Source organism: Equus caballus, chromosome 5 (assembly GCF_041296265.1).
Source record: "Equus caballus isolate H_3958 breed thoroughbred chromosome 5, TB-T2T, whole genome shotgun sequence".
Lineage (NCBI taxonomy): Eukaryota > Metazoa > Chordata > Mammalia > Perissodactyla > Equidae > Equus > Equus caballus.
In genome coordinates, this window is record NC_091688.1 from 89,188,903 (window position 1) to 89,249,850 (window position 60,948).

Here is a 60,948-nt window from a genome sequence, read left to right on the forward strand (position 1 = left end):
GATGGATGCCAAATTGCAACATTTTAGAATGCTGTTTCTTTCAAGGAAAAGAAAGAAGCTTGTTCTCTACCAAACAGAGCTTCTGGCTTTTGTATGCCAAAGGATATTCCTTTTCTATTTCAGGGAAAGGAGCCCTAAGTTAAAGCCCCCTCAAGTTCATGCTTTTGCCTATGCACTCATTGAAATCCAAGAGAATGCTCTGCTCCCCAGGTCCCATGGCCTTTGTATCACTTTTACATAGCAGAGTGACAATTCCAGATAATTATAGAAATAGTCATACAAATAATAATCTTGGTATCAATCAAGCATCGACAGCCCTCTTAGTTCTTTCTGGACTATTTTTATGCTGTTTCTAATGGGGCTTGAATAGAATATTCAGGAAAAAATGTCACTTCTTCAGAGACAGCAAGGCCCTTTCTGATGAAGCCCTCTGCAGATCGTCTGTTCACTGGAGGGGATCTCGTCTGCAGCTTGACAAGGACCTGTGACATTACAAAGGAGGGCAAGGAGTGGCTTGCAACCAGCTTTACCGTTTGCAGAGCTGGCACAGGTTGAAAAGTCATTGCCTGTGTCTTATTTTTTCTCCCTGCAGTGTCTTTTTCCTTTGGCTTGTCATTACTTCCATAATATACAATTTTGTTCTCTGTTTGTAATTTTCTGCTGCAGCGATTTCAAAGTTACAGAATAGTCAATTATTGCAAGAAAAGAAGATGTATATATTTGAGCTGGCTTATTTGAAAGTTACATTAAGTTTCACTTCGCTTAATTCAGTCTCACAAAAATCTCTCCACTGACTGGTGAAGCAAGATGCTCTGGCCTGGCCTGGACAGACTCCACCTTCCTCCTTCTGGGCCACCTCGCTGGCTTGATCCAGGCCTAAGGCAATTTGCATGAAAAAAAATTCAGTGATTATTCTAAATTGCTTTCGATATGGTGTGGTGCCAAAGAAAAATCAACAAGTTTTTGCCTTCGCGACTTGAGAGAGAAAACTGTTTTATTTTATTAAATGTAAGACAAAATTGAATAAAGTTTTCCATGATAACTCTCAAAGCTGATATTAAGTACCTGAACAGATAAGACCATGATAAGGTCAAGAAAGAGGATATTTAAGCATCTGTAGGCTTTTTTTCTTGCTTCTTTTCTCTCTTTAAACTTAAGCTTTTAAATCTTGAGAGTTCGTGTCCAATGCCTTGATCTGAGATGATAAATGAACTACCGAATTGGAAGAAGATGCTGCTATTATTTGAACCAGTAAACTAGCTCAGGGTTAATCTGGGTGTTATTTAACCTATTGAAAGTGTTTTGAGTGAACATATGGTTTCTATTGTGAAATCAAGGCACAGTTTTAACTTTGAATATAGATAATTACCCTTTGGACTTTAAACATTTATATATGTCACGTTGTGTCAGAGCATTTTTCATGGTCAATAGGTTGAAAGGTTATAAAGTTGAAAATGAAAATCAGTACTTTTGAGTAAAACTACATAGCCAGCTCAAATAATGCAATCCACTACTGCTCTCTCTTGGAAAGAGCCAGTAATAACACTCACAAAACAGTCATTACACCCACGATAGCATCGATGGTAACTGCAAAACCTGACTTCAGTTAAAAACCTAATCTTTACATTTAGAAATTCAGTCTATGAATTATGAATGTCTCAATGATCATTTCATTAACTGAATTAGAGATGACGGATTATTTTTTCTTAGCATAATGGAAAGAAAAGAGGGACATATAAAAGTTATTTTAAAACTTCATATAAAATATTTCCACTGAAATTCTGATTTGAACACTTAATAGAAATGTAATCTTTGAAGAGGTATTGAACTTTCACAGCAGAGTGCAAATTTTGTAAATCACTCAGCATGATCTCAATACTTTATGCCTGAAAAACAGCTCCTTGAAACAGAATCCGACAATATTGCGAATACGCGCAGGCCTTCTCAGTGGATGGAAACTGTAGAGTCCCATGAGCGTGACCCTCTTTGCAACATAGTAACAGCAAATTGTCAAACTCTCAGGAGAGAGAGAAAGGCAGAGTTTGACATGCTTTTTGGCAAATGTGTATTTTTTAACTAATGCCACTGAAGTGACTAAATATTAAAGAATTCTTCTAGCGCAGTACCGAATTGGCAGAATGTAGCTATAAACATAAAACTTATTCTCACAGTAGTAGTATTTCCAAAGTGGTATTACACTTCAGACTCCCTGCACCCATTTTGCCCTGGCTGGTGATGATAGCCCCGTCGTACAGCAGATGACTTCTTACAAACAAGAAAAGTTTAAGGCAATTGCTCCCTCTATTCTCTTACCTTTCGAATAACACATTTCTTGAGACAAAGACAGTGTCTTGAGTGCCTTCAATTTTATTAGAACGAGCAGGCACATGCACTGTTTGTGACATGAGCTTTGTTTCTCAAATTGTTTGGAACCGTTGATATCAAATGCCTTTGTCTTTTTTTTCTGCTTGAGGCCCTGAGCTAACATTTGCCAGTCTTTCTTCTGTTTCGTATGTGGGTCGCCACCACAGCAGAGTGTGATGAGTGGTGTAGGTCCACGCTTGGGATCCAAACCCACAAACCTGGGCCACCGAAGTGGAGAGTGCTGAACTTAACCACTATGCCTCCTGGCCAGCCCCTGCTGAGATCTTCTTAAAGCTCTCATAGCCAGTGTTTTATAGAATGTTGTCCTGCAAGATGCCAAAGAAAAATCTGACTAATGATGAAGGCCTTTGAAAAATAAGAGCTTGTGACAACAATATATGCAAGGTTTTCATTATGCTAGACTGTCACCCAATTCAAGAACAAGTGCACAGCCTCTTTTGATAAACATGTTGGCCTTCATTTTCTAACAATAACACCATATAAGCCCCTAAGTGTTGACCAGTTGTATGTGTATGTTATTTCCATCTTTAAAATTAAATTTTAAGATTCTTACATTTGTTACCATTGTAATCAGAGTTCTTTCCAGAGCTAAGAATGTGCTTCCTCTAAGAAAACCATGACTCTAGTCAAACAAATTCCACACAAAAAGATAAATGTAACAACTGAAGAGACTGTGATAGTCTCTGAAAAATTATCAAAATCATTCTTTAAACCCATCCACAGTGACAAGAACCATGTGAGAAGTATATCTCTGCTTATAATTCAGGTCCCCCTTAAATAGAGGATAGAAAGGACAGAGAGATTGGAGTGGGGTCAGGGGAGAATCAGGTTCTCACACAATGTTGTCAATAGGGGGTGAGTGAACAAAACAGTCGTTTATAAAGAAATCAAAAGACACTATTCTCCCAGGGCAAAATTATTTTCTCCCCCTACCAATACACATACACTTTTTAAATTGCCTACTTATTCCACCCCTCAAGGGCAAATACACACTGAGGGGATAACATGTTTTGAGGCACTGACGTTTAAAAAAAGAACTCCATAATTAACAATTTGCAAGCCTCTGAATGCACTGTATATTAAGGAGAAAAATACATATGTCATACCAATAACATGAGGCTGAACTATTTTATGCCACATTTTTGGGGGAATTTTAAAAATAATATATTTAAATAGAAAAAGGAAAGATTTTAGATGCTGTATAAAGCATAGAATATCAGAATATTTATAGCTATTTTACTCAATTGTTTATATGGTAGGTCCTTTCATATAATTTTAGAATTTTCATTTTTATTATGCATATAAATCTTATTTTTCCAATAATCTTATGATATGCCCACCTGTCCTAAAACTGTCAATTTTTGACAAATGGAACTATTTAAAAAGGATATATCTAAAACTTACATTGTTGTCTGTGATGATAATATGTATAAGATATTTTTAAGTAAAATAACAGATTAATACTATTTCATCTTTAAATATTCTTTATGTTTTTATAGGAATAATGTTTATATTAAGTTCCCAGAGTTCCAATCTTCCTTTTTTCTTATATTCATAAAATATTTAAAGTATTTTTAATCTATCTCAATTTCCACTCTTGAAAGAGCAAGAAGATGAAAAGAACATAAAAATTTTAGCTCAGGCAGAAGGAAATGTTTCCTAACGAAAGTGTAAGCTACCTGAATTATTGTAAGAAAATCGACTTATGTATTCTTCCCTTAACTTATTAATATTAATTATTTATTAGACCCTGCTAATTAAATGAATGTGTGTACACAATATTCGTAGAATAGTGACCTAAACACAGCACATGGTCAGTATGTCTCAACTGATATTATTTATTCGTTAATTCATGTATTCAACAAGCATTAATAGAGCTCCTACTATGATATTCAGTGGTAACCTAGAGCAACGCTGTATCCCCTCCTAGATTTCGCAATCTAGAATGTATTGTATACTTTCCCTTAACAGATGTCTTTTTTTAAGATAGATTGTCATATTTCTAGCATAGCTCAGGAGTACTGTTGCAGAGTGATGAAGGAATATATTTAATGGCCTCATCAAGACGCTTCCATTCACAAGAGTCTTCACAAGTTCTAATGAACCACTTTCAAAAGTAAAGTTATTCACTTCACATTCCACCCAAGGTCTGGCAGCTACGCATCATAATCTGGAACTCAACATTGTGCTGTTGAAGTAAGCCAGGGCTCAAATCAAAGTTCACAAGGAAAACATACCAGAAGTTGGTCTCAAGCAGTAGTTGAAAGACCTGTACCTACTTATGAGAGATGGTAAATTGGTCAATGAGATCATTTCCATAAAGTTTATAAGCTTCTTGGAAACGCAATGATGGACACATACCAGATATTTTAAGAAATATTCTTGTGCTTTCAGATTTGTTTATAAGGTTGACCCCATTATCTAGGCTGAAAGACCCAATTATCTGATATTCCCAGTGCTTGCTTTCCTTGGGGAGGGAAGTGACAAACTGACTTCTAAAATAGTCCTTATTACTATTTTATTGAATATTGGAATATTTATTAAGAATTCATAAAAAAATATTAACTAAACTGAAGGAAATTCCTGAAAAAGACTTACACCTGTGAAAACACATAAAGCACCCATGACTATGGTTCACACTCAGCATTTTATTTTACCACTTTCAATAATATTTGCGACACTGTATTACGTCATAATCTGCCTGTGGCTTATCCCATGAGGCCAAGAATAAGAATAAAGAAATGAGACTATGTTAAGGGCGCTAAAACAAAATTGTGGTTAGTACCAGTAAACGTCTAAAACAAAAAGACATTTTATGAATTTCTTCAAAGTTCTAGATATCATGACAGTAATGCTGAAATCATTTCTGGGGAAAAAGAAATGAGTGGTATTGATGTTATGTAAACACTCAACTATTATTGTTCTTTCTTTCTTTTGAAACAAAATTGAGCTGGATATAATTAGAGTAGTTATTCCGAAGGCGTGGTTAATTTCAAAATTGGACCACTGCAGGCATCTCTCCTATGGCAGTTATTATGCCTATGAGAAAGCTTTCATTTCTTCTAATTCCTTTCTTTTTCTTCTAATCTTTTAGATATTGATAGGAAGTAACACACATTCATAACTAAGACATGATTTCAACCTCTCACCCCTACAAAACCAATGTTCAATTCCTCTCCTACACATCTCTCCATCATCTTTAACAGCAGATGGGTCTGCTACTCAACTGGGGTAGCAGCTACTCAACTGGAGGAAACCTTGATACTTATCTGTACAGCCCCCCACCCACTCCATGTACTAAGCATAGAAAGAAAGATCTAGAAATTATATGAGGTCATCTTGTTTATCCAATGCCTGATATGACTCATAAAGGGAAATGTCCGAAAATTGGGTTTAAAAAATGCTGAAACAATTTTAAAACAATATGTAGTTTACAAAACACTTGGAAGTCCACTAACATTCTGGTGGATGGAAAAGTCATGACATCAACCACTTGCCCAGGTTTGAATACCAACGCTTAAGTTTATCAGCTGCATAGCCTTAGGTGACGGATCTTCAATTTTCTTGTTTGTAAAATGAGGATAACAATCTTTTTCACAGGCATCTGTTATGGTTACTGCTTGTAACCATCCCATCACGGGTGCTCAGATTATTGCATTATCCCCATTTTATAGGCAGTGTAGTATCACTATCAAGCAGAGTAGCTGGAAGATGATATCGCATGCTCGACCAAATTTAGAAAGTACATGCACATATTATTTGCTTAAACTAAATAAAACATTCTAGTCAAGATGGCCTGAAATTAGTTTACAGCATCAAATTCAAGCTCTAAGGTGTATTTTAAATATGTCAAAATATAAATATGCCACCCTCTGCATCAATCACTACTTTTACTCATTTGGATTTCTTGCCCGATTACCTTAGTCAAAATTGAAAAAGTAAGTGTTCAGGACACTGTTAAATTAAAATCAGGAACACCACCAGAAAATGGTCTGCAAATTGTGTGAAAACATTGTTGTTTCCGATCTCAAAAAAGTGTTCACTCTATAAAGGATAGTGGCCCTTCAAGCTAACCATTTCCAAAGTGAGTGGAAGGACAGGGTTTAGTCTACATACAGATGATAAATTATGCATGCAAATGTTTTTTTTTCTTTTTTTTTTTTTTTGCTATTATAAAAGAAGAGAGTCTCTACAAAAAAATGCATAGCTAGTGCCTAAATACCCAATTTGCTTTTATTATTACCAGAACTGTGCATATAAATGAATTTAGCAGGTGGGCTCATTGCACCTGTTTTTCAAATGACAGTTCTTAGTGAACTGTCTTCTTCGGAAACTCGTGCAGTCATAAATATGTAGGGCTTGTGTCAATTTCAAGACAACTGGCCATGTCCTGCTGAAATGTTAAAGTACGAGATTCAGGTCTCCTTCGTGTTCTTTAGTATATGAAGGGGTCTATCAGGGTTTACTACAGCAAGGAAATATAGACTGTTTAAAAAAAAATCTGTACAAATGAATCTTTTTCCCCCCTTGCTCTCACTAAGAATTCTACACAAAAAAGTGAATGGGATAAATTAATATCCATCTCAATTTCTACCCTTTAGATACCTAAAATCCATGAGCCATAGAATTTAACTCTCTTAAATTCTGCTTTACTTATTATCCCACTGCTTTATTTTTTCCTCTTGAGACAGACCTAGAGAAATTGAGTGATTTTTTTTTTCCTACATCACACAAATAACTAGTGACTTGGGTACACTCAGCTCTCTAGACATCCAGCTCAGTTTTTTTTTTGTTTTTTGGGTTGTTTTTAAATTATATTTACACCAGTAGATTCATCTGGCAAAAAGTTGGCTTGAATTTGTTTTTATTTAATAAGATTTCCTAATTGATAATAAATTTTTATACTCTTCCTCAACAGTTTACTTTTTAAGACGTTTCTGAATGCTGTGAAGAAATATAGTTTTAAAAATGTGTGCCACTTAATTCCTGTTAATTTTCCATACCAGATGGTTTAAGAATTTGATTTATGTGCTCACCTTCATGTGGCCTGCTGACTATTAGCTTTTATTTTTAATCTGAGGACACGTTCTTGTTCATCTCAGAAACCTTCCCTACCTTTTCCACTACATGAAATATTATTTCTAGGGAGAAAAAAATGTCAGAGAAATTTTCATGTTATTGAAATTGAGCACGATTTGGTGATTAATTGCATTGTTCTCATTACATTCTCCGCCTGATGTTCGGGGCTCATTACTGCCGTGTGAATTCAATGGAACAGGAATCTCAACCAGGTGTGGGTTATTAAAGTGGCAGTGCCCAATTTGAAATTTTTAAAGATGTATCAAAGTTGATGTGCTTAACTATGTTCTTCTTCTAGAAAGAAAAGTAGTGCTTGCTCAGGAAAATCACTCACATCCATCATGTGACAAACGGATTCAAAACTCTTCTTCCCTTGGGTAGAGCAGGAGGGAATCATATCTATAGTATATTCCAGAAGCTTTAAAACTGACACGGGATCATAGTTTATTAAAAAGCATACATTTTGGTATCTATAAAATTATTTCTCGCCTCTTACAAACGAGATGTTTTCCTTCACTTAGAAGAAAATAAAAAGTATACACTGAAAGAGTGCTTGAGGTGAGTAATAGTCTCCAATTACAATAAATTTAATCCCAGTCCTAAAAAACAATTCCTTAAGTTTTATTTAAGCTAACTAGCTTAAAGATGGGCTAACTTCTTCAGAAAGATGAAAGCATGCTCAAAAATCAATTGAAAGTGAAGTTTCATTAAATTCTTCATATTTAGGTAGTTCCACTATTACAACATCAAGGGTGGACTCAAGTGATAGACTTGGGCATTACAGTAATGCAAATACATGTCTGCTCCAGTTTAGAGAGATCCTCACAACCAGCTGGTCGTAATTTCTGGCTCTTAATCTTAGAGCAACCTCAAGTTTGGCAGAAGTCAGCTAATTAAAGTAGATGGACATAAATTGAGAGTTTGGGGGGAAAAGATTATGTTGCATAGAGTTTGACAGTTTTTAAAGCAATTCCTAGTCCAATCCTACACAATCTCTCTTTGAGCCAGGTACAACGGTTCTCATTTTACACAAAAATAAACTCAAGTTCAAAGAGAATAAATTTCTTGCCCCAGTCTTATATTTCAATGGTAAATGGTAAAATGTGAATTGGAACCCTTCTCTTCTGACTTTCTCATTGCTTCTACATAGACTGTTCATAAGTGGCTAATGCAATTTTTTGCAGAGATATATTATTGTTTGAGTTTGTAATTGGCACATTTGCCATCATACTGCCTCCCACATGTGTACTGAAAGACGGTGAAGAGTCAATTATATTTTGCTGTGATTTCTCAGCAAATGGGGACTGGCAAAGAAAACCAGTGAATGGCTCTGTGTTACCAGGAAAGACTCAGAGAGAAAAGAAATAAAGCTTAATCAGAATAAATCTTGGAAAAGCATTAGTTTTTATTAATTTTTGTACAAATTAACTTCTTCCTACTATTGATTATACAAATTTATGTAAATTGACAATGAGGAATTTCTATTAGTTAAAAAGAGAATACTGGTTGGTAGAAACGAACCGAGATTTCAGTTGGTCTTGATTATATTTCATTAGATGAGCTGATATCACAGTAGATTGCCTCAACAGTCATGACAGAGAAGGAATAAGATAGGGAGAATACCAAGTAATGGTGGAGAGGGGAATCTATTTAGAGGAAATTGAAGTTTGGAGTAGATGACATTAAAAGTATACCAGGCTTTCGTTAAACAACTACTTGGTGCATAGTAGAATACTGCTAGTTGTTATACATGAAATTTGTAGCTTTTTCAGTTCCAAAATGGTTGAATATTATCCATTTTGCATGGCTCAAATTACCTGTGGAAGCAGAGGCCACATAGCTCAGGCTCTGTATATTTGAGCCTGAGAGAAAATGTGAATGCATATCACAGCTCTATTCCTTATACACTATGGGAGTCAAGTAATTTACTTAATTTTTGAACCGTAATTTCTTGGTCTATAATATGAAAATAGTGATAGTAACTATATCAATGGTTCTTGGGGTTGGAGATAAATAAGTTATATATGTCAAACATTTAGCACCATGTCTGGCAGATATCAAAGACTCAATAAATGCTAACTATTACTATCATAAGTCCATGTATACTAAAGCTCTATAAAGCAATTGGGAGAGAAAAAAATGATGCAGAATCAAGTGCCAAATTGGGTAATTGTTATTACAAATACAGAGCAAGGAACTAGATAAAATACACTGGGTGGAGGAGGATTTGGAAGAAATCCAGAGAGTCCTTCATTAAAGAGATGGCCCTAAGCCAAACTTGGGTCTTCAAAGGCATAGGATCTGACAGAGAGCAGATAGGTGGTTGCCAGAAACAAGGGTTGGGGAGGGGGTTGAAATGGGTGAAGTCGAAAGGTACAAACTTCCAGTTATAAAATAAATAAGTCATGGGTATGTAAAGTACAGCATGGTGACTATAGTTAATAATACTGTATTGCATGTTTGAAAGTTGTTAAGAGGATAAATCTTAAATTATCATCACAAGAAAAAATATTCTGTAACTATATATGGTGATACATGTTAACTAGACTTGCTATGGGGATCATTTCACAATATATGCAAATATCAAATCATTATGTTGTACATTTGAAACTAGCATAATGTTGTATGCCAATTATACCTCAATAAGAAAAATAAATAAGACCTATAGGATCTGGAAGGCCTGGGGTAGATGACTCCAGTTAACGCAGCAGCAGAGATATCCTAGATATTGCATTTGACAGCTGGGAAATCAGCTGTCTGAAGAGCTGTGCACATAAGTGTAGCCAAAAGGAAGTATATATTGAGCACAAACTTTGTGTCAAGCCCTGTTCTAAGTGCTTATAATTATCACATGGAGCGATTGTAACAATCTCATGAAGTAGGTACTTTTACTATCTCCATTTTACACTGAGAATAATGAAGTGCAGAAGGGTTAAGCTAATTGCCTAAGACTGTACACTCAGCTAGTAAGTGACATGGCTGGGAAAGACCCCCAGTCCACGTTCTTTATCAATAATCGATATGGTGTTTTGTGTTTCTGTGATCCAAAGCTACAGCATGTAGCTAAAAATGGCCCCGTGTCTGAGTGGTTATGTTTGCGCGCTCCGCTTTGGTGGCCCAGGGTTTCGCCAGTTTGGGTCCTGGGCACGGACATTGCACCACTCATCAGGCCATGCTGAGGTGATGACGCACATGCCACAACTAGAAGGACCCACAGCTTAAAATACACAACTATGTACCGGGGGGCTTTGGGGAGAAAAAGAAAAAATAAAATCTTAAAAAAAAAAAATGTTCTGATGTCTGAGAGGATAGTAGCCTTTAGCAATAGTAAGAAGGCTATCAGCTACCTAAAATTCAAATTTTATCACATCAGTCTTGTTCTGTAGAATAAAAAATATAGCATTCGCTCAGTTATAATTTGACAAACCCAGCAAAAAAGAAAAATTTGAAAGAATCTATAAAAGTCCCACCTACACTATCTTGGCTTTATAAAAGTCTGTGGATGAGAAATCATGTTTATATTTTCTTCCTATGAAATAATAACTATGTGGAAACTTGGGTGTTGGAACTCAGCTACATCTGAAAATGGATTTCATATTGCGGCTAAATCTCTCTGCTTCATCATTTGTATTTCATCCAAACTTGGAATAATTTCTAGTTCATTTATTTTGTATAGAAAACTTACACTAAAATGATACTTTAAATATAATGGATGGTTCAAATATAGAAAACCTGCAAAGTTCTATTGAGTTCTCAAATAACTCCTGATTTTCCAGATGCAATTTGTTCAATTTACCCTTATTATCCTCACTTTCTCTCTCCAACAAGAGGTCTTTAGGCCATTTTATGGTCCTATGAATATTAGCACTTCTAATAAAGGTTGGATATCAAGTGAGAGAAGGGGAAATTTAAATCAGCCCATTTTGCTGCTGCTTTATTAGTTTCAAACTGAATCTTTTGACTGGGGCAGAAAATTAGCAGCTCTAATAGAAGTATGATTTATTTTTGATATAACATATCCAATTTTTGCCCTTTCTTTATTCAGCTCTGTTAGAGTTTATTTGGTCCCATGGTACCTTAAACCAGCCTATGCGAGGGCATTCTCTAAGAAGCATTACGTGAGTTTATTAAAGGGGTCTGTGCTTTTGAGTGTTACAGTGAGTTATACACAAGGCTGCCGCTTGCAAACGGCTTACCTAGCTTCAAGTCAGCAGCAATTTCTACCCAGATTGCATATGATGATTTTTTTGTCTTGTGACTTCTTAGAATTGTTTCCATTTTTTCTTCCTCTCCATTTCTCAACCTTTTTCAGTGTCCCAGCTCTTCTTACCTCGCCTTGTTTTTGCACATTCTCTCTCTGTTTGCACTGCCCTGTGCTCTAATTCTCAGCCTGGCATACACTCATGAATCTGTCAAATGTCTGCTCAATTAGTGCCTTTCCCAATTAGCCAGGATATTGACTGTTCTCCCTCTGTGCTCCCACAGGATTCCATTCATACTATTTGTTATTTATCATGTTTATCTCCCGCATTACATCAGAGTTCCTTGAAAGCTTAAAAAGCACCATATGATAGCTCAGTGTCTGGCACGTAGTAAAAACCTACAACAGGTTTTCTGAATAATAGTTAATATAGCTAACATGTTTGAGAGTTTCCTTTGACAGCGTCAATCAGGCAACCTATATGCATTATTCATTCACTCCTCAATATGACTCTATGAATTAGGTACAATTATTATCCCCATTTCAAATGAGGAAACTGAGACACTGGGAGGTTAAATAAATTGCCCAAGGTCACTCAGTGAACAGGTTGCAAAGCCAGGGATTTCAGCCCAGTAGTGACTTCAGAGCCTGTGCTCACCATGTATGGCCCTTCTGAATGGACGAAGAAATGAATGAGTCACTGCATTATTGAATTGTATGTTTAGACCCTGCTAATGCACAGATGAACATTCAGTAGCCCCATTTATTTTCCGAGCATATATTACATTCTAGAAACAGAAGACGCAACTGTTGCCTTCAAAAATTTTTTAAAAATAGACATTATATTAATAATGGATAAAAGCCTGGTATTCTTATACTAGAAGCAATAGGGACACAACAGTGAGCGGTAGGTTCCACGCAATTTGAAATAGTAACTTCAGGGATGACACTTAGGTCTTAAAAGGTGAGAAGGTTTTTACCAGGTGAGAAATAGAGGAAGGGAAGATCAGATGCAGGTGACTACAAGAGCAAAAACATCAACGTTCACATCAAGTTAAAAATATAAATAAAAATAAATAACATTGACCACCAAAAAACATTCGTTGTAGTTCTGTTACATGGCAAGATCCACCCACCATTCATGCTCACCCTATTTCATCAGATATATATTGTTTTTCCAAGTTCTTGATATCACTGGATCATCTTATTAACTTTGAAGGATGCTCAAGTCTTTCTCATCACAAAAATAATGAGTAAAAAAGTATTTATTGAATTATTTCATTTATATGAAATTTCAGAGCAGATCAAATTATTCTATGGTGGAAAAATATCAGAACGTGGTTGCCTCTGTTCTCTGGGGAGTGGGGGAGTATTTTCTGGTTAAGAAGCATGATTTAGTAAATAGCTATCAATGTCTGTCACATCTTCAATATGCATTAAGTAGTAGTAGTGACAGTGACATTCTTGTTTTCTTCCTGACATTAGTGAAAATGTCTTCCGTGTTTCCTACCTAGATAGACTAATAGATCACTGGAGAAGAAAAAAGGAGTCCAAAAATTGAACAACATTTATATGGCCAATTGATTTTTTGACAAAAGGTGTAAGGTAACTCAATAGGAAACAGAAAGTCTTCCCTAAATGGTGTGGATACAGGTGGATAAACGTACGGAAAAATGAAGTACAATCCTTCTTTCAAAACATATTAATTTGAGAGTGATGTCAAAATATAAAGGAGGAAATTATATAGTTTATAGGAGAAAACATAGAAGATGATCTTCTGGTTTTAGGAAAATATTTCTTAGACAACACACAGAAACGAAAAACATAAGACAACAAGATAATTTATAAATTGGACTCCATAAATGGACTTCTCCCCAGAAGCTATTGCTAAGAAAATTAAAGGGCAAGTCACAGATAGGGAGAAAACATTCACAGTGCATATATACCTGGCAAAGAACTTATATCGAGAATATATTAAAAACTTCTACATGTCAATACTAAAATGACAAATAGAACCAATAAAAGTAAAAGCAAAGACTTGAACAGATACAGTACAAAAAAGCCTAATAAGCAAAAGGCTAATAAGAATATGAAAAATTGGCCAACATCATCTGCTATCCCAGCAAGGCAAAGCAAATCGATAGTGACAGACCACTTTAAATGCACTTTAAATTTTAGAATCACTAAAATTTAGACTATCAACAGCAAATACTGTCAAGCATGAGGAAGGACTGGAACTCTCACGTGTTGTGGTGCAGTGTAAAGTGTTACAACCACCTTGGAAAACTGACAATGTCCTGTTATCAATCATACACCTATCCGATGGTCCATCAATTCTACTCTTTGCTAGTTACCCCCCAAAAATGAAAACACCTACATAAAGAAAAGCTTGTTTATTTTGGCTTTATTCATAATCCTAATCTAAAAAACCCAAATTGCCATCAACTGGAAAATGCGTAAGCAAATTGTACACTCATACAAATAACTATCTAGCACCAATAAAAATGAAAGAACTTGGACTATAGAAATGAGAAGAAAGTTGATGCAGAAAGGAATATGAGAGAATTCTCTCGGGTGATGGACATGTTCTCTATATTGATTGGGATATTGGTACTTGTAAATATTCTCTTAATATCTTTGCATTTCAACGCATGTAAATTTTACCTAAATGTAATTTTGCCTCAATATGAAGCACACAAAATATCAAAAATTAATATGCGTTAGAATCCTCAAACATTGGTGGTAGGAATGTAAAATGGTTCAGTTGCTGTGGAAAAGAGTTCAGAGTTTCCTCAAAAAGTTGAACATAGAATTACCATATGACACAGCATTTCACGTAGTACGTATATACAAACAAATACATGTACAGGCATGTTCATAGCAGCACTATTCACAATAGCCAGAAAACAGCCCAGATGTCCACCAACAGATAAATGGATAAACAAATTATGATATATACATACAACAGAGTATTATTCAGCCATAAAAAAGAGTGAAGTACTACATGTTACACATGGATAAATATTATGCTGAGTGAAAGAAGTCAGACACAAAAGGTCACATATTCTATGATTCCATCTATATGAAATATCCAGAATATGTAAATCCATAGAGACAGATACAGTTTGGTGGTTGCCAGAGCTGGGGGTAGGTGGGAATGGGGAGAACCTGCTTAATGGCTGTGGTGTTATATGTTGGAGTGATGGAAAAGTTTCGGAACTAGACAGAGGTGGTGATTGCCCAACATTGTGAATGTACTAAATGCCATGGAACTGTTCACTTTAAAATGGCTAATTTTATGTTAGGTGAATTTCATCTCAATAATTTTTTTAAGGGAATGTACATCAACTTTATCTTGCACTGTGTAATTAAAATTTCTGAATATACGCAAACCTTATTGTATTGCTCTTTGCTTTGTTGTGATTTGCAGATATTGCGGTTTTACAAGACCCTCCACTAGCAGAAAGATTATACTCACTGAAAGCTCAGACTTTGGTTAGCATGTTTTAGCAATAAAGTATTTTTTAATTAAAGTATGTACATTGTTTTTTAGACATACTGCTATTGCACACTTAAGAGACTACAGTGTAGCGTAAATATAACTTTTATGTGCACTGGGAAACCAAAAACTTTGCGTGACTCACTTTTTTTAAATATTCACTTTACTGCAGTGGTGTGGAACTGAACCTGCATTATCTCGGAGGTACGCCTGTAGTAGTAATGAATGTCTAAAAATGCGATGTACACAGACCTTCCCAAATCTGAGAATCTAGAATTCTCTGATGATTATATTATGGAGAGAGAAAATATGCTCTTAAATGTTTTAACTTTTTATTGAAATAAAACATTTATGCACAAAAGTACGTAAAAGTACAGCATCACGAATTTTCTCGAACTGAGCATGCCTTTAAACAGCCCCAATATCAACAAACAAATTATGATCCTATAGAGCCCGTCAGATCCTGGGTGTGGACCTACCCACCACTTGTCAAGCCATGCTGTGGCTGGTGTCCCACATATAAAGTAGAGGAAGATGGGCATGTATGTTAGCTCAGGGCCAGTCTTCCTCAGCAAAAAGAGGAGGATTGGTGGCAGATGTTAGCTCAGGGCTAATCTTCCTCAAAAAAAAAAACAAAAAAAGCAATGCTAGGTTGAGTTGCTGGCCCCATAGCTGAGTGGTTAAGTTCATATACTCTGCTTCAGCTACCTGGGCGTCACTGGTTCAGATCCTGGGCACGGACATATACTGATCATCAAGGCATGCTGTGGCAGCATCCCACATAGAAGAACTAGAATGACCCACAACCAGGATATACAACTATGTACTGAGGCTTTGGAGAGAAAAAAAAAGGAGGAAGATTGGCAACAGATGTTGGCTCAGGGCCAATCTTCATTACCAAAGAAGCATAAAAAAAAAGAATGCTAGGTTGATAATTTCCCCCCTGCCCAGTACTTTAAAAGAAGTGTTCCATTGTTTTCTTGCTTGCATTGTTTTCAGCAAGAAATTGGTTTTAATCCTTATGAAACATACTTCTCTATAGGATGTCTTTTTCTCTTTCCCCTTTTGTAGTTTTCTCTTCATCCCTAGGTATAAGAAATTTTATTTTTGATGTTCCTTGCTATAGTTCTATTTATATTTTTTGTCTTAGGGTCCACTGAGTTTATTAGATCCCTGGGTTTATAGTTGTTATCCAATTTGGAAATTTTTGGACATGAGTTCTTCACATTTCTCCCCCACCTCCTCCATTTCAGAGACTCTATTTACACAAACACTAGGTCCCTTGAAGCTGTTCCACAGTTCACTGATGCTCAGTGCATTTTTCAAGTCATTTGAATTTCTGTGTATCATTTGGATAGTTTCTACTCCTTTGCCTTCAAGTACATTAATCTTTTCTTCTGCAGTGTCTAATCTGCTGCTAATCCCATCCAGTATTATTTTATTTTAGCCATTCTATTTTTCATTTTTACAAGTTAGATTTGGGTCTCTTTTATATCTTTGATTCTCTACCTGCTTTTTGAATATATGAAAGACAGTTGTCAAAGGTGTTTAATATCCCTGGGTTTTAATTGTAATATCTGAATGTATCCTCAGTTGGTTTCAGTTGCCTGATTATTCTTCTCATGGGTTGTTTTTTCCATTTCTTTGCATGGCTACTAGTTTCTGATTAGTTTTTGGGATGTTCGAAGACCCAATTTCCAACATGGGGAGGGGTCCACACCAACTAATAATTCTCAGACACCAGCAGGATGTCCAAGAATACAACTCAATTCTGACACTATCTACCTAGAGATAGCATCAGATTCCACAAATTAAGGATTCAGTCCTACTCCCCCAATTCAGATGCCAGTCACAAACCCAGGCTGTTATCTGTGCTTCTGACTAACTGGCTACAGACTGAAGGTCCCAACAACCCACTCCTTGGACTTCAGACTCCTGTTGCAAGTCTAGGTTGTTTTCTGTACTTCTGAGTGACTGGCTAAAAGCCAGAAGTTCCCACGACCCCCTCCCTGGCTTCAATTAATTTTTTAGAAATGCTCACAGAACTTAGAAAAATGCTTTACTTGCTAGGTTATCTGCTTATTATAAAAAGATAGAACTCAGGAACAGCCAGATGGAAGAGATGCATGGGGCGAGGTATAGGGAAAGGGTGCAGAGCTTCCATACTCTCCCTGGGTGCGCCACTCTCCCAGCACCTCCGTGTGTTAACCAACCTGGAAGCTCTCTTAACCCAGTCCTTTTGGGTTTTTATGGAGGCTGCATTACACAGGCATACCTGATTAACTCATTGGTCATTGATGATTGATTTAACCTCCAGCCTGTCACCCTTCCTCAGAGGTTGGGAATGGGATTGAAAATTCCAACCCTCTAATCTCAGGGTTGCATTCGCTGGCAACCACCCTCCTTCCTTAGGTGCTTTCCAAAAGTCACCTCATTAACATAACAAAAAACACCTTTATCATGCTCATCACTTAGAAAATTCCAAGGCTTTTTGGAGCTGTGAGCCAAGAAATGTGGACAAATACCAAATATATATGAGAAACATATGTCGGTCATCTAAATGACCAAATATATATTTTTCTTATAGATCACAATATTGTGATGTCAGACACTATTAATTTTATCTTGTAGTACATTGGATATCTTTGTATATTTATAAATATTCTTGAACTTTGTTCTGGGATACAGTTGAGTTACTTGGAAAGAGTTGGATCTCTTTAGGTCTTGTTTTTTAAAATTTGTTAGGTGGTATCACTGACATATTAAATTTAGGCATAATTATTCCCTAAAACTGAAGCAGTACTCTATGGGTACCTACCCAACATCTGGTAAAGCATGAGTTTTTCCAGTGTGGCTGGTGAAAAAAGACATTATTTCCAGACTTATGTGAGTGCAAGATGCTCTTCCCTCTAATTTTGGGGGGGTCTTCCCCTGGTCTTGGATAGCTTCCACACATCATATGCTAATCAGTACTCTACTGAATGCTCAAGGGGCTTCCTCTTTGCAGAGTTGGAGATCTTTGGAGTTCTTCTTCCTCCCAGTTAGTTATCTCCCCTCTGTAATCTGTCCTCAGAACTCCAGCCACCATGGTCTTTCTGGTTTCCTAGCAAAGTCTCTTCTGCTCAGGAAGTCTACTAAGCTATCCTTGGATTACCCTTCCCTCCTAGGAAAACTATAGGGCCCCTGCTATTTATTTCATGTCTCTCAGGCAACGCTCCTTTGTTGTCTAATATTTCATATCTTGAAAACCATTGGTTCATATATTTTGCCGTTTTTTGGTTGTTTCAGGCAGATGTGGAAATCTCTTAACAGTATCTCTTGATAAACAGCATTTCTTGATTTTATTATAGTTCAATTTATTAGTGTTTTTCTTTTTTTTTTTTAAAGATTGGCACCTGAGCTAACATCTGTTGCCAATCTTTTTTTTTTTCTTCTTCTTCTTCTCCCCAAAGTTCCCCAGTACATAGTTGTATATTCTAGTTGTGGCATGTGGGATGCTGCCTCAGCATGGCCTGACGAGTGGTGCCATGTCCAGACCCAGGGTCCGAACCAGCGAAACCCTGGGCCGTGGAAGCAGAGCACAAGAACTTAACCATTCGGCCCTGGGGCCAGCCCTTTATTAGTGTTTTCCTTAATGATTTGTGTTTTTTACGTCCTGCTTAAGAAAAATCTTTGCCTACTCCCAGGTTATAAAATGTTCTCCTCTACTTTCTTTTTAAATGTGTGTTATACTATCCACATTCATTTTGGCTATTGACCTGGAAAATTTAACATTTGGTACAACATGAGGTAAGGATAAAGATTTTTTTATCACATAGAGATATGGAGTCAACCTAACACCATTGAAAGGATCACTCCTTTTTCATCACACTTCAGTATTGTCTTTATTATAAATGAGGTGACTACATATGCATGGAATTTCTGTCGTATCTAATTGGTCAGTTTCTTTATAGTTATGCTAATACCAATTTGTTACCATCATGATAGTTTCACAATAATCATTGATGTCTGCATTGTAAGTGCCCCAGTTTGATTCTTCTTTCAGAATATCTAGGCAAAATTTTGCCCTTTGAATATCCATGCTTTTATATTTTTAGTGAAGATTATTTCCATTATAAATATCACACCACCCTTATTGTAAAAATAGGAAAAATATAGAAAAATAGAATAGGGAAAACTATTAGTCATACTATACCTCCCAGAATTATCAAATTTTACCACTTGTGACTATTCCGTCTATTCTTTAGTTTCTGCTTATTTTTAGAATTGAGATCAAATGATATAGTGAAATTATATTGCCTGGTTTTACAAACATCGAATTTGTGATTACATAATAATTTCATTATAGAAAATTTAAAAATAAGGAATATTATATTTTAAAATGTTTATTTCTGGGGCTGGCTCCATGGCCGAGTGGTTAAGTTTGCGCACTCCACTGCGGCAGCCCAGGGTTTGGATCCTGGGCACGGACATGGCACTGCTCGTCAGGCCGCTTTGAGGCAGCGTCCCACATCCCACAACTAGAAGGACCTGCAACTAAGATATACAACAATGTACCGGGGGCGGAGGGGCGGGGTTTGGGAAATAAAGCAGAAAAAAAAAAACATTGGCAACAGTTCTTAGAGCAGGTGCCAATCCTTAAAAAAAAAAAAAAAAAAGGAAGTTGTTAGCCTAGGTGCCAATCTTTAATAAATAAATAAATAAACAAAATAAAATATTTATTTCTTTTCTGTGCTAAAATTTTTCCATATTCTTTGACAGATTTTAAATGCATTTTTATAGTCTCATGAGATTATGATATAATGACTTTTTAAACATCCTGAACCAAAATTTCCCATATCACAGTAAGAAGATATGAAGCTGGACTCATCATAGAAAACATCTTCAATGGAGTGGTTTATGGACTTTTCACAATTAAAAAACTCAATGACAATCAATTTTTATGAGTTTTAATGATGCAGAAAGTCATTGTTCATGTTGCTTGACAACGAAAATGACAATTATGGTTCTCAAATCTACTTTAATTTTCAGGATTTGAGAAAATGAGAAAAAATTAATTTGTGGGTACTTCTCCCACAGTGCTCCAGTCAAGTAAATAGTTTAGCCATGGAAATGATTACTGAATTAGGCATTGTTACTGTCTAAGTGGATATCAAAACTTGTGGAATAGTCTGTCTAAACTATAGGGCCAAGCTAGGAATTTATAAACAAATTTCTTAAAACTCAGGAAATACGTGAGAAAGTGCTGAGGAAACGATGATGATTCACGTTTATTAAATCTAACTAATGATATTAGATTATTTGATTTGAGGTCCAAAGTATGCAAGGAAAAGTACCCAGTCCTAATTTTCTGTTATTTCCTGTTATTTTATGCCTGTACATATGAATATATGCATTTATTTATCATCTCTTGGTCAGCAGGAGTAGTTCTGAAGTACTATTTTATAAAATGTGAGGTGTGTAGTTTATTTACTGATTTTTTTTGGTATAATGAGAGTTTTTCTTCTATTACTGTCATGTACTATACTGTCTAGTACTGTCATGTACTATATATTTATATATATATATACATATATATAAAATACTTGTGTTACTGCTTCTTTTTTTCACACTTCTATAGATATTCTAGCATTTACGAGATTTGGAGGTTTTAGCCTTTGCATATAATCTATTGTTTTCTTAGGCACCTACATGATTTTTTTCTAGGTCATGAAAAGTGAAATATTTTATGAGATTGTATCTATGTGTGGAATACCCCTCTCCCTGAGGAAATTGTTCATGGCTTATATTTATATTTATTGCTTCACTTTCAATTTCCTTGTTTCTTTCTAAGATAGACATAACATTCAAGTTAAATTTCACTTCTTTATCATTAATAGTTTTCACCTTTTCCTTCATCAGATTCACTTTTGGCCATTCTCTCTTCATTGTCAGGGAGCATTTCATGTTCACTAACCATGTCACTAACTATGTCGCTAGTGGCAATTCTTTTAAAAAGAATCTTTCTGATGTTTATTTCATTAGGCTCATGCATTTTGTTTATTTTTGTCCTTTTTTCTGTATCACTCACTTTTGTCTCAAACTGATTTTTTAAAAATCTCAACACAGCTTAAACTCTCCTTTCTCTCCCATATCAGACACCATGTCTTTGTGCATTCTAGTGAGTACATTCTTCATGCAGCACCCAGAGTAATCTTTCTAATTCACAAATCTAGTCATGTGATTCCCTGGATTAAAATTCTTCAGTTATTTTCTACTGCACTTAGCAAAAACACAAAGAAACCAAATGTCTAAAATGGCCCTGCACAAACTTGTTCCTACCCATGTTTCTATCTTCATATCCAGGAACTCTTCTCTTTTTCAAATGCTTTTACATAGGCTTATTTAATATGAAAACTGCATTTCCCTAGGCATAGCATCACAATAACATATTAATATTTTTAACAAGATATTTAATGTCTTTCACATTGAACTATTAAAATTCAAATGCTCATATGTTATTCTCATGGGATTTTTATGATGATGAGTGTTTATTAATTGGAAAATTTCCAAATGTATTAAAGTGCAGACTCATACTTCTCTCATAGAACTTGTGTGTTTGCTTGAGTGTTTGCTTGTGTTCCTCTCACAAGCAAGACTGTACATAAGACACTGAATAGACTGGCAGCCACTGGTATGCTTCAAAAAGTGAGATTGAAAGTGACATGATGATGAACCCAGGTCTCCAGAATGTTTTTATCTGTTTCTGTAGACTTTATTTTTTAGAGAAGCTTAAGGTTCACAGCAAAATTGAGGAGAAAGTACAGAGTTCCCATAAATCCCCTGTCTGCATATATGCTCAACCTTCCCCATTGTCAACATCTCCCACCAGAGTGGTACATTTGCTATAACTGATGGCCCTACAATGACACATCATTATCTCCTAAAGTCTGTAGTTTACATTAGGTTTCACTCTTGGTAGTGTACATTCTGTAGATTTTTATAGATAGATAATGACATGTATCCACCACTATCAAATCATATCATACAGAATTGTTTCACTGCTCTAAAAATCCTAATGCTCTACTTCTCTTCCCCCGGGCACCATTGACTTTTTCACTATTCCCCTTGTTTTGTCTTTTCCAGAATGTCATATGATTAGAATCATACAGTATGCAAACTTTTCACATTGGCTTCTTTCACTTAGTAATACGCACTTAAGGTTCCTCCATGTGTTTTCACAGCTGATAACACATTTCTCTTAGGTGCTGAAAAATATTCCATTGTATGAGTATACTACCGTTTATTTATCCATTCATCTACTGAAAGACATCTTGGTTATTTCCAACTTTTGACAGTTATGAAAAAAAGCTGCAATAAATATCTGTGTAGAGGTTTTTGTGTGGATAAGTTTTCAGTTCATTTGGATAAATACCAAGAAGCGCAATTGTTAAATCATATACTAAGAGTATGTTTAGTTTTGTGAGAAACTGCCAAGCTGTCTTCCAAAGTGGCTGTACCATTTTGTATTCCCACCAGCAATGAATGAGAGTTCCTGTTGCTCCACATCTTTGTCAGCATTTGGTGTTGTCAGTGTTTTGGATTTGGGTCATTTTAATAGGTGTGGAGTGATATCTCATTGTTTTAATTTACAAATCCCTAATGACATATGATGTTGAACATCATTTTATATGCTTATTGGCCATAAGGATATCATTTTATTGAGGTGTCTGTTCAGATCTTTTGTCCATGTTGTAATAGAGTTATTCATTTTCTTAGTGTTGAGTTTTAAAAGTTTATTTTGGATAGAAGTCCTTTCCCAGATATGTCTTCGCAAATATTTTCTCCCAGTCTATTGCTTGTCTTCTCATTCTCTTAATATTGTCTTTTGCAGAGTAAAAGTTTTCATTTTAATGACATCCTATTTATCAATTATTTCTTTCATGGATCATGCCTTTGTTGTTGTATCTAAAAAGTCATTACTGAACCAAAGTCATCTTGGTTTTCTCCTGTATTATCTTCTAGGACTTTTACCGTTTGCGTTTTACATTCAGGTCTATGATCCACTTTGAGTTAAGGTTTGGGAAAGGTGTCGGGTCCGTGTGTACATTCTTTCTTTCTTTCTTTCTTTCTTTTTTTTTTTCCACATGTGGATGTCTAGTTGTTCTAGCACCATTTGTGGAAAAGCCTATCTTTTCTCCATTGTATTACCTTTGCTCCTTTGTCAAAGACCAGTTGACTATATTTATGTTCATCTATTTCTGGGCTCTCTATTCTATTCTATTGCTCTATTTAATATTCTTTTGACAATACTACACTGTGGTGATTACGATAGCTTTAGAGTAAGTCTTGACATTAGGCAGTGTCATGTCTATCACATTTTCTTCTTCAATATTGTGCTGGATATTCTGAGTCTTTTGCTTCCCCATATAAACTTTAGAATCAATTTGCTGATATCCCCAATATAACTTGCTAGGATTTTTATTGCAATTGCATTGAAGCTATAGATCAAGTTGGGAAGAACTGACATTTTGATAATATTGAATCTTCCTAGCCAGGAACATGGAATATCTCTCCATTTATTTAGTTCTTCTTTGATTTCTTTCATCAGAGTGTTGTACTTTTTCTCATATAGATCTTGTACATATTTTGTTAGATTTATACCTAAGTATTTCATTTTGAGGGCATTCTAATGCAAATGCTACTGCATTTTTAATTTCAAATTCCATTTGTTCATTGCTGATATATAAGCAAGAGATTGACTTTTGTATATTAACCTTGTATCCTGCAATTTTACTATAATTGCTTATTAGATCCAGAAGTATTTTCATAAATTCTTTTGGATTTTTTGCATAGACAATCATGTCATCTGTGAACAAAGGCAGTTTTATTTCTGTCTGCCCAATCTGTATACCTTTTGTTTCCTTTTATTGCATTAGCTAGGACTTCCACTACAATGTTGAAAAGGAGTAATGGCAGGGGATATCCTTGCCTAGTTCCTGACCTTAGCAGAAAAACTTCTAGTTTCACACTAGAAAGTATAACGTTAAGTGTAGTTTTTTTTGTAGATGTTCTTTGTGAAGTTGAGGAAGTTCCCCTTTTATTAATTAACTAATAGTTCCTATTCTATTCCTAGCTTGCTGACAATTTTTAATGGGTGTTGGATTTTATCAAAGGGTTTATCTGCTTCTATTGCTATGATCATGTGATCTTTCTTCATTAGCCTGTGATGTGATGGATTGCATTAATTGATTTTTGAACGTTGAACCAGACTCACATACCTGCAATAAATCCCACTTGGTTGTGGGATTTATCATTTATTTTATACACTGTTGGATTTGATTTGCTAATATTTTATTGAAGATTTTTGCCTTTATGTTCATTAGGGATATTGGTTTGTGGTTTTAAAGTCTTTTTGTAGTTTTGGTATTAGGGTAATGCTGGACTTAGAGCATAAGATGGTAAGTATTCCTTCTGCTTTTATTTTCTTTAAGAGAGTGGACAGAATTGGTGTAATTTTTTCCCTAAAGTTTTGGTAGAATTCACCAGTGAACCCATCTGGGCCTGGTGCTTTCTGTTTTGGAAGGTTATTAATTATTGTTTTGGATTAGGAAGGTTATTAATGATTATTAATCACTAATTAATTATTGATACAGACTTAGCCTAATAAGATTACCTATGTTTTTTTATGTGAGTTTTAGCAGATTGTGTCTTTCAAGGAATTGGTTCATTTCATCTAGGTTGTCAAATTTGTGGGCATAGAGCTGTTTGCAGTATTCCTTTATTATCCTTTTAATGCCCATAGAATCTACAGTAATATCCCCTCTTTCATTTCTGATCTTATTAATTTATGTCTTCCGTCATTTTTAAATAGTTAGCCTGACTAGAGGTTTATCAATTTTATTAATTTTTTCAAAGAATCAGCTCTCAGTTTCATTTATTTTCTGTATTGATATCCTGTTTTCAATTTCATTGATTCTGCTCTAATTTTATAGGTTTTTTCTTCTGTTTATTTTAGACTTAATTTTTTTTCTACATATGCAATACTTTAAAAATATTTAGACATTTGACTTACTCTCCATTTTAGAAGTTACCTGATATTGCCAAATTGTGCTATAGGTACTAAGAAAACCTTCATTCAGTGAATGAGAGCTGTATCCTGTTCACGGCATTGAAACTTGATTTATATTATTTTGTAGATTCCTGATAGCAATCTTTCAAGGGCATACATTGTTATTCCCATTTATTAATGGAAAAACTGAGCCTCAGAGAATTTAACACAACTATGACAGAAAAAGTAGGATGTTAACTCATCGTTGTCATCAAAAGCTATTTTGTAACCAAGTTTTCTATGTATACTGCTTTGTGTAGCATATAAACTGAGCTTTATAAGATAATTATTCAAATAAGTGTTCTGTAAACCGCTAAAAATATTAGATTGTGGCCCTAACCTTTGTTACAAAGAACAGCTGACATTTATTACAAACAAATTTTATGACAGATATACACTCATTCACATCATCCCCACAATAGTCTTACAAGATCAGTTACCCCAGGTTTACAACCAATCAAAAGGAAGTCCAAAGAGAGATTAAATAACTTGCTTAAAGTCTGTCACTTTTAAACTGCAGAATTTATAATCAAACACAAAGCTTTTCTTTGTAGAACCCCTGGTCTTAGCCACTAAGCTGTCTAATTACTTCAGCAATTGCTTATTCTGAATATATGAATGGCAACAGGAAGCATTTGCATTATATAAAAGTTTGTATGCAAACTGAATAATTCAAAACAGAAAATCAACTAAATTCACCTAAAGTCATCTGAAAGTCCTTAGATAGGTCTTATCCAATTTATCAGTATAATAATCATTTTAATAACCAGAATAGTTACTAGGTTTTGGTCCTTGAAAATAAAGACAGATGAAAAGGAACAAATATTCTTTTACCATCTCTTCTCATTAGTATTTTTAGATTACACTTATGCAAAGAAAATGGAAACATATTTTGAGTAAATAGAAGATAATCTATTTATCTCATAGCCAATAGGACAATTAATTTAGGAAATTGACTCTCTAATAAAAGGAAATATTTCTCTTTTAAAGATCACTTGTTAGTTTATAGTGCTTTACTATTTTGCAACTTGATTTTTAAAGAGCCCTTTTGTAACTCTGAGTTATCATTACCGTGAAACACAAAAAGCATTTCTAAAATAAAAACAGCATTTGGAACACATCTGTTTCAATGATACACTTTAAAGAAATTTGCATCTGTTGGAATCTGATGGCTTGTTTGTGTGTTGCTTTGAGAAGGTGCTCTGCATGACTCAAAATTAGCCTGTGTATCAGGAGAGATGGGTGTTGCCATGGTAAGTACACATTTTTTAATTGAACAGCAAACTAATAGGCACATAAAACCCAGATAACTTGTTGGCACATAAATTGCCTCTCCTGGGGCCACAAGTAAACATATTCCTCTTCTGAATTATTTTGCTATTTTTTCTGCGGTTTGTTTAGATAGTAGAGTCGTACATCTCCTTTTGCACTCTGAAGTCTCCTTTCCTCAGCTACCCAGTCATTCTCACTTCCGTTCGCTAACAGAACCACAGTTTTCCTACCTCGAGGAAGAACTACTTTGTGTACAAAGAAGGCATTAAGCTGTTAAAAGTTATGCAAACCCATGCTCTGATTTCTAATGAATATCTGGAACATTCACATCCAAAATGTTATGAGGAAGTGATAGTAAATATGGCTCAAGAAATTCCTCATTTTCATTCTTGAGTTCCCCATAAAACAGGGATAGCTGCAAAAAGTGATTAAAAATGAACACATTCAAATTTTACTAAATAAAAGTCGTTAGTCAAATTTGCAAACCCAGAACCACCTTGTTTTCTCAGAAGTCTGGTATTTATATAGTCTTCTCTCCTTAGCCTTTCTTTCCTTCCTTACACCCCACCCCGACCCCATCCAACCCAACTTACCCCTACCGTCCACTGACACAGCAGTAAAAGCTTTTGTCCTTTTATTTTTTTGGCTCCACTTGTAATATTATGGACTCACATTTCCTTATTCATCCTTTGCTTCAAAAAGGAAGGCCCTTTCATGGTTTCATGGCACTTCACAGGTGATAGAGCAATTTGCAGGATGGCGCTCTGCCTCCCTTTCCCATTTTGAAGCTTATTTTTTCGGGTTTAACTTTAATCACAATAAAGCATGTGGAGAAGACTGTCATTTGGATTCGTATCCAAGTTATTTTTGGAAGCACATTGACAAATTTTTAAGTAGACATTGTACTTTACAAAGAATGCTCTTCTGAGATCACTCTGCCTTGAACAATAAGAAAATTCAAGACTACGGGAGGCGAGCACAACAGGATATCCATAAGTAACAACGCCTACTTATCAACCAGGGGGAGCTTAACAGACTTGTTCCTGACTGTGACAAACAGTGAGCAGAATTTTTAGAGAGGCTGTACACAGAGAATGAGCACAAAAGATAACTCTGGAAAAGATTTGGTGCCGTGCGTTAAGACAGCTTCCTGGTGCAAATCAAGAGTGATTTAGAACAATAGTGACTGATCGTTTTCAGCAGCTGCCTTGAATTTGATTCTACAGCCTTGTAGAGTTAACCCACCTTTGTTTTCTCACTTTGATTTCAGAGTTCATTTTTCACGATGTTCATTTTTTATGATGAAAGTGGACCTGTCTTGAAGGAATAGATGAATAGTGCCTTGTGGGTTCAAAGACACCTTCAACGGCTTGGAACAAAAGGAAATTATTATACAGATCAAGGGACTACATGGAAATGTTTTTACAGATTTTAAATAAAATATAAACAGCTGTTGAGAGAAGCATGGCGCAGAAACAGTTGTTACCAATCCATTAATAATCTGAACACAAATTCGATCGTGTTCATTATGTGTACCCCACATTCCTCTATGGGGAAAACAGTCAGATTTGAATGTGTGAAAAATGGATTCAACAGCAAATCAGAACAAATACAGAGAAAGGAAATGGTGGATCAAGTCTGAATTTATTATGTAATTTTCTTGAAAACCAAGTAATCAATATTTTCTAGCTATGTAATGAGTGGTACTAATAGCGATCGCCTGCTTTTATTGGCTACCATTCAAGGGACTGTCAGTTAAATGATGAAACACTCTGAGGAACTCTTTCCCCTTATCTTCTTAAATTTCCCATGCTAGTAAAACGCAGTCTTGCTTTCTAATGAGGAGCATTCAGTCTTTCTGGATAGTTGCTTATTAAAACAGAAAAAGTATTGTTCATTTCTCCTTATAATTCACTCATCTAAACTTGCTATGTGACTTAAACTCTCCTAGTGGTACATCTCACCAAAACCTTCAAGATCCCTTTAAATTGACGTGTGCAATCTATAGGGTAGAAATAAGTAAGAGACTGTGGAACTTTTTGTGAACTCCTTTTTCAATTGTGAGATCTAGAGCCTAAGTAGGAAGAGATGATGTTCCACTGTGCATTGACACACCTAAAAGCAGCAAAAAAGTTTCACCAAAGCAACTTAATTATTATCAGTTATAGTTGCACTGATGTCACATGATATAATAAAATAGAGAACATAGAAATCTGACTAAGAAAGACTACATAAACTTTTTAAAAGTTGGTGCATGCAGTTAATGAAGGGCATTTGGTCCTAGAGTAAAAAGACTAGGAAACAAGAGTGCACAGAGCAAAGGGAACATCTGTGCTTCGGAATGACTGACTTGCCTTTTGGGTATTCTTACGTTCCTGCCGAAAGCAAGACCATTCTTCTTTTGTAAGCGTTCTGGAACACAGCTATTGTATGTTAAACTAATTAAGCAAGGAGGCCATTAGGCTGAGGTGGTTCTAATGCCTCAGCAGCCTACAAACCAACCCCAAACCTAAGCCTGAAATGCCTCAAGGTTAGGAAATCAAAACCTAAGGACAAACACTCACGAACAGCCAACTAGGCTTTTCCAAATAAGGCAACCCCTTCACTACAGCCAAGCAAATAATTTCCTCGCTTTGCTTTGTGTCTTCTCTGTAGAAGTCTTGCCTCTAGCTCCTGTCAGTGGGGTGCTCCTAACCACTCCCGGGTTTGGCACTGCCTGATTTAAATTGATTTTTGCTCAAATGCACTCTTAGAATTTTAATGTGTCTCAGTTTATCTTTTAACATCTATCAGCAAGAAAACAACATTTGCTGTAACTCTATGCTTGATGGATTTCCTAACAAAAAGTGTTTCTCAAATTAGACTCCTTTGGAATACACTAATGAGTATCCTATCCTATCCAACAAAAGCCACTTAACTTGTAGGAACGCCCTTACAATGAAATACAATGTGCACATAAAGAATCCTAATTGAGGTAGGAAATCCATGGGAGTCTAGGAAAACAGACCATAAGAAATTAATTTATTTTTTGAATAAGCGCAAAAATTGGCTAAGATGTATTTATTGAAGGCTTTGCATTATGATTATTAAAATATCACATGGATAAGGTATTGAAACATCTTCTCCTCTACCTATTGAATAGGAAAAAAAATCTTATTTGTGACCTTACCAAAATGTTTGTATCTTCTCCTAAGCTACTTTTATAATTTCTTTCCTCTTCAGGTTTACATCTTTCTAATGTTTTCAGTCATCTCTTATGAAAAAGTAATAATAAAATGACTTTTAAACAGAAAATCTCTTTCCTAAGGAGTAAATAAATGGCTTTACTTTGTAAGTAAAAAGAATCTGTGATATGTTCAGGGGTGACCTAGCACATAATGAAGGAAGAAACATATTTAATATGCTCATTAGTGGTATTTATTAGCATACTTATGCTGGGAAAGAGTGATTATTCAGGAACAACATTTTCATCAGGCAAAATACCCCCTAGAGAGCCTTTTTGTCCCCAGGATGTCCAAACATGAGGCATGTTAACATCTGAACAATGGTATTTCTAAATAAAGTAATTAACAGGCATATGTGTCCTGACAATCTAGACATCAAAGGACAAAAATTTCACATCAAAATCAGACAATAAAAACATCAAATAGGAAAGGGCAGCTATTGTTGTCCTAGAGAATCTGGCCTGCTGCATTTTTAAAGTGTAGTTTTAAACTGTTATCCTGAGTCAATATTTGTTTTTTTCTCAATGATTTCCATTTGAAATTTTCTGTTTACAAGTCAGAGAGATTTTTCTCAATCTTTCTGTTCCATGGTCAGCCTGGGATTTGGAACTCAAACTGCATCCTCACAAGCTCTTCTCCTGGCCGTTGATAAAGATCTGTAATTACAAGGAGGTCAAAGATTTTCCTGATGATGTCAGGAGGCAGAACACCATCTCCCCTGACCTTTCCTAAGCACACTGCTCTGCTGTGCCGCCAGTCAAGGTTTCATACGTCAGGAAAGCCAAAAGCAGGGCTGGAAGGAAGAGAAACAGTCAGCCTGCTTCTCGCTCTCCCGCACAGCACAGCCAAGCTGCATGACCTTTGTCTTGTCCTAGAAGAGCAAAGGTCCATTACTTGGTAGCTTTGCTTTGTGTCCTAGAGTCAAATTTCAGGTTGGAGCCAAATTCTAGATCAGAGCCCATCTGTTTACCAAGGCCAATAAAGTTGGGTTAACTGATTTTGATGATTTTGTCACACCTCGCCCTTCTCTCATTGTCAGAGTCCCCTCCCTCTGTTCATGAGAGGCAGTGTGGGGTAGTGGGTAAGGTCATGGCCTCAGGAGCCAGACTGCCAGGATCCATGGCTTGGCTCTGCCATTCAGCAGCTATGTGACCTGAGACAACTAACTACTCCTCTTACACCTCATTTTCTGTAAAATGCGGACGAGTACTTACCTCTGCAAGTGGCTTTTAAGGATTGAATTCATAAAACAGCTAAGAGGACTTAGAGCAGGGCTTTGTATACAGTGAGTGCTATATATATGAAAACTCTTGTTGTTGCTATTATTATTGCAGTTATTATTAATATTACTTGATATTACCTGTAGCAGACACTGATATTTGGCTCACTTAGCATATGTGCCTATATCCTTCTAGATTCCTTTCCTTTACTATGTAGGCTGGAAAGCTGAAAACAAATTTCACTAACTCCCTTCCAGCTAGGCTGCAGGCTTAGGATCAGTTTCTTCCAATCAATGTACCTGCATAACGTGGCAGCTGGTCAAACGGAAGTCAGATATTCGGAACAGCATAGCAGAATATTGGCATCCAGGCCAGCCATAGGTTCCTAGGAATGAGTATAACTGCATGGTCAGTTCTCGTAGAAGAGTTTCATGATGTGGTTGGGCGTTTTCTTCCTGACCATAAAAAACAAATCTGGTTCCCTGACCCTTCCCCATGGATCATAAATTATCATCTGTGCCTTAGTAAATCCATTCCTGTTTAAACTAGCTGGAATGTGCTTTGCCATCTGCGATAAAGAACCCTGGCTGTCATATGATATCATTTAAGGCTCCATGGAACAGTGTGGCTTTCTCTTGTAAGTGTGACTACAGTGCGGCAAGGTTGTGCCTCTCAAACAAAGAAGAGGGACCACTTATACATGTGACAAATCTGCTCCAATGATTGCAATATGTCCACATTTCTCTCCCTGGACTTTCTGTTTTCTCTACTGTTTTCCTTTTACCTTAGGCCAGATCAACATGATCAGCAAACAAATCCATTGCCCAATTTTGTGTCATTGGAAAGAAAAATTTCAGTGTAAACAATCTAGACAAAGTTGGTAAATTCTTGATTTATAGATGGTCTCAAACTTTCCAGAAATTTCTGGTTCCATTTCCAACCCCACCTTTCTTTGAACAGCACTTCAAGGCTTGTATTAATTACTTATTCGCTTAATCACTAAGGAGTCAAGATTGTTCTCAAGGAATAATAAATCAAAATGGCCCAATTAGATAAGGGAGGAGCTGAGAACAAAAAAGTAGGTCTTCTGGTTTCTTGTCCAGAACTGTTTTTCCTCCTCTTTACTACCAGTCTAAACCAGACCCAGAGTTAGCCTCAGTTCAGGGAGAATCTGGTTGGGAAAATAGTGCCACATGCTTCCAGACTCTTTATGTAGCAGAGACTCAGTTTTAATTGAAAGCTTTTTAATAGACTTGTATGATCATGGACTAGCTGGGAGTATCATAACTCTCACCATAATACCGTGGACATTAATATAAGTGACTGCTGCCACTCTGATTAATCTAATCTACTTAAATCATAGTCATTTTAAATATATATTTAATTATGCTAGCATGAATAGTAATAACAGGACTCAATATTTAATATGTATTATATTTATAGCAATTACACTTCATATCAATTGATCCCTCAGGGTATCTTATTTGTGATTTGCAATGCAGAATTAGGAAGGTTGTCTGATGGTACCGCAAATGCATCTAGGCATTTAGAAAGCAAATTTGTTCGAAGAGCCTCCAGAGTCTTTCGCATTCTGTCTGTCTGTGTTGCCCTCCCTGTCCCAACCCTTCCCTTCCCACTCTCTACAATTTCCTCCACTCCTCAAGTGGAAGGTATTTTCTGCTCCACGTAGTTGTTGCTCATCACTTCAGCTGGATGTGATTGTTCCCACAGCCCTATTCTCTTAACAATACATATGGAATTTATAGAACGCTGCTGGGTATTGCAATTTGTTGTCTACTTAATTTCACTTCCCCATCAGAGCATTAACCAGATCCAAGGAGACATATATCAAGTCTTACGCTTCTCTTCTTGAATCCTCAGAATGTCTGGGGCTTTTCACAGAGGCAATAAATATTTGATGAATAAAGAGGGTCACAAACTCAATCACCTGCAAGGGGTGTCTGGTCAACACAACTGAGTGTAATGAAGCCTCACATAAGGAATCCGGATCTGAGCTGCTTGTACTGTGACCCAGCATAAGACTGCTACACACATCACCTCTCCAATGCTGTAGGGGCTTAATGAAAGCAACACAAAGCACGTCCAGTGGTCATGTTAAGCCCCATGCCTGCCAGGTGATGTCCCCTGAATAAAAGACCAGTCAGCCTCCTTCTCTATAGTAAATATCAGCCTAGAAAGTTAAGTCACTTTTCCTGGGGATTGAGTTGATTTTCTTTTCCCCTTTGATTTTAAGTGAGGGGTGGGTGTGTAGAGGTTGGAGGGAGTCATACTCATTAGTCAATCAACAGTTTGGCCTTATTAAAAATATGAGAAATGTTACCTTGTTATAGATTCACATCTTATAAAATGATTTCTCCTACATCGTTTACTTTCAACAGCTCCATTTTTTTATGGATGAGAAAAACCAAGGCTGGGGAGAGTCAAGTGTCTTGTCCAAGTTCATGCATGACCAGGATGTGGTGGGGATACCACTACACCCAGAATATCAGATGCCTACTCCAGGGCTCTTGGCACGACATTATTCTGCTCAGCACCAGGATGTTCTTGTCTATGTGCCCAGGCTCACACAGAAGTGAGAGGCACTTCTTGTTGAGAGAGGAGTGAGTTATCTAGGGTTTGGGATTTTCTTTACCCTTTGTATATTTTTTCTTTCAATTGACATATAAGATTCTACATAATATCACGTGCTTATTTTCCATGCAATTATCTGCTATTTTCCATTCACCAGTTTTACGTGCATGTTTGCAAATGATGGCAATTAGCATCTTCAAGACTTTTTATCCACTTTGCAGTGCTTATCCTAAATTCAAAGAGATAGAAACACACACAAACAGACACACCGTAATTTACCTTTCGGTAGAATGTCTACATCAAATAAAACAGCAGCCAAACTGAAAATTCAAAATTTCATCTAGAGCTAATGAAAATTAAATAATCTATGATAAATACCAGAAAGGATCAATAGAATCTGTGCTATTCAAACAGTGACTTGCAGGTGGTTCCATTGGCTTGGTGTGTTTTGGAGGTTGGTCTGTCAACCCAACTTCCTCTTTTCAATGGACTCGTGTAAACTTTTCAACACAGGAAAGCAGTCACTGTTTTATTCCCGTGCTCAGTCTATCTGGTGAAGAGTGACATGGACAAGCCTCCCCAGAATCTAACTTGCTGAGGGACCGAGGGAAAGGATCAGAAGCCATGGTTCCCATTGACTGCCGGTGTGAACCTGCTGCTCTGTAGGGTCAACCTTGTAAGACAGAGAGGACAGGGGCAGGCGTGGGGCAGGGGGAAGGGATACAGGGCCCCACCCCTCCACCTGCTATCCCCAAGTTTGCTTTCTGCCCCTTTGCTTTTAGGAAAGACCTATGTTAGTACCTGTTTTTGCTAATGGAAAGAAGTCCAAAGATTTCCACTTTTACAAAAAAGGGTGAAAAGCCAAAATAGCATTTACTGTTTGTTTTGTAGAGAGCCATTACAGAAGCTAAGCAGCCAAGCATACTGTCCTATTTCAAGGCTTTCACATCAGCCATATCAGCCACAACAGATGAGGAACCTCGACCTTCGACATCCGGGCAGGCAAACGTAGAAGGCATAGACGTTAGTGAACTGCCCGGCCTGATGGATTCAGATGACAATGAGATGTTAATAGACGACCCTCTTCCTCTCTCTCCAACACCCCAGTCTCCTGTACCTGCCACCATCCCAACCTCCGGCGACTCAGCCTAACACACCATCATCACCATCGTCACCGCCACCACCTCTCAGCCTTCCAGTGTGCTCGCGGTCTTCCCGATTCTGGTAAGTGAAACTATCCTGTGCATACATTATTTCTACTTTATATGGGATGTGTCTTTATCATAGCATTCTTACTTTTACTATATGTTAGTGTTATTTTAGCTTTATGTGTTATTTGGAATGATTTGGTAGATTATTTTTGGGGTCTGGGAATGCTCAAAAATTTTTCCCGTGTAAATTAATGGGTAATTGCTTCTTTGCTTTCCGCCGTTTCAGCTTATGAAAGATTTCATAGGAACGTTCTACTTTCAGATAGCGAAGGAAACCTGCATTTGTGGACAGCTGTCACCTTCTCAAAGTTTTGCTGTCTTGAATCATTAACACTGGATATTGGTTACAGCTAATGCCAAAAGATGAGGGGTGGGAGGAAGGAAGCTGTGAGAGGAAAGTTGGGTGACTCTTGTTACTCACCAAATTTGCACCAGTATTCATAACAGTTTCATCACACACAAGGAAAATCATTTCACCATTTTGGTTTGCTAGCTCTTGACAGTTATATACCTGTCAAGCCTGAAAGCTGAATTGAGAAACAGTAGCAGAATGGAAGGAAAGTGAGTATTCTGAAGGACAATGGATCTGTCGTTGCTTACATAAGTGACCTTGACAATGTGACTAAACCTTTCATAGACCAGCTACAAAATGATATCTAAACAATTTAGTTCTGGGTATGTTAACGGTAGTATTTTGTTTGTATTCTTCCACTTAAGCGAGTTGAAAAAGGGCAGAAGGGAGATTTGGATTAATATCAGTTGGTTCTGTGATCTCCTATATAAATTTGAGGGTTACAGACAACAGCAACTCAGGGATTCATATTTGTAATTATAACTGAATTCTTATGTTGAAAGAAAGCTAGTTTTATACTAACACAATTTTGTAACGAAGTATCCTAAAATGTCACACTCAGAAAATCTATTACAGATGTTGGTACCCTGAGAAAAGAAAAGGGGAATATGCTCATGTTTAATTCTGCCAATCACACATTTTCCTCCAAGAAGTGTCCACTGCAGAATGAGAAGCTATGCAAAAAGTAAAGATTGCATATCTGTATGGAAATGTAGTACAATAAATAGGAAAACCACTCTAATCAGTTAAGCAAAATATCTCAACCATTTATGGAAAAGAGGTTTTTAAATGTTTATAAGAAAAATCAAGATTACTCAGATTTTTAGTATTATTACTGGCTAATCTCTAAAACGTGTATTTCACTATCCTTGCAAAATCGGTTATTGGTAGCATCTTATGCTAGTATTTTAAAAGGATAAACAAACACAAACAAGTCATTATAACATAGATACTGGAAGCTTGGTTTCAGGAATGAAATATAACTTAGACAAGAATAAAACTCAAAGGAATAAAATTGGTTGTGCCAATTGATATTAATAATCTGTACCTCATTGGCACATCCCATAACACCACTTTTCAGAGCAGAGGGGAACAAAATTTGACCATAAATGAAAATTGATCCTGGCACACTTTCCTTCCAGTCACTGGATAGAAGTTTTGCTTAGAATCAGTCTGGAGAATACAGGAAAAAAAAGCAAAGGAGAATGCTCTAGCCTGGGTTAGATTGAAAGTCAGAGAGAGGAAATTCATAGAGGATGCATGACTGTGAATTAAAAGAAAGAAATAGCCAAATAGTAGCAAAGAAAAAAAGGAAAGAAATAAAAGAAAAATTATTTGCATTGTCTAATAGATAGAGAGAATGGTACAATTTTTGCCGTTTGTAATAGAAATTTTAGGAAACCAAGAAAACTTCTTACACGAAGGTTACCTTCAGCCATCTCCCAAATGGGAACTCCACAGTCAAAATGATGATTTTCTTTTTTTTTGGAAAATCATTTACTGAAGGCTAGAAACAGAGAAGTGACTGGAAAGTTTGTGATATGTAGTGAAAGGGAAGGATCAATTAAAAATTGTGTTCACAGAATGTAGGCCTGTTTGCAATTTGGAGCCGGGAAGACAGCATGATATGCTGCATCTTGGAATATTCTTTTCCGATTGGGTAAAATGTGAATTTTTGGAAGTAGAATCCTGTGAAATAACTACTTTATCATATCAAAGCTGAACTAAGGCCGCTTCTTGATCCATTTAGCTCACCCTGAGAGGGAGCATAGATGGAAAAAAATATTTTACATCAACCGTACAGTTAATCATTTAATATTTTTCTTTGCCCATACTGAAATTCCCTTAGCCGCAGTCATGCTCACTTCTGCATCATGCACCAGTTCATGGTCTTCCACACGGAAACTTTTCTACACCTTTGCTTGAAACAAATTACATTTAGTTCTAAAAGTCCTAAATAAACAGTTTGTTTATCTACTTTGGACTTATCTTTATTATTCAAGACTTGATGCTTGTCCACATTTTCATTTTCAATCTGGCAAACTGTGGAAATAAAGACATATTCTGTTCTTTATATATCTCAGGATTTGTTTGGCTCAATAAAACACTGATATCCATACTTTGAAGACAAAAAACTCCTCAAGGAGCTTGGCTAATTGCTAGTGACATGTAAAAAGCATGAAAGGCAATACTATTTTCTTGATAGTTTTTGATAAATTTTTTTTTCTTTACATAGCTAAAGAAAATACCTTTATCAAACTGGTTGCACAAATCCTTTCATTGGAACACATATGGTTCCCTTGTTAAGACACTGTTCACCCATATGAACATTCACTGATTTATTCCCTGCCAAAAGTCTGTGGGTGTTTCAACTGTCATGTATCTGGCAGCATACCACAATACTTCACTCTGAAAACTGAAAGTCATTTAACATTCATGGAGATTAAAAGCTAGCTGAAGATAGCAAAGCAAGACCAGAAATGTAGTTAAGTGCTTAGTGGAATTTGGTGTTTCTCATTTATTACATGGTCTTCAAAATAAATGTGTGGGTGGAAGAGATGTAGATGGCATGTTAATGATATTCACATATCCCAAATTAGGAAAATTGAAACTACAGAGTCAAATTTATATACTTTGTGTCTATGTGATTTAGGGATATAATAAAGACAAAAGAATCTGAAATCTTGTTACACAGAAAAGTGAAATAGAAGATGAAAGTCAGTATATCTAGGAAGGAAGACAGGAAAAGCCACATATATTGTAAAAAGAAGGAAACTGTGGGAGCTATTGATCAAAGTGTCATAGAGTAGTACATGCAGATGATTCCACAATAGAGCTGGATATGATTTGCTGGGAGATAATATCATTATAAAATCAATTCACATTTAGTTCTCTGCCACATGGTAAGATCATTCATCTTGTAACACTCCAATTTCTGAAGTCACACTTGCATGAGCAGGCAACGAAGTGGAAAGTGAGGTGATGTGGACAGTCAAGACAATTATCTAAATAATTCGAATTGAAAATATCCACTTTCTTTCATTTTGAAAATATTTTTAGATACAGTGAAAAGACTTCGACTTTCTGCTTTCTTCAGGTCTCATATTTGAAGATAATTCTTCCAGAAACCTTTTACTGATACCCCCATGATGGCATCAGGGGCTTCTGCTCCAAACGTTTTCTTAGCATCTGGAAATGTCCCAGTGCTTTTCACTAACTGTAATTGCCTCCTTATAGATCTAGATCTCATACTGAAGACGCAGATCTCATGACAGGCACTTGATACATATTTGTTGATTCAAGAAGCTTGTGGTTTAGAGTTAGAGAGACATGATATTAGAAAGACTAATTCTACCATTTCCTGTGAAACCTTGGAAAATGTATAGAAGCTCTCTTGGTCTCCATTTCTTCATTGTTAAAGTGGGAATGAGAGTAATTAATTCTCCCAAGATAGTTGTAAGGAGTCAATGAAGTAATGTACAAAATCCAAAAAAAAGATAGTGTCTGGCACATAGCAGGTGCTCAATAAATGCTAGTTTCCTCTAACTTCATCTGTTTTGATAGCTGTATAATCACCTAATTAAATATTTATAGGAATAAATACATCCATTGACAGCAAGATTGAGAAAAGTAAAAGAAATTCAAGAACTTGTTCTGCCCATTCTGTGTGCTTTTTGCCGTCATCTCTGAATTCTCCTCCCTACCTGAATCTGCTGCCTTTCGGGATCTCCCAGTTGCTCAACCCCATCTCAGACACTTCAGTTGACTTCATCCTTCCTTGAACACTGGCAGGGGATTTGACGTGCAGAGTCCTGAGTTACCATTTTGACATTTTGAAGCCTTCAACAGGTCACTTTACCTGCCCGAGTTTCAACTTGCCCATCTACAAAATAAAGAAAACAACTCCTACTTTGACAGGATTTCCTTGGCTCCTCTCAATTAACAAACAAAGCAGGAAAAGACAGGCAGGATCTCAGTTCTCCTGCAGCTTAGGCATTAAACCAACTTTTGTATGAGCCATTTTCAATAAGTACAAAGTACAATAATTACAAAGTGTCCATTGAACGGGGCAGATATGTGTATGTACATTACACACACACATACTTTTATTACATATATAGCCTAATCTCAAAAGTGGGGTGTAACATAAGTGAAAGTGCTTTATGAGCTGACAAACGTATATAAATGCCATATATGAATATTATTATTAGTCTCAGTAAATCTTCTTATTTCATTTCTTCCCTTATAGCGCCCATAAAAACTCCTTAGTCTTGTGTCTCAGTCTCCATCTCTCTGTAAACATCTGCTAATATTCACTGAGGAATAAAGACCTTCAACATGAAAGGACGTAAGAGGCCGCACCGTTAAAGGGTGGCATCGCTTTGTAGGAGATGCTGAAGCAGCTTCTCTCTGAGATAGTTCCTATTAGGTAAACTCCTATTGGTTCCAGTCAGGTTTCATCACTCCTTGGTTTTTCTGGACAGTGACTTATCTCCCAGAGATTGCTTACTCCTTCTCGGCCTTGACAACCAGCTTCTCTTTTTCTATCCACCTATAGATTTTCACACTGTCAAAAAGGGCCCACTCTCATTTTTTGACTCTACACCTGGTTCTCAGCCCACTTCCAGCTAAGTGTCCCTTGACCATGATTCAGTTTCATTTCCTAGTCTTTTATGTTTCAGCTACTCTTCCTCCTCTGTGTCCCTCTAAAACAGTGGGGCCTGGGGATTTCAGTACCAGCTACGGCTGATCCCCACACTATGGCCAATCTTTGCATTAGTCCTCTTGGGTAGAATATTCTTATTTTAATGGAGATTATTTTGAAACTTGGAACTTAATTTTCAGTCATGTAACCTGCTGTTCCAGAAGATGTATCTGCAGAGCACGGCCTTTCTTTCACCTCTAAATGAGTCCCTAAGGAAAGACGTCACTCTGCCATGCTTCAGATCGATCTCGATGCCTCTTCTTTATATAAAGAAAAGAGAACGCTTCACAAAAGAGACTTCGTGTATAATCTTGGAAACAAATATTCTATAGACCATCCAAGATTAAAGACACTTCAACATCCAGGTGAGCAAAGCAATACAATTTTAAAATCGTATTGACTAAACACTCTATTAAATCTTTACATTAGTTTTGTAACAGAGCATGAGAAGTGATGAATTTCAAATATACATTGTAATGGTTAAACATTAGATATAACAATCAAATCACATCCACCATGTTGTCTGAATTGTAATGTGATCTCACAGACTTGCCTCGCTTTGTTAGACCTGTACACGCCTCTCTCTCACTCACTCTTCACCATTTCAGGCTCTTAACACACTTTGCCCTTGGCCCAGACTGTTGCCTTGATCATACATAATTTAGTCATCGCTCTGCCCTGGCTTCTTCAATGCCTGACACATAGTAGGTGCTCAAATATTTGTTAAATGAAGAAAACACATTATCTATTATGTATAAGCAAAGAAACAGATTGAGAGATTTTTCTCAAGGAATCAGAGCAAGTACATGGCAGGACTCAAACCTTGCTCTATCCATATTGGATTACGTATTTTTTTCGTTGCTGTGTTACATTGACTGGTTACCATGGTTCCTAATACTGAATAGGATTTTATAAGGAAACTCCTCATTTTTAGATCTTCGGGCTTTTACACCTAGTGTTGTAAAGTTCTGAAAGAAATCATCTGGTGAACTGTGCGAGTAAAGAAATTTAATAATAGGCCTATTATGAAGTAAGGCTTTTCATATCTTTTCTTCCAAAATTCAACAATTGTGGCTAAAATATTATTCAAATTATATTTGAAAATACCACTAATGGAATAATCCATTTTCATCAGTTAATTCCTCTGAATATTAGCTGGGGTAGAGAAGGCTTTTCATTGATACACCCAGTGACCATTTCTATTGGGAATGAAAAGGCATGAATATTTGTAATAAACTGTTACTTCCATCTGATTGAAATAAGCCTCAAACTTACTGAGATGGTTTCATAACCACCCCTATACACACACATACACACACACACACTGTTGTTTCAACTCTGCAATAATTACATGCCCTGTAAAAGGTTTTCAAGAACAAAAAATATATCTATATTGGCAGCTAATTATACTGATTGGATTCTTTTCCATTGGTTACAAAGGAACACACAGTCAGTATAGAAGATTTAGAGGACCAAGAATGGCAAAAAGAAGAATCAGCAAAATATCGTTCCTCCAAAACATACCTACCATATATATATCAATATTTATATAGAGAGCTTTTTTTTTGCAAAATGAGAATCACATGTACACGAATTTTGCACTAGACTATATAGAAGGCACATTTTTCCATATCTGTAAATATTCTTCTATAATATGATTTTAATGATTGGAGATTATTATATTATATGAATATATCATATTTGTCAAAATATCAATTATTGATCATTAAGATGTTTCTGCTTTGCTATTCAAAAATGCGCTGAAAAACATTCTTGTACATAGTTTTTTCCTTATCTGAGATATTTTAAAGATGTATTTCTAGAAAGTAAATTATTATATGAAAATGTTAACATTTTTTAATATTTGTGACATATCACTAAATTGCCTAAAGAAGGGTGATACCATTTTCCTTCCTGATACGTTATAAATTTCTTCACACTAGAAAATTTAGAATCTTCCTCCTTCGTTGCCATATGTCCAGCATCCGGTATAAAGTCGGTAATATGTAAGTTGTCCAATACATATTTGGTGAATTATTGAGTAATAAATGAATGAATGAAGAATGAGGTAGAGTAGGAGAGTAACTCTTTCTAAAAGAGAAAGCCATTTTTTTTTTCACAGAATATGTTTGCTGTACTCAGTTACTTTATCCATAAAAGGAGAAACATTTATGTTAAACATGTTAGACACTGTCCAGGTGACAGAAAAATTGTATCAACATGTGAATGTTCTGTCCTATCTATTTTGCTAGACTGTAACGTGTTTATGGATCATTAACTTGTTCAAATTTATCAATGACTGCTCCCAAAATGCTCCTACTCTAGTGTTATTTTTATCAATAAATAGTATGATTGTGCCTAATTATACAGACCCCCAAATGTGGAAGTCATTCTTCAAACCATCCTCTCCCACCCTCATTTTCATTTAATCACAAAATTCTGTCAATTTTACCTCTTAAACGTCTCTCATCTCAATTTTCTCCAGCTTTACTGCCACCACCCTAGTAAAACGTCTGTCATAGCTTGACTGAACCTTAGAAATTCTTTCCTGGTTAGTCTTTATTCACTCTTCTCATTCTTCAATCCAGAGCAATCTTCACATTGCATCCAGAGCAATCTTTTAAAAACGAAAATATGGCTATGGCAATCTTTGTTTAAAACCCTTTTACAACTTATTGTTCTTAAAATAAAGATCATCATTGGCATGCTAATAGAAAGCACTGGCAGAGCAAAAACTCTCTCACCAACCTATCATGTTCCATTATCATTATTAAGCCCACCTCCTGAGACTCTGGCCTTCTTCAAGGCATCTGCTTCAGGATATTTGCACATGCTGCTTTCTACACCCACAGCACTATTTTCATTAACTTCTACTCTCTCTTTTATTCATGTCTTTTCATCCTTTAGGATCAGTTGAATTCAGTGTCTCAAAGAAACATTTCCTGACCCCAGACTATATCAGATCTTCCAGATCCCTTTACTGTCCTTGATACTTCTTAGCTAAATTGTAATTTCGTAACCATTTATGTAATTAACTGTTTTGTCTGTGTGGCCTGCTTGAATGTGAGCATCAGGAGGGCTGGAGCTGCGGTTGTCTTTTTCATGCCTGTACCTCCAGCTCTGGCTTACATAGTTGAAACTCAATAAACATATTTTTAATGAAGGACTAAATGGTAAGCAAATGGGAGACATTTGTGAGGAAGTCTGAGTAACAGTGCTTAATTTCAATTAAGTTTTCAAAAAATAACAATTAGCTTCAGTAAGAAAAAAAAGACATCAACTTTAGTTATCACAATTTTGATAGTCTATCAGTGTCCAGTGCATATCTCTTATTAACAGAGCTCTTGCCAAAGAAACTGCTTTTTCCAAGCTGAATTTTGAGCACAGGTACAAATTTGTTGTTGATATTTTAAATTATTCCACTCTGACCCTGAGCTTTTGGATTCTAAATGATATCCACTCCAGATGCCTTGAAATCTGACTGTAACGTTGCTTGCACATCACCTCATGACCTTTGCTCAGCCAGTAAATTGAAGTTTTGTGTCCCTAGAGTTAAGATGGAATAAACTGGAAAACAGAGTTTTCTTCACTATTAGTTCTAACCTATCTAATCTTCTTTCTCAGGAGATTCACCTCAGTTCAATTATCACATCCAGGAGAAGATATAGGTCTTAGCTATTTGTTCATCATCTAACAATTTCCAATGGGGTCATTGATATCCACCAGCCAGAGCCACTGACCACTGAACCTTACCAGAACCCAAAGGACTGTACAGTAATGTGGGATGTGAATTGTGCCTTTTTATGTTCATAATTTAACTTTTTATGCTTCTCAAATAATAGTTGCCGTGGCAGTTAGTTGACAAAGTTGATTGGTGCTTTTATCTAAAAAATGTAACGTCATTATTTGATGTCTCAGATCGTATTCAAATCCCATTTTCACTATGTCCATGCCCAACTAGAAGCAGGTGTGATAGTAAGATAGCTCCATTAACAAGAGAAGAGATTGAGAATATGTCTAGGTTTGACATATTTTTAGTAGAAAGAGAAATTGTTTTTATTTTCAGTCCCTCCAAATAGACTCAGTCAACTGGTTTAAAAGAAAGCTGGATTTAACCAGTAACCAGACCACATTTTCTGTTGCCAAATTACATGGCACAACTGTTTCAAGTGCAATCATCACAATTGTGGCTTAGCGTTGTTTTTCTAACAGGGGCTCTCATGTAAGGATCATGAACTATCACGTGCCCATCACTGCCCCAAGAGTCATCATGTGGACAAGATTATTTGATAAAGATGTGAAGAATTCAGCAGCAAGCGAGGAAGCAAACAGCGAAGGGACCAAGTGAGATAGAAAAATACTCTCCCCCAGCCCCAGGCTACAAGTTGCTTTCTAAACACAGAGCATGTTTCTCATATTCTAAATCAGCAGGGTATACAACCAAACATCAAACTTGGGAAACAAACATCTTCTCCTTATTAAAGCATAAAGAGAAACATCTCCCTGGAATCCAGTAAAGCTTCGCTACAATAAGATATGGAGCCTTAGTTGCTTTGATTCCATTGTCCTGACAGTGCTTTTATTATTCCAACATTTTTTTCTTGAACTAACCTGTCCATTCAATTCAGCAAATAGTTTCCTTGTTAACAGGGGCAGGATTGTACAAACCCTGTACATCTCCCCAGCAGCCAGCACAGTGCCAAGTGCATATTAGATGCTCAGTAAATATTGGAATAATCAGTTTATTCTACCCAAATCTTGAACTGAAGTGATTATATGGCGATATGGCGAGGTAGAAAATAAGCTTTCCTCTGCTCCTAGATTTACTATTATTTATGTTAACACTCCAAATATTATATCTTTACTCTAAATGTGAATTACATTCTTTATAATTTCAATATTCACATAAAGTTGGTTAATTAGTAAAACTACCCTTTTAAGACAATATCTTATTTAATACAAGATTTTATTTAAAAATCAGGAGAATAAAATCTTGTGTGTCCATCATGTCAATCAAGGACAAGCTGGTTGAAACAAATTTCTCAAGAGAAAATTAAGGAGAGTAGCTTTTCTAATACTCTTTTAAAGATTTTTTTTTTTTTCCTTTTTCTCCCCAAAGCCCCCCAGTACATAGCTGTATATTCTTCGTTGTGGGTCCTTCTAGTTGTGGCATGTGGGATGCCGCCTCAGCGTGGTTTGATGAGCGGTGCCACGTCCGTGCCCAGGATTTGAACCAACGAAACACTGGGCCGCCTGCAGCAGAGCACACAAACTTAACCACTCGGCCACGGGGCCAGCCCCCCAATACTCTTTTATTACATCTTTTGATTTAGTTGTTTCAAATATAACTCTCTTTAATACAAAACTCTTTGTAACCAAATTTCTAATGCTATACCTCAATAAACACGATACCAATGCTGTACCTCAATAAACACGATACCAATTTTAGATTCTGAATGGCTTTTATTTTCCCACATTTTACAGAATATGACAATAATAAAGTTTTGTGTGTGTGTTTTAATGGTTATTAGTCTCCTTTTTAGAGTTTTCCAAAACAAAATTTGAATGCCTCCTTATTTTGCAAATGATTCCCTGCAGTTCAGGGTTTCATAAAAAATCCTAAGCTTACATGATACTAGATTTTTTCTTTCACATTGGGCTCTGGTGACATATTTTCAGGGCTTTCAATGTCTTCTATTTGTAAGCTTCACCTTCATGTTGAAGTTTACTTGAATCCTCTTTAATGCCTGAGGATTCCTGGCAGCTTATATTTGTATGTATAAAAGACAGGCCAAATCTCCATGGGAGAACATTCAAAATAGGAACAAATGTACCCCTGCTTACTTTATGCATTAAACATTTTCTCCAAATATTTCAGGAAGGAGAGTTTTTAAAAATTAATATCCTTAGTATTTTAAAATAATGTTCTTTAGTTAACTATTAATTTTTCATATTATGGCAATTTAACATCCTTGGAGATCTGGTGTCTTTATAAATTCCCTTCTATCCTTCTCCTATGGAAACTTTTTTCCTATGAAATCCTATAAGATATTTTTTTCTGAATACAGATTAATTTACACTCCATGATTTTAGTTTAAACTAAAAGCCCAAAAGTTTTAAGTTAATAAAAATTACAGCAAATCATGTGTGCCTATATTAGTTAAATTTAAATTAACACAGATATGGCCATTCAACGTTTTTGAGAACAAACGAGAAAATTTAAGATGCTTTAAAATAGTCAGGTCCATATGAGGTCTGAGGCTGTTAAAAATTGGAAGAGTTTAAAAGTTTAAAATGTTGACTGTAGGCAAACCTCAATACAAACATCTGGAGTTACTCAATAGACTTGCTAAGAAATGTCGATTTTGCACCTGTGCATGTGTGTTTTCACTTCTGTGAATCATGGTTACTCTTGCCTTTGCTCACAGACTGTTGCACATTAATGGCACCATTCAAACACCGTCCCCAGCTAGAATGGTCTACTGCCATCCTCCACCGCTCACAGTTTTCTTGACACTCCTCCATCAGTCTCCACATCTGACTGGATACTATTGAATCCAGTTGCCTTATGACAAGTTTCTCACTTTAGGACTCAAGAACATAACGGCCCAGAATTTCTCCCTTGCCATCTTTAAAATCAATAATCTTAAAACAATCTTATTGCTCCCTTCTGAACTTAGGGCCAAGTCTATATTCCAGCTGGAGCCAAATAGCCACACAATACACCACAAATACACATCATGCACACACACGCACCCACGAAAATTTTTAGCCATAGTTTCTCCTTGTGTGGCAATGGGGGTTTCAATCACGTAACTTCTACATGGAGAAACCTGAAGCCCTGGGTGCTTACTTTTTATGAGCATTGGAAAATCATTAAAAGTGTTTCTTTGGACAGCCATAGGACATGGCAGATTTTCTGTCCTACTCCTCTTTATGCAGTTCCATCTTAAATTGTATCATTTACACTGGGGGGAGATGGGATTCTTAAGGTTACAAAGAAAGAAATGAATATTTAAGAAGCCCCTAGAGAATCACAGATAAGACAGTTGAAATTTACTTAGACCCCATGTATACAAGATTCTATATAAATAAATTAGGAGATTGAAACAAGATAGGCAAAATATCACATCTCCATCCTGCCTTGTCAATTCCTACTGCTTGCTCTTCTTTTTGTTTCTTTATAGTACTTGTTAATAGTATGAATTTATTCATTTATTCATTTATTGTCTCTCTTTATGCAGAAAAATGAAAACCTTGTAAGAGTAGGGGCTTTGTCTGTTTGTTGACAACTCAATTTGGCCCTAGAATAGCACCTTGTACATTCTATATATTCAGAAGATATTATCATAATGAATGAATGAACACAAAAGAGAAAAGATTCCTAGTCAAAGGAGGCCAGCTGACTTCCTTTAACAAGGTTGGAAGGATGGTGTCACTGTCATAATCTTTCCTTAGAAAGTGTAAATGGTACATGAAGACTAAATCTTGCAAGAAACACGGTTCTGTGTTTGCTAAAGCAAATCCCTATTTACTGCCTGGGAAGCAGAATGAAGCAGGGCAAGAAGGACTTCATTATTAAGCCAGAGGCATTCAACAATGCAGTGCTCCCTGACACTCCTGAAGTCAGCTTTGAACATGAGAGGTGGGAGTGTAGAGCTCATCTATACAAGAGCTGATGATCCATGATTGCATTCTAGTAGAAAAAACAGACTCAGAGTTCTATCTCAAATAGGAGTGAGTGCTCAGTAAATGTTACCAATTAGTATTAATATCATTACAATTTTTATCATTAGTTACACAATGTTTATATATGTATGTACTTATCTATTACTACGTAGAGTGGTTAAGGGGATCAGTTGGACTTGGTTTCAAATCCTAGCTCTGCCATGTACCAACTGGTGACCGTGGGCAAGATACTTGATTTCTCTGAACGAAGCATCCTCATCTATTTCCCTGAATTTCTGTAAGTACTAAGAGACATAATGTATCACAGTACTTTACCGATGTCTGGCATAATAAATAGCGATGGTGATTATGATAGCAATGTTGATTCATACAAATTAAAGTCATGTAATGAAACAGACTAAAGTGTCAGCATATATTAAGGAAAGCTATCTTCCCAGGCAGAAACATAATTTGTGAGAAAGACCTTAAGAAGACCTACATTTCTTTCTAACTCCTTGATATTATAATGCTGTGAAAGTGGATGATATGACTCTAGATGTCACTTAGAATTATTGCAGCTGAAAGAACAAAAAACAAAATAAAGAAGAGAATATATATGCACTGTTTTATGAACAAAACACACAAATATCTAAAAGAATTTTAAAGATCAAAAATATTTTAACAATAGCACAAAGTTGGTATTTTCAAAGAGATCTCAACATAAAGATGCTTTGCCTCTAGGCCTTGAAAAATGTATTTGGCTCTTCCTCCACTTAGAGTTTGTTTTAAGGCTCGAATGTAGACCAAGGAGTTTACGAATGGTCCTTGTTTTCTCCTTGTTCTCTGAGCACTGAGTTTTTCCCTGGACTGGTGAAGTTTTGTTGTATATTTTCATACTCTACAAACACACATATGCTTGCACATTGATTATATTTTCAGTCAGGCAATATATTATTTTAAATAGTCACTGGTATATAGTACAGTTTCATCAGATACCCTTTCTGGTAATAATAAAATACACATCCTGGAGAATACATCAGTAGCCCTGCCTGTGAAGCAGCCTAACCCAAAGGGAGCTGCATGCAGCTATCAAAACTTAAAATACAGATGCCTGGAGCTGGCCCCGTGGCCGAATAGTTAAGTTCCCATGCTCCGCTGCAGGCGGCCCAGTGTTTCGTCGGTTCGAATCCCGGGCGCGGACATGGCACTGCTCATCAAACCACGCTGAGGCAGCGTTCCACATGCCACAACTAGGAGGACCCACAATGAAGAATATACAACTATGTACCAGAGGGCTTTGGGGAGAAAAAGGAAAAAAATAAAATCTTTAAAAAATATATATATATATAGATGCCAGCCTGTGGCATAGTGGTTAAGTTCAGCACCCTCTGCTTTGGCAGCCCAGGTTCACAGATTTGGATCCTGGGCATGGACCTACACCACTCATCAGCCCTGCTGTGGCAGCAACCCACATGTAAAATAGAGGAAGATTGGCACAGGTGTTAGCTCACAACTAATCTTCCTCAGCAAAAAAACAAAAACAGAAACAAAAACAAAACACTTTAAAGTATACAGAATAAAACAGAATCTCAACCACCAAAGTGGCAAAGACATTGGTTGTGTGGGGACCTGGAAATGGCCACCCCAAAATATGTCTGTTTGGCATGATGATTATTTGAGGCTGGTTCCTTTGCAGATAGGAAAGCAACTGAAAAGTAGAACTTGCTTACCCTTTGTAAGAGACATTTACATTGTAAAGGAACTCTCCATCTGTAAAGATATCTCCCTCTCTGTACCAGGAAGGGGAGATGACCTTCTCTCTAGAAACTCTTAATCAACGCCAAAGGCAAGGACTTAAATCTGCATAATCATCTTATTCCTGTCTCTGGTAACTTCCTGTAACTGACTTCCCTCCCCCTCCCAAAGTTGGCATTTCTTTAAGGATGAAGCATCTTTCCTTAGGCTAGGGACATTTCAATCATATGTGAAATATCCTGTTTGGGGGTGTATAACCACTCTGTGCACTCCACTTCTTCGGTGCCCTTTCTTCCTTCGGGAAGAAGGGCCCCGGGCCATGGTTCTCATAAAGCTTTGTTTAATTTTCTCTTGCTATTCTGTCTCATGTGAATTTAATTCGTTCTCCAGCCAGAGGAACCCACATTAGGTAGAGGAAAAGTCTTCCTCCCTACAGTTGTATAAATACATTCCCAAGGATTAAGTAAGAGTTCTCCCTGCCAATCTGGATAGATGACCATAAAGGAAGGAACATAGTTTTGAAATAAGTAAATTCTCCCTTTGCTGTTCTTCACTTCACATTCTGTATCTTTTTAAATTCCTTGTCTCCAGTAGCCACAGACTGTACCAGGTCTCCTAGTTACCAAAGACTGCTCCCGATATAAGTCCCTCAACAGCTCTGCCTTCTCTGAAGAGTGCCCAGACTCCAGGGGTCTATATGCACCTGTGTCCCTTGCCTTTCCAGCATGATTGCTGTCCAACCACAGATTACCTCAAACCAGCACTGTTCATATCAGAGTGTCGATGAAAATAATCCATAACCAATCTATAAATGAAAATTTGGGTGAGTTTATTCTGAGCTGAAATCTGAGGATCATGGCCCGGGGCCTTTCCTCCCAAAGGAAGAAAGGGCACCAAAGAAGTGAGGTGTACAGTGTGGTTATATACCCCCCATACAGGACGTTTCACATGTGATTGAAATGTCCCTCCTACAATAGTCACAAGATTGCCCTGTCAGCACAGCGCTTGATGGACACAGCAGGTAGTGGGTCTGCTCTCTCGGAGGGCATAGCAGGAGGCAAGTCTATTGTCTTGAGCTGGGTGGTCACAGGTGAGCGCAGCAATCAGTTCCTAGCCTAAGGAAAGATGCTTAATCCTTAAGGAGATGCCAATGTTGGGAGGGGGAGGGAAGTTGCACTTTTATCTCAAGGGCCTTTGTTCTTGCCATAGGGAATCTCTAAAGCAGATATACAATGCATGCTCAACAGCCTCGGTCAGGCCCTTTTGGAAAGACAAGGTCAGGCCGAATTAGGTTTACACAAAATGGCTTCCTCATATACTCCAATATATCCTATTACTTGCCATTTTTATTTGTCAAGAGAATGGCAATGTATGGCCTGTGGGCCAAATCCAGAGCACTATCCCTTTATGCAAGTGAAGTGTCATTGAAACACAGCCATGTCCACTGATTTATGCATTGTCTGTGGTTTCTTTCGCACTACAATGGCAGAGTAAGTAAATACCATGGAGACTGTATGGCCCCCAAAGCATAAAATATTTACAAGTTGACCCTTTACAGAAAGTTTGTTGTCCCTGGATCATCACTGCACTTGAATCACTAGACCCATCCTCTAATTTTAATTGCAGTTTCTGCCTCCCAGTCTGCCTCAATCTGGTTCTGATCACCTCAGCTTTGGGACTTTTACCTCATCTTCTTCTCTGACTTCCTCTTTGCCCCTTGGACATGTCATCGGAGTCAACTCCTCTACAGTGCACGTGGCTCCTCTCTTCAACTGCAATTCATACCCATTAGAATCGGATGACTTCCATCCCCTTGGATGTCAACCAAGCTCTTCCAGTCTGGCTTCTGCTCCTCAGCTTTGACCCACACAGCTGATATTCCTTTTAGATTCACCTGTTCCCAAGGATAAGACCTCTGACAGAAGTATTAAATGCTAATACATTAGCTCTCTAACTTAGCATATAAAAATGTAGAAAAACAATGCCAACCTGATTGTCCCTCAACCTATTAGATTTTTCTGCTTTGAAACAGTAGCCAGGCTTCAAGCAGTGGTGTTACTTTTCCAAAGAAGAAATGGCAAATTAAATTTCTTTAATGTGTAGAGACCCTCTAAAAAGAGTACATTTAGAGGTATCCAGGGACTTTGGGCTAGAAAGGCACTGTCTTTCCAAGTTCACCTGTGGCTCCCTCGTTCATCATGGTGTTCAAGATACTGCCACATTTCCACAAAATGTTGTGTACTTATATTAGAAAGAAACAGACTAAGGCCTATAAGAGGGAAACCACTAGTCATAGACTCATTCATTTTGATTAGGTCTGAGTTCTGTTTGCAGCTCAGAAAAAATATTTGTTTGGGGTAAACTCACCAGAGTTTACTATATACATTATTTCCTGTTGCAAAAGACAGTATACTTGAATTTCACCAGTTTCTGGGAGCTATAAACTGTCTTGCATTGCTTGGTAGAGGTTTCAACCTCAGGCAATTTTTTTTTTCTTTTTATTAAGATTATGATAGTTTACAACCTTGTGAAATTTCAGTTGTACATTATTGTTAGTCATGTTGTAGGTATACCACTTCACCCTTCGTGCCCTCCCCCTACCCCCCTTTCTCCTGGTAACCACCAATCAGTTCTCTTTGTCTATGTCTTAACTTCCACCTATGAGTAGAGTCATACAGAGTTCGTCTTTCTCTATTTGTCAGCCAAATTTTTTTATAGGAGGAGAAGTTTTAGAAGAGAAAAGTCCCGGGAGCCTTTCTTAGGCTAATAAATGATTATCGTGACCTACAAATATCACTCTGATTAATGAATTTTCTAATAGCCATTCCCTGATCCCTCTCTTTAGACATGACATTTACTCCCAGACAACGACTTACTTAAAAGTTTCACCAAAACTTAGAGGGAAAAATAGGCAGGGCATGAAAGGGCTTTCATTTGAGTATTTGTCTTTTTCTGAGAGCTATCACCAGTTTGTACAATGGCCACTCTCTTCGCCTGCAGAGTCCCTTCTCTGGCAGTATCTCATTCATTATTTATAAAGCACATTAGGATACTTTGAGTGTGGAAGATGCTACAGAAAACCAATTCTCTTCTTCTTATTGTGTTAATCCTGGATTAAAATTAATGAATTTTATAGCAGAAAGAAAATGAAATAATACATAAATCTAATATGGCAAATACAATGGAGTTCAGAAAATTAATTTTTAATTCATTTCACTTTGTAACTTCCAGGTTGAGTAAGATGTGATGTCCGCTTTTATTCTAATATTTCTATAAACCTTGTGGTAAAAATCATTACAGTATTGGTCTATCTTTACTAAGCTAGCAATGCTGGAGCTGTCCAGAGATGATATATGGATTTCACCACAACAATGAATCAAACTGCCCCAAGTCATCAGTGTACCCTTTATTCCTGTAATGTCTGTGTTCTGCGCTTTCCCATCTGACAACTTCATGTTCAAGTTATTGGGATTGGAAGTTATTTTCCAACATTAGACCCATGTCATAGGGAAAAACATCTAAACCCACGAAGTCTTGCTCAATAGGCACTTGGAACAAATATTGTTAAATATAAATAGGGAGCAAATATAGGCTAAAACAAAATGAGATTTCACCCAGCATGTGACTTCCATAGTACATTTTGTGCAAAATATTTATGGCTTGTATCGCTTAAGGTGAAGTAGCTTCGTCACTTTAGGCGTCATTTCTTGTCATCTGTAATGTGAGGGGTGGATGATAAGAGACCAGAGATGAGAATATACAACACTGTTGTGATAATTAGACAAAAGTGTCTTTCTCTGGATAGATGCAAACATTAAAAGCACAGCTTGGTTCAAATTAGAAGAAGGCACTCTTTATGCTGGGCAGATACAACCCTACATCATAGTAAAAGATTTGGCCAACAGAATAGAAATTTGATTTTATTCTTCATTTTCCCCTTTAGCTGGACACTCCTGTGCAATGAACAATCTGCAGAAACATGTCTGGTAGCCCTGGATAAGAGTTGGAGAAGTAGACAGCCTCCAATTTCATCTCTCCCACCAACTCTGACTATAATATGAAAGCATAGTGTTCATAACAAAAGAACTTATGATCAGACCAGACATGGAAAACTGTTTACATATCTGTATTCCAAAGAAGATACTTTGACAACCTAGAGTATACATCTACACCTGGTGTAAAATAACTACAATGGTAATGGTCAGTAACCATGCCATTTAAAAGGAATGGGTGAAGGGACTGGAAATTCTTAGCATGACAAAGGAAAGGCTAAAGAGAAGTGAGAAAGAAGAAGCAAAACAAGAAGGTGAATTTTTTTTCTGGATACAAATAACAGCAAGGTAGATTTTAATATAACACAAGAAAGAATGTTTAATAGAACTCTTCAAGCATGGATTAAGTTAATTCCAGGAATACCAAGCTGCAAATGATTAGAGGTGTTCAAAGTAATGATGGATGGTCACTGGTTTGGAATATTTTATAAAGAATCTATTTACTCAAAAGGAGAAGAATTTTGTGAAAATACTATTTAACATTATGATAAATACAAGGGCTTTAAGAGATTACAATTCTGCCGGACAAAATTTTTTGAACACTTATATTCCAAGCTCTCTACCATCTGCTAGGAATATGCAGATGGATAAGGACTCGTCTTTATGCTCAAGACAGAACAGAACATAAAGATAAATATATATTCAACTAAATATACCATCAATATCAATAATACTATTAGTTCTTTAGAAGAAATCAAAGAAGGCTTCTTGAAGTTTTTAACAGTTGGTTGAATCCTAAGGGAAGACTGGGCTAGAACATCCCAAAATTGTGAACAAGAAAGAAGACATTGGTTGGACAAAGCTAGGTGGCTTCCTAGGTAGGAGCCTGCAATTTAACATTACCTTGACAAGTTCACTCTTATCCAGTGACCAGTGAACAAAACTATTTGTTATCTTACTTAATTGACATTTATAGAATACCCTACACAACAATAGGGAATATACACACTTTTCCTGTGCACATAGAAAATTTAGCAAGATAGGCCATATCCTGGACTATCAAAGAAGTCTCAATAATTTAAAAACATTCAAGGCATTAAAAGTATGCTCTTTGCCCACCATGAAATATTTTAGAAATCAAAAATGGAAAGATCTCTGGTAAATTCCCAAATATTTGCAAATTAAATAGCATACTCTAAACAACCACAAATCAAAGAAGAAGTGAAAGGCATATTAAAAAGTATTTTTGTCTGTATGAAAATGAGAACACAATATACCAAATTTGTGGGATGCCACCAAAGTGGGGCTTAGAGAAATTTTTTATAACTAAATTCTTATAATAGAAAAGAACAGTATCAAATCAATGATCTCAGCTTTTACTTAAAGAAACTAGAGAAGGAAGAGCAAATTAGCTTCCAAGTAAGTGAGAGAAAGGAAATAAAGAAAATTGTGAAATCAGTGAAATAATTTTGAAAAAGAGAGAAAAGGAATAGAGAAAATTAATGGAACCCAAAGCTGATTATTTAAGAAGATCTAGTCAGGCAGATCAAGGGAAAAAAGTTACAATGTATGGAATATAAGAGGTGATGTTAGTACTGATTCTACAAATATTAAGAGGATAATAAGAAAATACTTTGAACAAATTTATGCCAATAAATTTGCATCTTATGTTAAATGGTGCAATTCCTTGAACGATACAAACTACCAAAGCTTACTGGAGAAGAAAGAGATAGTCTGATTAGCCCTGTATTCCTTCAAGAAAATGAATGAGGAGTTAAAGCTCTTCCCATGTCATCTACAACTTAGTATTTACCTTGGTAAGTTGACTGTTGTCCAGGGGTCCGCTCTTCAGGTTTACAGACTGATAAAAATAGATCTTATCATTGCCCAAATGTTGAGAAAGTCAATTCACATTAAACAATTTCATTTGCTATGTGGGGCAGAATCTTGAATGTCTTTTTCTAGCATAAACTACAAAAGAAGCCATACTGGTAGATTTCTTGGTGAGTGTGAAATTAGACAAAGTCACTTGAGAATTCAAATGATGCCTTCTTCTCTACAAGAGTGGAAGAGCTGCCAGGAAGTTGAAAAAAATTCACATCAGCCTAGGAGGCTGGCTTTGCCCCAGGGAGATAATTGGCTGGGTACTCAAAATATTTGCTTTCTTGATCCTCCTTTTCTATGCTTCCAAGGTTTATAAATACCTCTTCTGGTAATTATATTCTTTCTTTAGATGTAGTTGTATTTTATCAAGTCAGAATAAGGTTTCTCAATCTCGGCACTATTAACTTTGTGGGCAGGATATTTATTTGCTAGCCAGCCCTGCTGGTCTAGTGGTTCATTTCCCAGTCAGGGAACCACACCCTCCATCTGGTGGTTGACATACTGTGGAGCCTGCCTGTTGTGATGCTGAACGTTATGCCGCCAGCATTTCAAATACCAACAGGGTCACTCGTGGTGGACAGGTTTCAGTGGAGTTTCCAGACTAGACAGAGTAAGAGGAAGGACCTGGTTACCATCCATGAAAACCCTACGAACAGCAGCACAGCATTGTCTGATGTAGCGCTGGAATGTGAGAGGACGGGGCCAAAAGACCAGTCAGAGTTCCACTCTGCTGTACACAGGGTCGCTAGGAGTCAGAGTTGACTCTATGGCACTAACAACAAATTAATTTGCTGTGGGGGCTACCAAGCGCATTTTAGGATGTCAGAATCACTTTTCATCTTTCATAAGTGCTTCTGTTACTACTCATCCTGACTTGTGCTTATTGGAATAGCTCTCCCTCAAGTTGTGAAAAACAAAAATGTCTCTAGACATTGCCAAATGACCCTTTGGGAGGAAAAATGCTCCCTTTGGAGAATCCCTAAGTGAGAGTCAAGTATTGCTGACCTGGTCTCTACCTTTAAGATAACCCTGCGTACCCTTCTTTATTATCATGTATTATTTTGATTTCAGACTTCAAATCTCTGAAAACAGTATAATTTCTCTTATTTTCTTATCCTCATCCTCCATGTTTCAACAATAAATAAGAATTTTCCTGTATGGAAGGACCAGTGAATAGCTGTGAAGGGCATTTCAATCAGAGAGATCAAGGTGAGCAAAAGAATGTGGAAGCAATGTATACTCGGAGAAAATCCAGGGCCAAGGGAGATTAGAGTGTATCTGACAGGCTTAAAAATCTCCTTGATGTAAACGTTAACCTCTTTGATTCTGTGCCGATAAATAGCAATAATTAACATTGAGGTTTAAAACATGACAGGAAGAATGCCAAGAATTTAATGTTCATAATGTCATGCAATCCTTACAGACCCTAATGACATAGACTATTATTATTCCCATTATATACATGACAAAACTTAAGTAATTTAAGCAAATACACATAATAAGTAACAGAACTAGTTTACAAACTCATCTTGTCTGCTTCTATAATCTGAGTTCTAGACATTATGCTCTTACCGGCATGGATAAGCAAAGAGAAATAAGACAATCTTTCAAGCTCACAGTCTAGGAAATTCTCAATAATCCAGGTTTATCTTTACATGTTTTATCCTTTTAGAATAATCATTAACTTTCAATTTAAATAAAAATTAATTACAAAATTGCTCTGTAGTTTATTCATTTTCTAAGCCTTTACCATAACATATCCCCTGAATACCTATGTCTTTGAAAATTTTCATTTCAAATATCTTGTTTCTAAAGTCACTTGTAACCCATCATATCTGTGAAAAGTAAGAGGAAACAATTGGGGGAAAATGTAGTGACGTCACTAAGCCTACAGTTCGGAGGCCGCAGAGAATGAGCCAGCTCTAGTCCAGAGGCAATTGCCAAGAAAACTATTGACTTAGAAAATTATTTGCCAAAGGCTTAAAGAAATATTTCAGTTAGACTGGAAAGCAATGACAGTAAAGAAAGAATGTGTAATTTTATATTCAGATGGTTTTCTATTACTTTGTTATGGTCGTTAAAGGTAAAATATCTTGGTGTTCTTTTTTGCATTATTTTATGAGACAAATAAGTTGAAATAGAAAAGATTTTTTTTTCATTCGCATTGATGTGAATGTGTTTTTATCACCTTAAACTATCTGTTGTTTACAACTGAATCATAGAAGAGAAACAAGGAAAGGCATCCCACTGAGACAAGTATAGCTCAGGTCCTCCGTTCAACAAGAGAAAGGCTATCTGTGCAAATACCCAAAAGATTTTTGACTGGCAGACTCCTCTCAAATGTGTGGATTTGCATCACAAGTTATATGCAGGGTTCACCAAGTTAGTGCCAGCCTCTGTCATTTTATCCTCTACAAAGTATGGCACCTGCTGACAGTCCTGGTAAAGAGGAAGAAATGATCCAAAAGAAAAGGTCACTTTTGTTAAAAAAAATCCTGTGAGGAGAAACTTCTTTCTATTTTGCAAAGCTTAAGGTCCACAAAAATTCTGGCAGTTTTTTTTTTTTTTTTTTTTTTTCAGAAAAGGGCATGAAAGAATGTAACTGATATCGAAAAAGTAAAGAATCTTCTATGCATGTGTCTGTGTATAATTTTATACCTTTCCTTCAAAAATGTTTGAAGAGGCTACCAAAGAAGTTATATCAGATTTTATGGCTATGAACAGGTACAGTTAATGCCCTTGTCTGCAGGTTCCTTTTGAGAAAACAACTTCTTTACTTCACGGATGCTGCTGTAATAATATTCATTTATTTAGCATTTTAAAGTTTTCCCCTGTCTCAGAGTATTATTAGTAACAGCTAAAATAGAGGCCAAGTTAAGGCTCTTTCCCAAGATTCTCTAGTGTTTAGTATGTAAACTCCACCTGCAATATTGATATAAAATATAGGTTCTTGAGTCTTATCTCAGAAGATTCCAGTTAGTACATCTAGCATGAGGTCCAGGAATCTGCATTTCACAAGCCATCCAATTGATAAGTTTTGGTGGCAGACCAAAATCTGAGAAACATTTGTGAAAAGAGCCCAGCAGTATGATATAACATGTCTAAATTATCAATTGTTTAGGAAGTAATTATTCCCTAAGGTCATAAGGAAAAAAATCATTTAATATTTCTAAACAGAAATTGCAAATAAAAGAGAACTTAGTCTGAAGGCCCTTAGATCTAGAAAACCCTACTTGTGGATAATGTCAGACAGAACCTCCCCTGCAACAGCATTCAAGAAAAATTCAGCCACCAGATGGGGGGATCAACCAACAGATCAAAGGCAAGTCATCATGAAATCACAATATACCCGGTAGTAATTTATTATCTTTTCTAAAAATCACAGAAAGAGCAGTCAAGACAGTCAGAACTCAATCTTAATTTTAACATCCTCTTCTGAAATTCTTGCTTCCTCCACATCCCTTCCATAACCACGACAAAGGGCTGAGAAATTATTTGAATGAAGATTCTGCAGTACAGGTTTACTTGCACTCTCTTTTCAATGCAAACCATGTTGAGTCACTCAACTTAGCTCTTGTCTTGCTGATTTTGATACTTGTCTAAAATGGTCTGGGAAAAATAAACCTTATTACACTGTTTGTATAAGAGGAATTGGTACACGTATTTTTTAATGGATTGTGTTTGTGACAAGAGCTTTCCTTTACCACTTGGTGATTTTAAGACATTTCCTTAACTGACAGAGAACTAGTTCCAGTGCCATCAGCCATCTAAAGAACACAAGAGGGTTATACTCTCCTGTACCAAGTCTTATACACAACCTTCCAGAACACTTTACCTACCACAGACTAAAATAAATTACGCCTGAAGGAGATCATGAGGCTGGAGAGGCAGCATGGCATAGTGGGTCAGGACATATATTCTATAGCTGAGTTGCTTTAGTGGAATTCTTGTCACCAGCCTGTGACATTGGTCAAATTACTTACCCTCCATGTGAAGGGTAACAATTGTACCTTTTTATTGGCTAGTTGGGGGGTTACATGACTTAGCACAAGTTAAAGGGCTTACCACAATGGCTGGGACATGGCAAGCACTACTTTATTTATTTAACAGCACTTACATAGGGCTACATGCGCCACGGGTGAGGAAAATATGAGAGGATGGCTGAGAGAAAGAAGATGGTCTGTTAAATATAACTAAACATATTGAATGTTCTTATCTACCCAACACAACGATTCTATCACATCAAATCCCAAATGGAAAAAGAGAAGAGAAATGTTTCAGTATTTAGAGCGTCTGACTCCAAATAACTAGTATTTTGGCTGAGACAGAATGCATGAATAATAGCGAGAGAAATTCGAAATTTAAATGTTTAACCAGACATTTAAAAAATTGAGAGAAAGGAATCTAATGAGATTTAAGTAAAGACAAAAGGAGTAATTTTAAGTGCCCTGCTAACGGAGCAGAGCAACTGTCTCTATCACACATTTTGTGCTACGCCCGCTGTTCTCTGGAATACCTGCCAGTTGCAACTGAGGAAGCCTCAGATCTTATCAAATGGCATATAGCAGGTCCAATGTCACCTAGCACATGGCACCTTTTCCTGAGGCGACAGGCTGACAAGCTCCACGTCAGTTTAATGCAGTCAATGGGAGCAGTGAGAAAGAGGACACTGATCAAGGAGTAATCAGCCTCTATGAGGTCAAGAGACAGGTGAGAGTGAATGGGGAGGGAGATAAATGTCACTTCCCAGCCTCAACAGAACACGTTTAAATGACTTTGCTTATGGTTATTGCTAACTAGGGATCTGGGATGGGTTGAATAAGACGTGATTCTCTCCCTGTACATGATATAATAGCACAGATGGTTCATTTGTAGAGATGCGGGGAAAAAAAAAACCCAAAGCACGTAATTTTATTAAGTTCAGTTGACTTCACTCCTGAATCTGCAAAATTTGGTTTGAAACCTTGTGAGACCCAAGTTTCTTGTGAGATTTCCACGCTTTCAGATTCCATTCAAGTGGAAAATGAACAGCCTCTCTGTCAGCAGCACGGCACTTCTGCTCAGGGTAAGTCAGGGCCATGTGGGGTTGAGGGTCCACGAACACCAATCCCAGCATACTTTGTTCAGTTTTACACACCGTAGTTCCAAGGAAAATCTGCACCCCCCAATAATGAAGCTCTTGCTCCCTTTATTTTGCTAGAAATGGCTTCATATCACTTGTACTACACTGACACCCGTCAGTAGCCCCTTCTGTTCCTGAAGAAGCATTTGCTGTGGAGTGGCAGAGAGAGGAGGGCAGTTCATGTAAGAGAAACAGAAAGCACACAGATAGCACAATGAGCAAGATTTCTGGATGAAAGCACTTGGAACGAATGATGCCGCATGTGATAAAAGCACTATCCCGAATCAATACTCAGAGTGAAGTACATAGAAAAGAAATACATCTCTTTAAGCAGCGATTGTAATATTCATCTTCTTCCATTTCCTTTCCCCATCAATACTTATTTCCTCAAAAATTGCTGTTGTAAAATAACCACTAAATTTTCTCACACTTTCTTCCTTCACTCTCAGGATTTCAAAAGACACTTTAGCCACAAGACCTGTCTACTTACCCAACCTAACACCACAGACGGTCCATTTGTAATGATGCACATTAAACACACACATTGGAACAGTAATGAGGGCTCCTTTCTGAAGAAGGATATTGCAGATACTACTAAGTGTAAACAGCTTTGAGCAAATGACAATGTATCTCATTCTGCACGTGAAAAGCCTACAACTGTGCAGTGACTCAGGCGGGAGTGAAAAGAGAGAATAAG

The 60,948-nt window shown here is 36.7% G+C and overlaps 1 long non-coding RNA gene across 2 annotated transcripts; it reads left to right on the forward strand.

Moving 5' to 3' along the window:
- Window positions 1-34,120: 34,120 nt before the first annotated feature.
- LOC138924147 (uncharacterized) lies at window positions 34,121-56,846 on the forward strand. Of its 2 annotated transcripts, none has more exons than XR_011438870.1 (4): window positions 34,121-34,238; window positions 34,454-34,786; window positions 39,971-40,195; window positions 53,197-56,846. It is a non-coding gene; the product is annotated as an uncharacterized lncRNA (long non-coding RNA). The 2 variants fall into 2 exon arrangements; XR_011438869.1 differs by lacking the exon at window positions 53,197-56,846 and adding an exon at window positions 44,043-45,278 and having other exon boundaries at window positions 34,129-34,238.
- Window positions 56,847-60,948: the final 4,102 nt, after the last annotated feature.